The 72,089-nt window shown below is 35.6% G+C and overlaps 6 protein-coding genes across 6 annotated transcripts; 2 read left to right on the forward strand and 4 right to left on the reverse strand.

Annotated features, from left to right (window-relative positions):
• Positions 1–566: 566 nt before the first annotated feature.
• On the reverse strand, positions 567–1,037 carry LOC148192182 (uncharacterized). Its single transcript, XM_088100037.1, has one exon. The coding sequence runs from the start codon at positions 1,035–1,037 to the stop codon at positions 567–569; it is 471 nt and encodes a 156-aa protein (XP_087956163.1).
• Positions 1,038–2,989: 1,952 nt separating this feature from the next.
• On the reverse strand, positions 2,990–3,553 carry LOC148192183 (uncharacterized). Its single transcript, XM_088100038.1, has one exon. It carries the CDS (start codon positions 3,551–3,553, stop codon positions 2,990–2,992), a length of 564 nt encoding a protein of 187 aa, XP_087956164.1.
• An 8,380-nt stretch (positions 3,554–11,933) lies between these two features.
• LOC124847127 (1-aminocyclopropane-1-carboxylate synthase-like) lies at positions 11,934–12,556 on the forward strand. The gene is made up of 3 exons (XM_047324532.2): positions 11,934–12,005; positions 12,152–12,283; positions 12,392–12,556. The coding sequence occupies exons 1-3, from the start codon at positions 11,934–11,936 to the stop codon at positions 12,554–12,556; spliced, it is 369 nt and encodes a 122-aa protein (XP_047180488.1).
• A 4,501-nt stretch (positions 12,557–17,057) lies between these two features.
• Positions 17,058–28,337, reverse strand: LOC148192184 (uncharacterized). Its single transcript, XM_088100040.1, has 7 exons — positions 27,707–28,337; positions 21,951–22,723; positions 21,601–21,845; positions 20,828–21,165; positions 20,377–20,737; positions 19,086–20,028; positions 17,058–17,156 (listed from the first exon to the last, which is right to left on the reverse strand). The coding sequence occupies exons 1-7, from the start codon at positions 28,335–28,337 to the stop codon at positions 17,058–17,060; spliced, it is 3,390 nt and encodes a 1,129-aa protein (XP_087956166.1).
• A 10,966-nt stretch (positions 28,338–39,303) lies between these two features.
• On the forward strand, positions 39,304–40,497 carry LOC124842334 (RING-H2 finger protein ATL29-like). The gene has a single exon (XM_047318795.2). The coding sequence runs from the start codon at positions 39,598–39,600 to the stop codon at positions 40,495–40,497; it is 900 nt and encodes a 299-aa protein (XP_047174751.1). The 5' UTR covers positions 39,304–39,597.
• Positions 40,498–44,506: 4,009 nt separating this feature from the next.
• Positions 44,507–46,215, reverse strand: LOC148192185 (E3 ubiquitin-protein ligase Os04g0590900-like). The gene has a single exon (XM_088100827.1). It carries the CDS (start codon positions 45,590–45,592, stop codon positions 44,513–44,515), a length of 1,080 nt encoding a protein of 359 aa, XP_087956953.1. The 5' UTR covers positions 45,593–46,215; the 3' UTR covers positions 44,507–44,512.
• Between the last annotated feature and the right edge of the window lie 25,874 nt (positions 46,216–72,089).

Consider the following 72,089-nt stretch of genomic DNA (forward strand, 5'->3'; position numbering starts at 1 on the left):
CAGGATGAAAACTGGGCTTTAGTGCGAGGATGAAAACTGGGCTTAGGTGCCAGGATGAAAACTGGGCTTTGGTTCCAGAATGAAAACTGGGCTTTGGTGCCAGAATGAAAACTGGGCTTTGGTGCCAGGATGAAAACTGGGCTTAGGTGCCAGGATGAGAACTGGGTTTTGGTGCCAGAATGAGAACTGAGCTTTTTTTTTTAAATTCTGAATTTTGTCACTGATTTATTTTCTTTGAACTGTATTCTGTCGAATTTACGAATTCCTGTTGAATGTTGACGATGCATGGTGTGCCATGCTTTTCCTATGATGATGCCTACACTATGATGAGTGCATGAATGTATGGGTGAAAATTCATGTGAGACCCAAATACTTCCCGTTTTGTGTTAATTCCACGACATCCTTTAAGAATACACTTGCACCCAGTGCATATGCCTGTGATGCTTATTATTTTCGGGAGGGATTTTGAAAGTTAAGAACGACCTTATGAAAGAGATGAAAAAAGATTTATTGAATAATATAATATTGTGAATTCCACTTTAAAAGCATTCCCTATCATGGAATCATTAGAAATTTTTGATTGCGCCAGAATTAACTAGCAAAGGTAACCCCTCTCCATCCATTCTGGTGAGAATAAGTGCACCACCACCAAAAGTCGTCTTTACTACATACGGACCTTCATAATTTGGAGTCCACTTGCCCCTATGATCCTTTAGTATTGGCAAAATCTTTTTTAGGACCAATTCACCTTCTTGGAATTCCCTTTGCTGGTATAGTTGCCCATGACATGTTGCGGTCAATCTTTTTTCAATGAGATTGAGTTGATCAAACCGGTTTTGAACTCCATCTGCTTCTTTTAACTGGTTTCCACTAACACTTGTAGGGATGGGATTTCTACCTCGAAGTGTAGTACTGCTTCTGTTCCATATGCCAAAGAAAAAGGTATTGCCCCAGTCGATATGCGTACCGATGTGAGGTAACTGAAGGTATATTCCTCTTGATATCTTTTTATTAGCGGCCTTAACTGTCCCATTCATCTTTGGGACGACGATGGGAAGTTTGATTGTTCAGGTTTGCGGCAATGAGAAATTGTCTTTAAATCATGATAGTCGACATGCATTTGCTCATTATAGTCCTTCTTCAACACGATACTTGCCACCTATTGGGAGTATCTTGCCCCAGCTAAAAATCTCGTATTGAACTGCTTTTTGTACTTCATCTTTGATTCTGAAGACATTCTGGCTTGAGTAGTAACTCGTGTTGAACTCTTTCTTCGTGCTAGTGTCGACTTTTGCCTTTTTTCTCTCGCTTTCTTCTCTTACACTAAAGATTTCAACCTTTACTTGATGGGGTTTTATTTCTTTAGAATCTTGCTTCACAAATATCATTAACTTTGGAGAGGGTTCCGGGTCAGTCATAATCATCTTCCATGTTATTGATAGGGTGCTCAAAATTAGGAAAAACAACATTATTGTTTTCAAAACATTCATTGTCATATCCATGTTATTTGATTTTAAAAAATATTTAAGACTCGAGAATAAAATGAAACAAACATGATTTAATGTTAAACCAAATGCAAAAGAAAGTGTCAACCCTAAAATAGGAACCCCAAGGCTCCGGGCAAAGCAGTGAGGTTAATTAAAAATGATTACATTTCAATAAGCATCACAGACAAATTCTTTATCTTCTAGTTCTTGGGTTTGCAGATACTTCTTCTTCTTTATTCTCGTAGTATATTTGTAGGAAACTTCTGTCAATCAGATCTTGGAGAAAGCTCCTAAACTTGGTACACTCATTAATGATATGTTCAGCTCCTGGGCAGATTCCACATGCCTCACCGAGGCCATCTCCCCCCCTTAACAAACTCAATCTTATCAGCGTTTCAAAAATGACCTTTTTAGAACTACAAATTTTACTAACATCCCGCACTAGCCGGTGTCGTCCAACCTTGATGGCATTTGTTGAGGTATTTCCATGCTCGGCAAGGGGATTGACTTCAACACTAGATTCGTCTTCTTGGAACTTCAGCCATCCTGCATCAATTAGATATTGTACTTTGAATTTAAGAGAGGTGCATCCTTCGGTCGAATGGCCAATGGCTCCCCCATGAAAATCGCATCTCGCATTTGCAACAAAACTTTTAGGGTATGGAGGCTGTAAGAGTTTCACTGGACGAATAGCGGCCAAACCCTTCTTAAGGAGTTGAGGTAACAAATCTGTATACGTCATAGGAATGGGAGTGAAAATTTTCAATTGGTTCCTCCTAACATTAGCACTTTGACCAACATTATGATCTGGACCTAAACCGACTCCAGTGCCCCTAGCATTAGCCTATTGTGGTTGATAATATCTTGGTTGTCGAGATCTCATTTGGGGACCAGACACTGTATTGTTCACATAAGGAGGATAACTCTTGCTTGATTGATAGCTATGTGTGGGGGCATGACCTCCCCACATGGGTATTGCTGATGTTGCATGCACTCCCCCTTCTTTATCTTTCTTTGGATTAAAAATAGATTTCTTCGGAGTGGTGGCTTGAGATATAATTTTCCCACTTTTCAGTCCGATTTCGATTCTTTCGCCTATGATGATGATATCAGCGAAATTGGAAGACACGTTGCCAATCATATGCTCATAAAAAGGTGGTTGTAGTGTGCTTACAAACATTGCAACCATCTCCTTGTCATATAGAGGTGGTTCAACCTGCGCTGCCAGTTCTCTCCATCGTTGTGCGTATTCTTTAAAAGACTCCTCATCTTTCTTTGCCATATGGTGCAATTGTAACCTGTCTGGCGCGACATGCATGTTGTATTTGTACTGTCTTACAAAGGCATCCGCCAAATCTGTCCAAGAACGGATATGAGAGGATTCCAGATGCGTATACCAACTCAACGCTGCTTCAGCCAAACTATCTTGAAAGAAATGAATAAGTAGTTTATCGTCGTATGCGTAGGAAGCCATTTCTCGACAATACATGGTCAAATGGTTCTTAGGGCATGTGGTTTCCCTTGTATTTCTCAAATTCTGGCACCTTAAACTTGTGTGGAATGGTCACTCCTGGAGCCAAACTCAACCTTGCCACGTCACCAAACCCGTAACTTTGAAACCCTTCTATGGCTCTCAGTCTACCTTCTAGAACTTCAAGTTTATCCTTCGCTCCTTCTATGTTCGCATGCAAAGTAACATCTTGTGCGACAATTGTGTGGGGAAGCTTGGACATTTCATTCAGTTTTGCCTCAGTTGTGTGGATAGGCCCCTGGGTACTAATGGGAAGTATATTGCTAGTTACGGGAAAAACCAAAGAAGTATGCTCTGCCTCTGAATGATCTCCAATAGGCGGTGTGTAACCTGGTGGTAAACCATACATTGGAAATGTGAATTGTGTGCCCACAGCGTCATGTATTGGAGTGTGAGCATTATCATCAGCCTTTGCAAACGAAGTCTCCCCTGCGGTTTTCATGGCTTTCAACGCTTCTAAAATTTGACCGACTTGATCCTTTAGCTGACTAATATCGGCCTTTACAGTTTCACGTTCCTCTTCCCAATCTTCCATAGCTTTGGCGTTTGCTCGAGTCTTATAAGGATGTCGTGGAAGTTTCGCCGTTGTTTTTTTCTTAAACTTTAATACTGTTTTTATTAACTTGGATTAGATGAAAACGAATTATGCGAAAATGCAGAAATGATGCATGCTAAAAATAAACGGAAATCAAAGTGGTAAGGATTTAAAGGACACTGGATAGCCACGTTGGCGTGTAATATGTGAATATGAGATACAACACACCAAAAGGATGTTGGTGTTTAGTAAAGTAAGTATGGAGATATGTATCCATGAATGTCAAAGCTGCCCCAGTTTTTTTTCAATTTCAATTTTTTTATTTTTTTATTCTTTTTTTTGCTAAAAATATTGCTTACGATCACTTGAGATAGTGCTCCTTGTAAATTGATTTTTTTTTAACATGAATGATGGAAAATGATGAAGAAAACTATTTTCGCGATTTCATGTCATACATGCTTCAAAAAGTTAATTAATTCAATTGATTAAAAAGTGTTTATTTTGCCTTATTTATTTATGCATTAAAGCATGACATTTTTGTTCTTGTTTTTTTTTATTTAAATAAAAACAAGACACATTTATTGTTATGTATAAAGAAAATGAAGGAAAAAAAGATGAAAATGCTGCTAACGCATATGATATGATGCATGAAGATGTCTATGCCAAAATAATGATTAAAAGACAACATGTTTTATGTTTTTAAGGTAGGTCCAACGTCCTAAAGTCTAAGCATTGCATATGCAATCTCACAAGGAAAGCTTCCTAAACCTAAAATTGAGGCCACGAGAGCTATGGTCCTTTTCACAGCTTTTCCACAACAGTTGAAACGCAACTAGGTTGAAATTGCATGTAAAGAGAACAGACACTGGCTGGGGTTCTCACGATAGCCAAACTGGAAATAGTCCAGACGTGACACCGCTACACAACCCCTCTAATTCTATGTTACACTCAGGCCCGGGTATAGGGTCCCACTCATGATATGCACAATAATGATAATAATAAAAATGAATATAAATAAATTACCAAAATAAATAAAGACGATCATATATAATAAATAAAGGGAAAATAAATAAATAAAATAAAATAAAATAAAAACCACATCAATTTTGCACATTTAATTAAGAAGGCCTGATTCTCTACCATCCCCAGTGGAGTCGCCATCTGTCGCAACCGGGATCGCGACGGGACGGCGAGCCGAAAAACAAACGGGTTTGAGAAAAAGGTTTGTGGAGTCGCCACCATAATTTATATGGAAAAACTATGGAAAACCAAAAAATAAGACATGATCTGCGAAAAGTAGATTTTTAGGTTCGGGAATCGGTTACGCGTAAGGAAGGTGTTAGCACCCTATCGCGCCTGCCTAAAGGCAGTACCTTTAATTAAATGTAAAAAGGTTGACGTGGTTTTTTTTAAATGTTTAATTTTCCCTAAAAAAATAATATAAAGAAACTATTAAGAGACAAAAAAATATTTTTTGTTTTATGAACCCGACAAGAATTGACCTTGGTCCTACGTACATCCATTTATAATGGACAATCAGGGATCACGTAGTTCTTTATCTAGAAAAAGGTTTGTGAGTTTGTTTGAAAATTATTATTGATTGATTTAGATTTTTGAAAAAGTGAATCCGAAAAAGATTTTGTTTGAAGATTTTGTATTTTTTTATTTATTTAAAAATGGTGGGAAAAAGAAAGAAACCGGTCATAGGCCGACACATACTTATAAAATAAATTATGATTTAAAAAAAACATTATTTGTGTATAGGAAAACAACATACCTTTAGAAAAAAAGACTTCAGAGTACAATAAAAAGAGAAATGGTGCAGAGGCGACATACCTTTTTAACTTTCAGTATTCTCCTGGTTCTTCCTTGATAATCTCTTATGGCAGAGTTCCTCCAACCTGAGAGCTTACCTTTCTCTCTATTATTTCAAAATATTTCTCCCCCCTTTCTCTATGACAGAGTGCGTATTTATATACACATTATAATATTGTGGAAATCTTGCCTTAATTGTGAACAAAATAGGGAAATAAATGGTCATGGTTGCCAGAAAACAAATTAAATAATATTCAAAACATTGATTATCATTATTGCCAGAAAATCATATTTTCCTCTTTAAAAGCAACTGATGCAACAAATTATATTAATATACTATTTTAATTATTGTTTATAATTATTAGCATAATATTAATTCAAATTATTACCATATTAAACTAACATTTCAAAAATATTGTATTAAAGTCATTATTTTATCCCTTTTTACCCACCATTAATTATTATTGTCTTATTTTTTATTATTTTTTAAATATTTACTTACCCGGACGAAATTGGGTGTTGACAGCTGCGACCCAGAAGGAAGACGACCCAGAAGCTAATCGGACCAGAAGGATGATCGGAAGGATGACAGAGCTGATCCAAGTGCTGAGCTGGAAGCAAAGTAATTCAGAGTTAGTTGGAGAAGAAGAACCGAGAAGCTTCCGAGTTAGTTGGTGATTCCTCCCCCTTTCCTCATTTTCTTTATTTTTTGGTTTTTGACTTTCCTTATATAAAGGGAAGTCTTGTAAAGTATAAACACGGGTAGTGGGTGACAGACGCTACGTTCTCAGTTTCATGCTTTAGTTTAGACTTTATGCTTTCGTAAAAGTATATATGTTCTTGGCTTCACTGGATTTTTCTGGGGAGCTCATGAGGGTGATAGGGCGTGGGTTTATTGGTGATTCCGATATCTTGTACTTTTGTTCTTGAATTTTAATTGAAATCTGATGTTTACTGTGACACCCGGGCACTGACAAGAGCGGGGAGTGATCGCCAGTGCAAGAGGCATGGTGCAAAGGGCACTGACAAGGAGCGGCTCCTAGCAGGCTTCCAGTGGAAGGGGCACAGGGACGAATCGAACATACACCGGAATGAGAGGGATCTAGAGACTGTATAGGTATGGGACTATACAGTCGAAGGATAGCTTAAAGGGATTGATTTGGCTACTCATATCACCAAAATTGCATTTGCTTTTTGGTAGCCTGACCCATAAGAACTCCATGGGTATGGGACTATACAGTTGAAGGATAGCTTAAAGGGATTGATTTGGCTACTCATATCACCAAAAATGCATTTGCTTTTTGGTAGCCTGACCCATAAGAACTCCATGGTTAAGCGTGCTTGGCCTAGAGCAATTTAGGGATGGGTGACCTTTGGAAAGCCTGGTGGTGATGTGTGGGGGCAGTCGATACTCTCTGTAAGTTGTCGGGACGTTACATTTACTTCTTGATCCAATTTTTACAATTATGCTTTTTAATTGTTTCTTGCATTTGAGTTTACTTCCCTACCATATCATTAAGCAATTTTACATTTCAGTTTTATATTATGAGTTGTTTAGGATTTTTCATTTCTCTTTTATGATTCTAGCATTTGATTTGGGTATTGCATGATTAGAAATAACATTTTAGGGATCTGTTTCATTCTTTTTAGGTTTCTAGCATTGTTGATTAGCGAATATGCATCTAGTATTGTTTTGAATTTGTTTATTTACTTTTATGTCTTAGAGTTAGGTTCCCATTAAGTAGATATTGCACATATTGTGCTACAGTGTTTAGATGTTTTAGTTTTAGTCAACTTCAGATTAATTACTTAATACCTTTGAGAATGTGAATGAGAATCTGCACTATTGATAACAGTTGAAAAATTGTTATTTTCATGCTTAAAATTGATACTAAAAGCAACCTTTAACACTTAGAAACTAGCTTGAAATCATGCTTTTGGGTATATTTTTAGAAATAAGAGAGCTGGATAGGTTTATGCTTGATTTCAGTGTTTTATGCAGGTTTTAAGGTGAATTTGGTGAAAGAAGTGAAGAAGGATAGAGATGGAATCAGAAAAGACATCAAAAAGTGCAAAAGGAGAAGCCGCAACTGCCGCTGAGCGGCAGTTTACCGCTGAGCGGCACTTAGGCAGTCACGTTGGCTCCGTTGAGGGGTGAAAAGGCCGCTGAGGGGAGAAAAACAACTCACGCACTTACCGCTGAGCGGTAGTTTACCGCTGAGCGGCACTATTTTGGGCTTGGGCCTAATTTTCTGTAATTTTAGAATAGTATATAAGCTTTAGGACGTCCTAGGGTTTGTATCTTTGGCAGAGACGAAGCAAACACTCTCTTTTCCACCCCTTGAAGGAAGATCTTGGATGCTCAGGCTACCTACCTCCTCCTCTTTCTAGGGTTCTATGTTTCATTCTTTCATTATTGTTCATCTAGTTTCACCATGAATATGGTGAACTAAACCTTGTATTGTTGTTGGGGAATCAATGTAGTCTTGTGAAACTCTCATATATGGAATTTGTGTTTTAACGTCTTATATTAAGATATATGCTTTCTTTCATCTTTAGCTAGGGTTTTTCCTCTTTGCTTATTGCTTGCTTTGTATAACTCATTCATTGCCATGATTATTGATTTTTTCGATACAGGAACGTACGGGGAAATCTAGATCCGGGGAATTTCTCCCAATAGCATATTGGTTGCCTTTAAGCTCCTGCACTTTAGAACTAATTACTAGGAATGCTAGGAATTGTATGAACTCGTAATTAAGGATAGGCCTTCTTGCAAGGTGATTTAGAGAGTGGCATTAGCATTGATGAAAAGAATGATGAATTCCTAAAAATATATGAGAGTGAATAAGATGAAATTGATAACCCCAACAACATACTCATCCATCTAATTCATTAAAGTGTTTGTATTTTGTTTTTCTCCATTGATCAAATTCATGCATACATATTTAATTACTGTCTCTTGTATTAAAACCTACAATCAATTTGTTCTTAAGTCTTAAATAATCAACAAATCATATAGCTAAACTAGGCCGTGAGTCCTTTGGGAGAACGATACTTGGTCTTACTGAGTTTATTACTTGATACGATTCGGTCACACTTGCCAATTGTTAAACAAGTTTGTGGCGCCGTTTTTCGGTGTTCATAAATTTGTCATCAACTATTCAGCCTCTATATTAGAGTCTGCAAGACCCCAAAGTGGGCTTGTCTAACCAAGATGTGAGACAGATTGAGATTTACATGTATCAAATAGATCAAGTAATCAATTCTGGGTTGTTTTGTTTTGTTCTGAGCCTTTGATTTTAATTGCTTTTACTTAGTTTTACACATTTCTACATCACTTGCATATTAAATTTTGATTTCAGCCATTGCCCATTATTCCTTGGTTACTCCTCTTTTATTGTGTTATTCTGTTTTGATTGTTAGCATTGTATATACCAATTAGAGTTTGATTTTCTTCTCATTTTAATCGTTGCATTTTCAATTCATAGTCATGCATTTACTGGTTCTCATGCATTTATCTTTTAATTTCTTTGGTTTTCCATATTCAGGTTTTAGCTTATTAAGTTTTATACATCCTTCCTTCATTGCATATGCTTTCTAGGATTAGGCATTTGTTTTCTTTATTATTTTTTCATACATCATTTAGATACGTTTAATCATGCATTTGCATTTAGCTTCTTTTATTTTTAATAATTCATTTTCTTTCCCCACCTAGTTTTAGTTTTAGTAAATAATTAAATAGGTTTTAGTTCTACAATTCTAAACTTAATAAGAACCGAGTCCTTGGATTGATACCCTAGGTTGTCCTTATACTACATTAATGGGGAATTTAGGTTTGTTGACTTTTGTGCGACCAAAAGCCTTTCAACAATCTACTACTCAACCCAGGAAAAAGTTTCAAAGAGAACTCCTAGCGTTTACTGCTCAACCTAGGAAAATGTTCCAAAGAGAAATCCTAATGCCTATTACTCAACTTAGGAAACCTTGTCACGTTTTAATAGCTCTTTATTACAAAAATAAATTATAAAATATTGAAGCGTTTAATTTACTTTTTTTTCACGCATAATTTTTTGAGTGAAAATATCTTGCACAGAAAAAGGTTCCAAAGAGAGCTCCTAGTGTCTACTGCTCAACCTAGGAAAAAGTTCCAAAGAGAACTCCTAGTGTTTCTCGGTCAAGCTAGGAAAAAATTACAAAGAGAACTTCTAACGTTTCCCCCTCAACCTAGGGAAAAGATTCCAAAGAGAACTCCTAGAGTTTGTCGCTTGGTGCATAGAGGAATGAAGACTTAAAGCACCTCGAAAATAGACTCCCTAAACACAACGTGAGAGACCTCTCTTTAGCTCATAATAATCCCTGTGCACCTCTTTCAATAAAGAGCTTGCTTGGGCTTTGGGGACTTATGTACTATATGAAATATACCGATCAGAGTTAATGATCATTTATGGATAGTTAGCAGGTATATTAGCAGGTATTAATGGGTCAGATTGCCTTACATTTTGCAATATACGATATTAATAATTGATTATTGGGTTTGATTATATTAAAATATATTGCGTTATTGGTTAATAAATGTGTTTGGTTGTAAATATACGATTAATATTCAGGCAAAATAACCTTGATCTATCCTTATAAAATAGAGATTTCTTTATAAAACATATATAACTTGAGCGTCATAGTATTTTTTGCAGATTAACAACCCATCGGAGTGGATTGCATTCTTGAAGAGGATTAGACAATCGGAGCATAACAGAATGAGGAAGGACGACCGACCCTCAGACTGTTTCAACCGAAACATATATATATACATATATATGTACATATATACATGTATATGTACATATATACATGTATATGTACATATATACATGTATATATATACATATATACATGTATACATATACATATATACATATACATAGATACATATACATATATAGATAGATACATATACATATATATAGATAGATACATATACATATATATAGATAGATACATATACATATATATAGATAGATACATATACATATATATAGATACATATATATATATAGATACATATATATATAGATACATATACATACATATATATATACATACATATATATATATATACATACATATATATATATACATACATATATATATATACATACATATATATATATAGATACATATATATATATATATATACATACATATATATATACATACATATATATATATATACATACATATATATATATATATACATACATATATATATATATATATACATATATATATATATATATATACCTAACATATATTTGATATAAAGACAAGTACATATACAAATTTACGAATGATAATATATAGACTAGATTTGATAGATTAACTTCAATTCAAAATATGCTAGTGAAATTTAAGTAATCTAAAACAAAGATAAACATGTACGATATTAAGAGTGACCTAAATCCAATTAGAAACCTAAGAAAGGTTTTGCTTAGTAGATGTAAACCTAGTTAACATAATTTTGTGAGAAGTTAATTTATAAACCTATTTTTATTTATTTTTGCAAAAATTTGATTTTATTTACATATTAATTTAAACATTAAAGAATATTTTTATTAATTTTGTTTCCTTCATATTTTCCTACTCTATTAAGAATTTTACTTTGATAGAATTTTAATAAACTGTTTTTATCTAGATTTTGAGCGATGTTGAAAGAATAAGATTCATCTATAAAAGGGTTTTCAATACTAAACTTAATAAAAGAATCTATAAATAAGAGTGATTGTTATAAAGTAAGTATTTTCTAAAAAATATTAGTTGTATTTATATGGTTAATATGGGTAGTAAGTCTATGTTTCTATTAAAATAATACTTATTTAGGAAGTATAGTAACAATATAATAAATGGTAACATAATGAAAACTAATAATACACATACCAAACTATCGAGATTTAGTTATAATATATAAATATGATCCAAATAAGTGTAGAATGAGTTCCTTTCACTAGTAAAATAAAGGCTTAAATGCTTACTTCGTTCCTAGGTTAAGAGGTGAATTTATGTTTAGTACCCAGTTTTAAAAATGAAGACATTGAGTCCTAAAGATATAAAAATGGGTTAAATATGTTTTTAGTCCCTAAACTATTGGCCGTTTCTGGTTTTCGTCCCTCTTCCAAAGTAAGGTACGATTTGGTCCTCATTCTTTAGAAAAACGTTTGTTTTAGTCCTCAAAATTTTGTTTTTAGTCCTCGTTTTAGTCCTCAAAACGTTCGTTTTTTCGACTAAAACGAACGTTTTTTAAAGATTGAGGACCAAATCGTACCTTAGTTTGGAAGAGGGACGAAAACCAGAAACGGTCAATAGTTTAGGGACTAAAAACATATTTAACCCTATAAAAATTGTATCAATTCAATCCTATCCGTTAAATGAGCATCAACGGCGTTAACTTTTTCTCTTTTCTCCTATCCTGTTCAGTTTTTTCTCTCTCCTCTTTAGTTTTTTCTCTCTCTTGGTCACCTTCATCCCCACCTAAGATCCCCATGCCTCCTCTTCTCCTTCTTGTAAGACGCCAATGCCAACGTTGAAAGCGTCGTCGGGGAGAAGAAATGTTGGGTCGATGAGAGTTATTCAAATGGGCAATGGAGTAAGTGGGAACCAGCCTCGTCGATCCAGGTCACAGCACAAGCCAAAAATCTAATTTTTTATCCAGGTCAATGGAGGGAAACGAGAGTTTGAACAAGCTCACAGCACAAGCCAAAAATCTAATTTTTTATTTTTCAATTTTTGCAGCTTGCTTCGGAGTTGGTTCAGCATTGGTTAGTGAATAATCTGGGGGCTTCCATTTGCACACAAGAAGGAGTGCGTGATTTCAAGGCCATTGCCAACTTTCAGGATTATCATGGGCTACCAGAGTTCATAAATGTGAGCGACATACTAGGATAAACTGAAAAACCTTAATTATTCAAATCAAGCTTGCTATATATAATATAATATAATATAATTAACTTTGGGTTGAAATTAATTCCACAGGCAGTGGCTAAATTCATGGGAAGAACGAGAGGAAATAGAGTAACGTTCGACCCTGAGCGAATTGTTATGAGCAGTGGAGCAACGGGAGCACACGACGTGACTGCGTTTTGTTTGGCAGATCCCGGTGATGCATTTTTGGTCCCCACACCTTATTATGCAGGGTAATACTAACATTCATATTATCTTTGTTATCAATTTGCGTTTTTTTAACATTCCAGCGTAATGTTTCGAGATTAGATGCTAAGTTAAATGTGGTCCATTTAACTAAGTGATGACCAAGACCTGGTCAAAAGTTGAACTAAATCACAATTAGTTCAATGGTGGCAGAATGAGGAGAGAGAGGAGAGAGAAGAGAGAAAAAGCTGAATGTTACATAAAAGCAGAAGAGAGAGAAGGGAAAAGTGCTCCACGTCAGATAAAGTTAACGCTGTTACTGTAAATTTAACGGAGAGGACTTCATTCAAACAATTTTTACAACTTTAGGACCCAATGTCTTCATTTTTAAAACCGGGTATTAAACAGAAATTCACCTCTTAACCTAGGGACGAAGTAAGCATTTAAGCCTAAAATAAACAACTTTTTAACTTGCACATTACGCGAAATGTATAAAAACGTGATGGCAATTTCGTAGCTTTGGCGACACTATATGTCTCGTTTCAGTGCGAACCGATGCCTAAAGGTGTATACTACCTCGGTTCTTTGACCAACTGAGACAAAAAACCCTGTTGACCCAATGCAAATCAGACTTTTCACCTGATAGTTTTTTCGAAATAGACCTACTGCCTCGGCTCTCTGACCAACCGAGGAAAAAAACCCTGAAACTTTTTCGAAATAGGTTTACTACATTGGTTCTCTAAGCAACCGAGGCAAAAAACCCTGACAAATTTTTTGAAATAGGCTTACTGTCTCGGTTTACTAACCAACCGAAGCAAAAAACCCTAACAACTTTTTTGAAATAGGCCTACTATTTCGGTTCTCTGACCAACCGAGGTAGTATGTCCTGCTAGAAACTGACAGCCTTTGATTTTGAACGTTTTAAATCCATTTTATCAATCTCTACTACCTTAGTTTAACCGTAAATCGAGGCCTATAGTTAGTAGATATTTACAAATTTTCCATTTACAATTTTATTTTGAATTTTTTTCTGGAAGGTTTATGCATCGATTTTGTTTATAACTGAGGTAATAGCCTCTCTGATAGTTATATTCCAGAACCATAAAACAATAAGCACATTTTCACTCTTCTTCTTCTTCTTCTACCGGAGAGCGAATGCGAACTGCTTCCCATCTCACACAAACACATTTTCCTTGTCGTTCCATTGCTTTTGGCTCTACCATTGGCTATTGCCGCTGCCACCACCACTAGTCGTCGTCATATGTAATTTTAACCTAACGTTCCTTCTTTTTTCTCGCACAATCATTCTCTCTCTCAGGCGAAGCTGTTGGTTTGTGGCCTCAATTTCTCTCGTGCGAAGTGCCTAGTGTGGTCTCCATCTTCGTTGGCTCCATTTCTGTCGAGTGAACATTGTTGCCTCTATTTCTCTTGCGAAAACGTTGTTCGTTGTCGCCACGTGCCGTTCGTCGCCGCCTTTAGCCGTTCGCCGCCGCCTTCATCCGTTTCGTCACCACCTCCGTTGTTCATTGCAGATAAAAAAAGAAAAAAATGATTTGTAATAAGCAAAAGACCCAATTTTTTGAAAAAACAAAATAGAAAAAGACATCTACCGCCTTAGTTCAAAGCCAACTAAGGGAAAAGATCCACACATACTACTTCGATTTAGAATCGATGACCCCTTTTTTTTCTCACCTGTATAATTAATAAATCGTTGTATATAAACGAAAATAATTTGTATCATTTCTCTTTTGATATATTTATTGTATCATGTAAAAACATTATTTAATCATAATAAATGTGTAAATATTTTTATTTATTCATTATTTAAGTTTTTAAAAACTTGTTAAAACGTGAGTCTAATTATCTTCTTGAATTATTAATGATTTAAGTAAAGAGTCATTTTTAACTTTAGCATGAAAGAAGCAATTAAATAATTCTATTTATGGTAATTTTATTCCAAGACACTTCCCGACATTAAATAATAAACACGTATGTATCTAAATATTTGTTTAAAGATATAAAGTTGTGATATTGAAAGAAAGTAACTCCTCAATTGCGTTGGATAGGACTACAGTATCCGGGTTGGACATACGCCAACACTGCACCACTGAGTGAGATATTTGGAGCATATAGATACTTCCAAAAGGTTTTTTTCCGTCAACATCAAAATTATTAGGTTTAATGTCTCTGTAAGTCCTTATTTTGGCCCAGAATCTCAATTTAGTTTCCTTTTTTTTTACCATCTCAATTGGGTCCTCATTTTTGTAAAATTGGAGCAATTAAAGGCCTGCCGTCAAATTGGACAAACGGCCGTTAAATTGTGCGACGTGGCATGGACAGTGTTTTCACTAATATCACGTGGCATTAAAAACGAGTTTTGTTTTAAAAAATGAGGTTAAATCAGCTTTAGGAAAAGGGCACAGTGGAAAAACTCATTACGATTCCCACTTCAGTAATTGGTCTTCCCCTCTCCTTCTCACACACAACCAGAGTGGCGGTGGAGATGCAGTTCGAGGAAGGCGAAGGAGATGCAGTTCTGTGTTTCCTTCGTTAAAGTTCTGGTTTTTATATTGTTAATCTCTGGAGCATTTATCTCCCTCATCCAAGCTTTCCTGATGTTCCATCATCATGTTGCGAGTGAAAGGTGTGTTACATTGAACTTAAACAAAACCCCGTTTTTGTCCACGAATATCAAGTAATAAGTCTTACCATCTCAGGGACACTTGAAATCAAGTTATTTGTTAAGAAATTTGCATGAATGATGATAAGCAATTTGCATGAATGATGGGACCCCTTCCAGTATTCATATCTCTAGTTCCCATCTAAGTCTAAAGCCACAAATGTTGCAATGATGTGGAAGATCATCAAATAATCCACTAATTACAGATGAATGGAATTCTTGTAACACTGCTTCAGGACACCGGTACAAGAACATATAGACGATGGCATGGTTGACTCATCATAAGCCACTTGGTTCAATCCCAAGTCCTGACCTTTCCTAGATGAATCAAATCCCTAATTCCCAAATGAATCAATCTGCAGAGAAAACAGATGAATCAAATCCCTAATTTCAATTTGAAAAAAAAAACCTAATCTGAAACTCAACCAAGAATGTGATCCCCACCACCCACGAGAACGACCATTAAGATGCCGAAACGAACCCTCCCTCCTTGCACCACGAAGCGGACCGACCAACGTCCTCGTGCAGTCGCTGCGACCTTACTGCTCCATCGATTTGTTATCGTCACGCCTCCGCTGCCCCTCCACAAGGTCTCTGCCTGTGCTCGAAAACGCAGAATATTCTCTCCTCCAACGTTGAGTCTGTTTGCGTCAAAGGAGAAAGGGAAGAAGCTTCAAGCTTATGGAGTTTTGCTTTGAACTGCAATAGAGAAGAGATGGGAAAGAGTTTTCCCTTACGCGACCTTGGGGCTGCACTTAAATTTTTACATTTTATCCATTTTGCCCTTCCCTAAATCTGATTCAATCCAAATTTTTAATACAAAACTCTTTTTTAATTCCACGTGTGATTAGTGAAAACATTGTCCATGCCACGTAACGCACAATTAAACGGTCGTTTGTCTAATTTGACGGCAGGCCTTTAATTGCTCCAATTTTACAAAAATGGGGATCCAATTGAGACGGCAAAAAGAAAGAGGACTTAATTGAAATTCTGGACCAAAATAAGGACCTACAGAGACATTAAACCAAATTATTATTAACGAAAAACTTCTGCTATCATATACTTAATAATCTTATATTATTTAACAATTGATAATTTAAATATATTATCTCTTTCAATTCTTTGAAATGCTTTTTATTTATTAATATAAGTGGTTTGGATTTTTTAAAATTCTTTTATTAGAATAAAATTAGTATAAATTACTTAATAATGATATAACACATTGGTGCCCATATTTTCTTCTTTAAATGTAGAAAACAGGTCACGTGAATTGTTTCTATCGATCATGACCTTATTGATTGAAGCATGAAAGCATAACTTTGTGTGGATTTGAATTTTAAACAAAAAAAAAAAGGGCAATAAGACTATGTTAGTTGAAAAGTATGAAAAGGACCTGCCAGAAGCAGGAAGGTCCACTACTCATCCAAAGATTGAATATTGAACACAATTAATGATAAAAAGTTGAAAAAACTATATTACCTTTTTTACGGTGATTCAAGCCTTTGAACAAGCTAATTCAATAACAATGGGATTCAATTGGTTTTTTTAATCGATTGATTCTTTGTTTAAAATTCCAAGTTAAATATGGAATTTATAATTTGTTGCTACTAGTGTTTTTAGGTTATGTACATGAATTAATTATAATTAGATATTATAAAAAAATAAGTTGAGATTTAGCCTCTGTTCATTTGGAGTGAATGTACTGTGTACGCGAATAAGCGACGATGAATTTCAAAAGACAGCGTTGTTCCTTTGCGTGGATTTGCGACGATTTGCTCAGATAGAAATCCAACGATTTGCGGGATTATACTGTTGAAGCCATCTCGCTAATATGCGAGGATTTGCAATGATTTCCACAACAGCCCTTGCTCCTTAAGCTGCTGCTTCCACAACAACCCTTGCTGCTTCATTTTCAGTGTCTGCTGCCCACACAATTGAGGAAACCTCCTCGTTGCTTAGCACATCCCACACCTAAATCAGAAAAACAAAAAGTCAATAAAGGAAAATCCAAAATAAGCAAATTAACATACAAAATAAAACACTTACCCATCACTTGCAAGAACAATAAATTGGTATGTAAATTTATATTACAAATAATAAATACATTGTAGTAAATTATATTACAAATAAATATTACATTTAAAAATAAATTCATTTTACTACATTATAATTTTTATATTTTTTAAAAATTGATTTTAAAAATTATTTATAATTTTTGTCTCTTTATAAACATTTTTACAATTAAATATAACATTAATAAATATCATTTTATATTACTTTAATAACTAGGGACATTTTGGTAATCTTTAATTTTTACCAATTAAACTAATTTTTTAAATCTATCACATCAATCAAATCCTACACTAATTCTCACAAATTTTACTCCCAAATCCACTCTCAATTACTCACAAATCTACTCAAAAAAATAACTAAAAAATTACCCTCAAATTCACTTAAATCCCCCAAATCATCTCCCCCAAATCATCTCCCTCAAATACTCCCAGAAGAACAGCCTTAGTCTTCGAACTTAAATCAACCAAAAAAAAGTGAATTAGGAAGTGTATTTTGATTTGACCTATGCGTGTACACTTTTGATTTGGTTTTAGTTTTAAATACGGTGACAAGTTATAATAACCAACTATACGAAGTGTCCCTAAATTTTGTTTTATCAATTATTCTTATTTTTGCATAAGTAATTTTTTTTCTTTACCAAAGTCGTTATTTATATCTATATGATTAAAAATTCCGATTCTAAGAGTTGGTCCCCGTCTCTTTGTAATGTATATTATATTTTGAATATTTTAAATATTAAGATAATTAGGTCAAATATTTCTGGTTGGCAGTTGATCTATAAAGATATTTAATATATATATATATATATATATATATATATATATATATATATATATATATATATATATATATATATATATTGTAAGGATATGTAGTGGTATGTCTTTATTTTTGATAAGATAGTTTAGTATTATCCTTTTGTTATTATTTTAAAGATTGTAAATAATTCTAACGGTCCATCTTTCACATTAACTAATTAATAATTATTTAGAATATAATATATATTTTAGTATGAATATTTGCAAAAATATAAGAGAAAGAATACTCTCTGATTCACATAAATTTTTTACACTTATTTAATATTATCTTTCTTTATATTTTATTCTTTTTTTAAATATATAAAACTTTTTTTATAATAATTTTATTTTTATAATATATATAAATGAATGAAAATACGTGTCATAGTTACTTAAAAGATAAATATGTAAGGGGCATCTTAAATTGAGACAGGCGAACAAAATTTTCTTTTTTAATCACTATTTTTCTCTGTATTCTTTGTTAATTTTTTTGTATACTTTGGCTTCTAACTGCAATTAGACCGGTGGTTCCACCACTCCCAGAAGAAAAAGATAAACACGTAGTGTAAATCACTTGATTCAAAATAGAAAGCAAGATAAACTTCTTACAAACTTCCATGAATTTCTAAAGTCTGTTTTTTTTATAAACACTAGTAGAAAAAGAGGATTTTAACACGCCTTATATATGCTTCGTAGTTATTGTGAATTTATATGCTTCGGTTGAGGGAGAACCGAAGCGTAAGAGAGTTATTGCCTCGGTTATAGGAGAACCGAGACATATAACCCTGCAAAAATCTAGATCTCCTCTCTCTTCTGTAAGTCAGACTTTTCATCTGACAAACTTTTCGAAAATAACGAGTAAGAAAGGGAATGACCCATGTGTAAAATGTGAAAGATTTATGAAAAATGTGCTTAAAACTAAAGCAGCACGTGAGCTAATGGTGTTGAGGGGCGGAGGTGCTGCTGTGGTGTGCTTAGCAAAGAGTGGTGGTGCAGCTAGCAATTTTGACCATCAACTGGACATTTTTACCCCTTCTCTTGGTGTCTCCAAATTCCACTTAAATTGAAGGAAAAGAACGTGTCCTGTTGTGTCCATATCTTCAAGCTCTTCTTGAATTCTTCTAGCCATACTTCTAGTGATGGATCCATGCCCTAAGTCATCATCTCCTTCCCCTTGAAGAGGATTTGTCCTCAAATCTAAATCATCATCTGTATCAACTCCTGCAAAAGGACGAAGATCAGTAACATTAAAAGTAGAATGGACACCATATTCTGATGGAAGGTCTAATTGATAAGCATTATTGTTGACCTTCTTAAGGACTTTAAAAGGACCATCTCCTCGAGGACTTAATTTGGACTTCCTTTGAATAGGAAATCTTTCCTTTCGAAGGTGAAGCCAAACTAAGTCACCTTCATTGAAAATGACTTCCTTTTTACCCTTATTATGATACTTAGCATATCTCTCACTTTGTAGTTGTATTTGATTACTAATCCTCTCATGAAAAGTTTTAATGAATTTGGATTTAGATATTCCCTCTTGATGAACAAACTCATGTGAAGAAGGTAAGAAAATCAAATCCAGAGGTGTGAGAGGATTAAAACCGTATACAGCCTCAAAAGGAGATATTTTGGTAGTTCGATGAACTACCCTATTATAAGCAAACTCCACATGTGGAAGATACTCATCCCAAGATTTGTGGTTACCCTTGAGGACTACTCTTAATAGAGTGGATAGAGATCTATTTACTACTTCAGTTTGACCATCTGTTTGAGGATGACAAGTAGTAGAGAAAGACAGCTTAGTCCCTAATCGAGACCATAAGGTTCTCCAAAAGTGACTAAGAAATTTTGAATCTCTATCAGAAATGATGACCCTAGGTAGTCCATGAAGTCTAACCACATCTCGAAAGAATAACCTAGCCACATTACTTGCATCATCTATCTTGTGGCATGGTATAAAATGAGCCATTTTGCTAAAACGATCCACAACCACAAAAATAGAATCAAAACCCCTTGATGTTTTGGGTAGTCCTAAGACAAAATCCATGCTAATATCTTCCCAAGGAGTTGAAGCAATGGGTAAGGGACTGTAAAGACCATGAGGCATTGCTCTAGATTTGGATGTTAAACAAGTAATGCACTTGAAACAATGCCTTTGGACTTCTCTCCTCATGTGGGGCCAAAAGAATTTCTCTTTTAGCATGCTTAAGGTTTTATCAACCCCAAAATGCCCCATCAACCCTCCCTCATGCATTTCTTTGACAAGGAGTTTTCTTTGTGAGCCTTGGGGTATACAAATTTTGCCCTCTTTGAAAAGATACTCATCTCTTACATAGAATCCTCCTTGTGGCTTTTGCAAACATTCCTCATATAAGGTGGCAAAGTCACTATCTTGAGTATACAATTCTTTTATGTTATCAAACCCAAGAATTTGAGCTCCTAAAGTGGCTAGTAAGATATTTCTTCTTGACAAAGCATCTGCCACTATATTAGCCTTTCCTTTCTTGTATTTGATAACATAAGTGAACTGTTCAATGAATTCCAACCACCTAGCATGTCTCTTTTGCAACTTGTGTTGGCTCTTCAGATATTTTAGTGATTCATGATCACTATGAATAATAAACTCCTTGGAAACAAGATAGTGTTCCCAAGTTTGAAGAGCCCTCACAAGAGCATAGAGCTCTTTGACATAGGTGGGGTAATTACAAGAAGCACCATGAAGTTTTTCACTAAAATAAGCAATTGGGTGTCCCTCTTGTAATAACACAGCACCTATTCCGTGTCCAGAAGCATCACATTCTAACTCAAAAGTTTTGGCAAAATTTGGAAGAGCTAGAATGGGAGCTTGAGTGAGCTTCTCTTTAAGTAGCTCGAAAGCCTTTTGTTGTTTGTCTCCCCAAATGAATGTAACATCCTTTTTCACCAACTCACTGAGAGGTGAAGCTAGACTAGAGAAGTTAGGCACAAATCTTCTATAAAAGCTTGCCAATCCATGAAAACTCCTAACTTCTCCTACATTCTTTGGAGTTGGCCATTCTTGGATGGCCTTTATTTTCTCAGGATCAACATGGACCCCACTTTTATTGACTACAAAACCGAGAAAGATGACACTATCAACACAAAAGGTGCATTTGTCAAGATTTGCAAAGAATTTATTGGTTCTAAGAATTATTAGAACAACTCTCAAATGTTTTTCATGATTCTGCAAATCTTGACTATATACCAATATGTCATCAAAATAAACAACTACAAACTTCCCAATGCAATCCCTTAAAACATGATTCATAAGTCTCATGAATGTACTTGGGGCATTTGTAAGACCAAAAGGCATTACTAGCCACTCATATAACCCAAACTTAGTCTTAAAAGCAGTTTTCCACTCATCACCTTCTTTGATTCGAATTTGGTGATATCCGCTCTTAAGATCTATTTTTGAGAAAATTTGAGCCCCATGTAATTCATCTAACATATCATCAAGTCTAGGGATGGGATGTCTATACTTTATTGTGATGTTGTTGATAGCCCTACAATCACAACACATGCACCACTTCCCATCCTTTTTTGGCACCAACAACACAGGTACAGCACAGGGGCTGAGGCTCTTTTGAACCAAACCCTTATCTAGTAATTCTTGGACTTGTGACTCAATCTCTTTGGTTTCTTGGGGATTAGTCCTATAGGCAGGCCTATTAGGAAGAGTTGCCCCTGGCATGAAGTCAATTTGATGTTCTATTCCTCTTAATGGTGGAAGCCCATTTGGAATTTCTTTGGGAAATAGATCATCAAATTCCTTCAAAAGTTTTTGTATTGAAAGAGAAAGAGTAGTAGTCTGAGTTTCACTAGATGTGCAGGTGAGTGTTCCTTGGCAAAGAAGAAGGTATGAAGGTTGCTCAACTTGAAGTGTATTGTTTAAAGTCTTTTTATTTAAAAGAACTTCATGTTGAGTGACCTTGTGGGAAGGAACACGGGACTCTATCACCTCTCTTTCTTCCCTAATGACTACTCCGCTCTCTTGTTTTGGAATTTTTTTCTTTTTTTGTTTCTTTTCCTGATCCCTAGCGGACTTCATTTGTGCTTGATCTTGTGCCACTTGAGTAGGTGTCAAAGGTTGAAGCACAAATTTCTTGTCTTGTTTGTGCACAGTTATGGTATTGGTAAGACCATGGTGTATAGTGTTATGATCAAATTGCCATGGTCTTCCCAATAGCACATGGCAAGCTTCCATAGGAACTACATCACAAACAACTTCATCTTTGAAGTTCCCTATGGATAGAGCCACTTTAACTTGATTCTTGACTGTAATGTCCCCATCTTCATTTAGCCAATGAAGTCTATAAGGTTTGGGATGGGGTATTACAGCAAGATTCAGCTTTTCAACTAGTCTGGTACTACAACAATTGCAGCAAGAACCACTATCAATAATGAGAGAACAATAGTTTTCTTGAATTTTACACCTTGTATGAAAGATGTTCTCTCTTTGTGATAGTTGTTCCAGACTTGGTTGACTGCTAAGCACCCTTATCACCATGAGAAGTTGACAATCATCCGCAAACACTTCCTCTTCTTTTTCCGTTTCACTCTCACTATCACTGGTGGGGGATTCACTTTCACTGCTATAGATGTCCTTTCCCTTTAAAAGAATGGTTCTTTTAGTAGGACATTGAGCAGCTGTTACCAATGAGGAACATTGGTAAATTTGAAGATAAATGATTTTGATGATGCTGCAACAAGATAGACTATTCTAATTGTTTTAAAAGCACTTTGTAGATAATAAATGTATTAGGAAAGGCTTTAAACATGTAATACTTAGAAAAACTTGTACTTCCAGAACTGTTACGCATTTAATCGATTATTAGAAGCTATAATCGATTATCCTGAGCTTTTCTGAAAACCCTGTTGGTCTGGAATAATCGATTATTACTCCAAATAATCGATTATCACTGGTTCTGATGAGAACTGCCAAAGTTTCTGGAATAATCGATTATTCCTCAGGATAATCGATTATCACTTTTGAAAAACCCTGTAACGGACTCAAATAATCGATTATCACTAACAATAATCGATTATCTGCGGCAATTATAATTCATATCTGCGAATTCAGAATAGTTGGCTATATAAGGTTCTTCCAAAACTCTAAGAAGAGAACTCTGAGCTTTTGAGAATACAGTGTTATCTGAGGAAGTTCTAAAAAGCTAGTTCAAGTGCTTTGCCTGGTCTCGTGAATAGGAGAAGCTCGCGTTTCGTGTGTCGATAGTCGGAGCGGTTCTCTTCGAGTTGGCAAGGTGGTCATCTTCCGGTTCGTTCGTCGAAGGAAGGTTTTTTATTTGTTTTTGTTCACTCTTATTGTAATTTGTAAAACTGTTTTTAGTGAAAACGTTAATCACTTTTTATAGTGATTAACAATTGGACGTAGATTCTTTTGAATCGAACCAGGATAAAAATTCTGTGTTGAATTTTCTTGCTCTCGATACTCTTTACATTTTACGCATATCAACTGTTTGATAAATTTTCTCTAAGAAAATTGTTTTTCTAAAACGGACTATCAAAACTTGATTTGTGACCGTAACACGCTTTACGAGTATTTTATTCCGCTGCGCGACTCTATAACGGTACCGATTGTTCCGACAATTGGTATCAGAGCTTGCTTTGATATTCTTTCAAACTTTTGCGAAAATGGCCGGTCATCAAAATCAGGTATATGCTGAGGGTGCATCCATCAACAGACCACCTCTTTTTACTGGTGATAACTATGCATTCTGGAAAGTCAGAATGGAAATTTTTATGGGATCTGGGAAGCTGTGCTAAATGGTCCCTATATTCCTAAAAGAACTGTTGATGGTGTAGAAGTAGAAAAACCATACTTTAATTGGACTCCTGAGGAAAATAGAAGAGCCCAATTTGATATTAAGGCTCGTAATATTATTTCATCTGCTGTAGTACTTGATGAATTTTATAGAATTTCAGTGTGTAAGACAGCACAGGAGATGTGGGAGGTCCTCAAAGTCACACATGAGGGTACAGACGACGTGAAACGTGCAAGGAAGAACACGCTCATTCAGGAGTATGAGATGTTCAGAATGCAGCCTGGAGAAACAATATCTGATGTCCAGAAGCGTTTCACTCACATTGTGAACCACCTGACAGGTTTGGGTAAGACTTTTGACACTGATGAATTGAATGTGAAAATATTGAAATCATTAGACAGGTCTTGGCAACCAAAGGTGACTGCCATTTCGGAGTCTCAAAACCTCACTCAAATGTCAACGGCGATTCTCTTTGGAAAACTTCGTGAGCATGAGCTTGAGCTAAGAAGATTAACTACAGAAGAGGATCAAGGCAAAAGAAAGACGCTTGCCTTCAAGTCTGAAATCTCAAAAGGAAAAAGTTCTAAGAGAATTGAGGACGATGATTCCGATGACGATGAGGAAAATATGAGTCTTATGATTAAGAAGTTTGCTAAATTTATGAAAGCAAAGGGAAAAGACAAATACCGTGGAGAAAGGAAAGAAAATCAAGGATCTCCATCAAGCGTTAAATGCTATGGATGTGGAGAAAGAGGACATGTGAAGAATGATTGTCCTAAGAATAGGAAGAGTGAAGAAAAGAAGGAGAGAAAATCTCCAAAGAAGAAGAAAGCTTACATAGCTTGGGAAGAGAATGCTTCTAGTTCTTCAAGTTCAAGCAATTCAGATGAAGAAGCTAATTTGTGCTTAATGGCAGACTCAGAAGATGCAGGAAGCCAAGTAAGTGATTCTAGCTTAGAGTCAAGTGATGAATTTGATTTACAAAAGGCATTTCTTGATTTGTTAAATGAATCTGAAAAACTTGATCTTGCTCATAAAAAGCTAAAGAAAGAGCATAATGAATTGAAATTGAAGTATGAAAAAGTACTAGATGACGAAGTTGTTTTGAGAAACAAAGTTAGTAATCTAGAAACTAAATTATCTGAATCTGATGTTATTGTACCACCTGTTGAGTGTTTATCTTGTAAAAGTCACATGTTTGACATTGATATACTGGAAAATTTACTTTCTAAAGGAATCAAGCCTATCTCACATGTTCAAAATGTTTTTAGAAAGAGTAATGTTAGAAATATAAACATGCATCATCATAAAAAGTCTAAAGTTAAGAGAACTCGTAGAGTTTGGGTTGAGAAAGGGACTTTTGTGAAAAATAAAGTGCATGATGTTTGTTGTTTTTATTGCATGAAAAAGGGACATACTTCAAACAAATGTAGAATTAAACATTTTGATGTTCCAAATGGAAAATATGCTTGGATTCCTGTTATAGAGTAATATGTCTCTAACCTCAAAGGACCCAAATGAGATTATGGGTACAAAAACTATATTGTTTTTACTTTGTAGGTTAAGTTTTCAAAAAGATAAGAGAGATCTATGGTATTCTGCTCTTTGAATTGATGCTACAAGCCAGGATGTAACTCCATCAAGTGGTATCCAAAAGCCTTCGTTCAAGCACCAAGTATTTGAGCTAAGTGTTGTTTAAACTATGATGTTGCATCTTGTTTTTACTTGATCTTCCATTATTTAATTAATGTTATATTCATTTCTAGTTAGGCAAATGATATGTTCATCACTATGTTATTCATCCTGTGGTGTGTTCTTGTCTGTTTACACATTTTGATCAAGTGAAATTCATCTATTTAAGATATTCATGTTCTGAATTTCACTCATGTCATGTAAAGCCATGTGCATTGTTATTTCAGTGCTTTATTGATAACTATCTATTGAATTTGTGTTTAACTAGCTTAGTATTCAATTTCATGAGTACTTTGAAGGTACCTTTGGTGTAATCTCTGTCAAGCATCAAAACTATGAAAAAGTCATTTAAATGAGTTGGCTGACAGATTTTCATTAGCAATTTTGGATGATTAAGACATGTGAAAATTAAATTGTCATTTCTATTTCAAAGTTGGTTATGTGGAAATGTGCTTTTAAGTTCAAATGCATAACGAATGAGCTATGATAATATACATTGAGAGCTTGGATGCAGTAAATGATTGGATCAAATTTGCATAATTTTGATGTAAATTATTTTGTTCAAAAATGTTGAAAGATAAAACCTGAATCAGCTCTTGTGATTGAATTTTTGCATATGTTGTTTTGATATGCATAGCTAAATTTATGAAGTTGAATAAATTGGGATATGAGAGTGCATGAATCAGTTGGTGTTTGGGAAGTTGAAATTTGTGCTGTCAAAATTAGTTTTTGAACTGATTGTGCTAGCTGGAATGCTTTCTTGTTAAAACCTATAGTAACTGTGATCACATTCATTTAAGCTAATATTGCATTGTAAGTATTTCTGCATTGCATTGGACTAAATAGATCTTAAAATATTTTTCAGAATCTGTTTTTAAGTTTAAGGGAAATATCACATTTAGGGGGAGAAATTTTTGTTTTGAATTCCTAGGATGTTTTATCATGTTCATGTCTTGCTTTATGTGCCCTTGTAATCTTTAATGTTTTCATGAATAATATGATCTATTGTTTTAGTACATACATTGTTTAATTGAGGGGGAGCTCATATTAAGGGGGAGCATTATGACTCTTTTTGCTTATGATCAAAAAGGGGGAGAAATATGTGCAGTTACTACTAACTCTTCTTGTTGTGTGTTAGTTTGTATCTTTTGCAGATAACCCAAAGTTGCTTTTAAAAAGTGATTTTTGATCATCATCAAAAAGGGGGAGATTGTTACCAATGAGGAACATTAGTAAATTTGAAGATAAATGATTTTGATGATGCTGCAACAAGATAGACTATTCTAATTGTTTTAAAAGCACTTTGTAGATAATAAATGTATTAGGAAAGGCTTTAAACATGTAATACTTAGAAAAACTTGTACTTCCAGAACTGTTACGCATTTAATCGATTATTAGAAGCTATAATCGATTATCCTGAGCTTTTCTGAAAACCCTGTTGGTCTGGAATAATCGATTATTACTCCAAATAATCGATTATCACTGGTTCTGATGAGAACTGCCAAAGTTTCTGGAATAATCGATTATTCCTCAGGATAATCGATTATCACTTTTGAAAAACCCTGTAACGGACTCAAATAATCGATTATCACTAACAATAATCGATTATCTGCGGCAATTATAATTCATATCTGCGAATTCAGAATAGTTGGCTATATAAGGTTCTTCCAAAACTCTAAGAAGAGAACTCTGAGCTTTTGAGAATACAGTGTTATCTGAGGAAGTTCTAAAAAGCTAGTTCAAGTGCTTTGCCTGGTCTCGTGAATAGGAGAAGCTCGCGTTTCGTGTGTCGATAGTCGGAGCGGTTCTCTTCGAGTTGGCAAGGTGGTCATCTTCCGGTTCGTTCGTCGAAGGAAGGTTTTTTATTTGTTTTTGTTCACTCTTATTGTAATTTGTAAAACTGTTTTTAGTGAAAACGTTAATCACTTTTTATAGTGATTAACAACTGGACGTAGATTCTTTTGAATCGAACCAGGATAAAAATTCTGTGTTGAATTTTCTTGCTCTCTATACTCTTTACATTTTACGCATATCAACTGTTTGATAAATTTTCTCTAAGAAAATTGTTTTTCTAAAACGGACTATCAAAACTTGATTTGTGACCGTAACACGCTTTCCGAGTATTTTATTCCGCTGCGCGACTCTATAACGGTACCGATTGTTCCGACAGCAGCTATATGACCCCTACCTAAACACTTGAAACACTTTATATCACTTGTGTGAGTGTGTGAAGATGACTCTTTGTTTGGTTTTTCAACTATTTTGGCTAGAGGTTTGAGGGGTTCTTTTGCTTTAGTAAATTTCGGTTCAAAGGGAGACTGAAATCTTTTGGCAGAAATTTTTCGCTGATTTTGTTGTTTTACCTTTATACACATTTGAACAAGTTCATTCAAACCTCTATAAGGTAGAAGTTCAACTTTATCCCTTATGTCCAAATTTAACCCACTCAAAAATCTAGCTAAAGTAGTTTCCTCTGCCTCTGTGATCCCTGCTCTCATTATATATAGCTCCATTTGTTGTCTATAGCCTTCAACAGACATAGACTTTTGTTGCAACTTTTGGAGCTTATCCATAAGTTCCCTTTTATAGTAAGAGGGAATGTGCCTTTTCTTGAGAGCAGCTGTGAGTTCATTCCAATATTTAATGGGAGGAAGTTGTTGTCTCAGTCTCTCTTTGACTAGAGCAGTCCACCAATACATTGCATACCCTTGAAAACTAAGGGTAGCTAGAGAGACTTTCCTTTCCTCCGACACTTGTTGACAGGCAAATATTTGCTCTACTTTCATTTCCCAGTCAAGGTAAGCCTCAATGTTATCTTTCCCATGAAAATGAGGCAATACCACATTGACTTCCTTAGGAGGAGGAGGAGGATTTTCATAGTCACGCCTATGCCTTCTTGATGAAGAAGGATAGTAATCTCCTACTCTTAAGTTTTCTTGCTCACTTTGGGATTCTCCACTCATGCTTCTCTCCCTATATTGAACTTGTTCATCTCTTAGCATTTTCAACTCATTAGTAACCATGGCATTGTGCAATTCTCTTTGAATCTTTTCTTGCCCTATTTTCCTTTCAATTTCTTTGAGTTGATTGGCAAGAGTTTGAAAACAAAATTGATCTTTAGGTTCCTCATTAATTCTAGGGGAATGTCTTCCAGACATTTTATGAACTTAAAAATTTTCTTGAAGTAAAGACTAAGAGAGTTCACTTGAGGGCAATATTCCAGGTAAGAGAGGTGGACCTTGTAGGTCACTTAAGTACCAAGTCTTGCCTTGCCAAATATGTCCTTAGTTACTTTCTAAAAGTCTTTAAATCAAAATCACTTCTAAATTCACTAAATATATGGAGACACAAACAAACACAAAGAAAGAAAACCTTAGACTCTAAGGACGGACTCTAAGACTTCCTATGCGAAACTTGCAAAATTAAAACGAAATTAAAGGTGAGGTCTCCTAGGTGAGGCTTAGACTTTTTAGATCTAAGACACACTCACCGTCTACCAATTTTAAAATGATGAGACTTTAAGTCAAGTTAGCAAATGAGGGAAGAACACTTATGAGCTCTTCCACTTCACTTGCTTGAAATGGCCAACTTACAAGAATGGAAAAGAAAATAAAAAAAATAATACAATGGAAACAACAACAAAATTTGGAAGAACACAAGGTAGTTTAATGTGGCAGCTTTGGTTGCTCTCAAACAAGAAATGAATCAGAAGTGATTCATGCAAATCTTTCAGCTGCAGAGTGAAAATATGTTGTTGTTTGCAGCCACCAGAATTTATGCAGACCAGTGAAAAACGTGGTCCTGCTGCACCAAAAATCAACTCCAAAGTTGATCTTTCCTTGCTCCAATCCACTGCCTAAGATGCTACCAGTGTTGTAGGACCACCTGAGATACTTATGCACTCAACAAAGAGCTCAAAAGAACCACCATCAATCAGTTTCGAGTGTAGAAAAGAAACAACTCTGCTGCTGCCAAAAATTTGCAGAACTAGAATGCACAACTGTGATTTGATCAAACAGCTTATGTGCAGAATTTTCAAACAATTCAAATCAAGCAATTAAAGGTTAGCAATAACGGGTGGCACTCAAAATGATCTTAGGAAAGGCTCTAGAGTGCATTTAAAAAGCAAATAAACGAATACAAGTTGCATATACAGCTAAATCGAGCTCAGTTTCCAAATAGGCAAAACTGTTCGATGAAATGCCTAAGAGAAATTCTGATACTGGTACATAATTGGTAATTCAGAATTGGCACTTGTTTTGATCAGCTTTTTAAGAGTGCTTGTTCTCATTTTCTTTCTTTACATTTGAGATTTCTTTTAAGGCAATTTGATCAAGCTTTTGCTACCAATTCTCACTCAATTATAGATGTACCAAACCAGCAAACATTTATGCAGAAAAGAGCAACTTATTTTCAGAAAAATGTTGAAAATTTGGTGGTTTGGCTAACAATTTTGCACAAACAAGCTTGAACACTTAATTTTATGACTTGAGCAACTTTGTTTTATCAAATGGAACTTGTATAAGCTGCCAGCCGAGGCTAAACACTTGTAACTCAAAAATTCACTGTATGAGTTGCTCTTTAACACCAAAATTGGTCTAATTCACCAACCAAATTTTCACAGAAGATTCAAATTGAGCTGAAAACAACTTTTATGACTCTAGGACAGTGATTGAAAGTTGAACAATACGCTAGGAATGACTGAAAAGATGTCCAACGGGGATTTCTAAATTGGACAGATTCAAAAACAAAAAAATTCAGAAGCAACAATCAAAGAGAGGTGCAGTTCGGTCAAGCTGCTTAAATGAGTTATGGATTCTGTAGAATGGTGCAACCAGATTGATTGTCTTGGACAATTCATTGTTCATATGGTATGCACACATCACATTACAGTAACTCAAACATCGCCAATTTTAATTTCACACGGTGCATTTCAGAAAACAAATTTTAAATCAAATTCAAAACAGATTTGAATTCTGCGTTAACTGGAACTGCACTGTGATGGAATTCAAGATGCACTAAGCTCATTCATCATTGCTCTTGTGATGTGCATCTATTGAAAAACCATTCCAGATATGCAGATTCACCCAGGCACCAAACTTACTCAGAATTTTGACAAAATTACAGCAAATGCACATGACTGGACATGACTGAATAAGATTGCAAAATTAAAATACTCAAGACAAAGATTGAACCGATTAAAATGATGAAATAAATCAAGTAAAAGTTGGAATAAAGAAACGATGTAAATGAAAACTACTGGAATTAAAGTTGCAATGAAACAGTGTGCACAAAATGAAGAGCACGAAGGAAATGGTGATGACAGAATGAAGTAACAATTGACTTAGCTGGAGCGTGATGCAGAACCTAAGCTCTGAATACCTCTTGATGAAGTTGCTCCAACGAGAATGATAGATTGGATGCAGCGGGAAGTAGAATCCAGAGATGGCAGCGGAGATGCAGAGTGAAAAGGCAGTAGCGTAAGTGATGATTGAGGAGCTGTTTGGGAGGTGGAGAACTAGCTCAGGCGGCCTTCCACTGGAAGGAAGCTAGATGGAGAAGGGAAGCTCATTGGGATGACTTTTGGGCGGAGTTTTAGGTGCTGGAAAATGCATCAGCAGATTAAAATTCAATATTCTCAAAAGTATTTTGACAAGGGTGGCTACCATGAATTTATATGTGATCCATGGAGCTGCAACGAGTAAGAAAGGGAATGACCCATGTGTAAAATGTGAAAGATTTATGAAAAATGTGCTTAAAACTAAAGCAGCACGTGAGCTAATGGTGTTGAGGGGTGGAGGTGCTGCTGTGGTGTGCTTAGCAAAGAGTGGTGGTGCAGCTAGCAATTTTGACCATCAACTGGACAGTTTTACCCCTTCTCTTGGTGTCTCCAAATTCCACTTAAATTGAAGGAAAAGAACGTGTCCTGTTGTGTCCATATCTTCAAGCTCTTCTTAAATTCTTCTAGCCATACTTCTAGTGATGGGTCCATGCCCTAAGTCATCACTTTTCATCTGACAAACTTTTCGAAAATGGGTTATTACCTCGGTTATGCAGGGGAACCGAAGCGTATAACCAACAGTTTTCTTCTTCTTCTTTACGCGAACTCTCCTTCCTATCCACAAACACCCCTAGACAACACCTTCCTCTCCACGAAAACCCCCAAACAGCGCCTTCCTCTTCACGAACACCCCCAGACAACGCCTTCCTCTCCACGAACACCCCTAGATAGCGCCTTCCAGCTCCGACAACCGTTAGAGAGGTTCCAAAACGACGTCTTTCTGCTTTTAGGTCAAAGGAATTGGTGGAAGTGACGAAAATGTGCAGAGATCTGAGGCACATGGCCGAAGATATTGGAGGTGTAGGTGGATTCGAAGGGAGGACTGAGAGTTCAAGAAGCAGCGATGAAACTGTATGTCTCGAAGAGCGTGTTCGAGAAGGTTCACCTGTTGCAGGCGATTAAGGTGGCGATGAAGAGGTTCTTCTACGCGTACAAACAAGTTCTGACGGTGGTGATGGGAAGCTCGGAGGCTAACGACAACCGAGTTGGGCTGAATTGCAACTCGGCTCACTCGTTGACTCAGATATTCCTTAAACGGACGTATTTTCCAAGCTTGGATGCCGCCAAGCTTTCCTTGGGTACCTCTGGGATAATAATGATTACAAGTGGCCTTAAACCCAAGATCATATCAACAACATACAATTTCATTTCATCTTAACGTAATTCCCTTTAATGTAATTCCCTTTAGTTTGCTAGATTTACACTTCCAGCCAAATTCTTTTTTTCTTTTAAAAATAAAATAAAATTTTGTAATGGGCTTCGTGGGTGTTGGAAGGATGTTTCTGGGGATGGGGATTTTGGGACTGTTGTGGATGATGTTGACAATGAGGTGATGGGGTTGGGGTTTAAGTATGAGGCGGAGGAAGGGGAGGTGAATTACAATGGGAGTGCTCGGAAGAGGGAAGATGTGGCGAGAAAAGGTTGCGCAAAAGAAAAAAGCACTTTATTGCCTTGGTTTAGGTCCCAATCGAGGCAGTAAACTCTACAATACTACCTCCGTTCACAACCGCGGTAAAAAGGGGTAGACTTTTTGTCTCGCCTGTATATGCCTCGGTTCAGGAACCGCTGTCTATGAGCCAAAATAACCGATGTCGTTTCCCTTAACTGCACTAGTGAAACTAGGCAAATTTGCCTTAGATATTACGAAACTAGGCAAAAAATTTTCGAAATACGAAAATAGACAAGTCGTGGGGGGCTAGACGACTTCCAATGAAGAAGTTGTGGCTCCCTTGCACGACTTCACACTATTCATTTGACCAGGGTTGAAGTCGTGCACCCCAAAAACGACTTCATGTCGTTGTAATCGATTACCAAGCATTGTAATCGATTACAACGTGCTGAAGTCGTGTAGGGAAAGGGGGAAGTAAGCCGAACGGTAAGAGGCAGGGGGAAGCGAGCCGAACAGTGGAAGGCTGATAGGATATAAAGCAGGGGACGCGAGCCGAACGGTGAAGTACAGAACGGTTTAAGGGAATGGGGGTGAAGGTCCGAAAGGTGAAGGAAGTGGGGGTGAAGGACCGAACTGTTAAGTGTGTGGTGGATCAAAACCAAACGGTTAAGGGCGTTGGGGAAAGGAGTCGGTCGGTTGAACAAGGGAACTGTTGTGTCTTAGTTTGGGAAGGGTTTCCCTTTTACAACAGAAACCCTTCCCAAACTAAGACACAACAATTCCCATAATCAACCAATAGCCTCCTTCCCCCAACGCTCTTAACCATTCGATAAATCCCTTATTCGTTCGGCTCCTTCCCTCAACACCCTTATCCGTTCCGTCCTGCACCCCCGTACCCTTAACCGTTCGGTCCTTCACCCCCACTTAACTTTTCGGACCTTCAAGCCCATTGCCTTAATCGTTCGGCTCGCGTCCTACTGCCTTATATCCTATCAACCTTCTGTCGTTCGGCCTGATTCCACCTGCCTCCTACCGTCCGGCTTGCTTCCTCCTGCCTCCTACCATTCAGATTTCTTCCCCTTTCCCTTACACGACTTCAGCAGGTAAACAATTACAATGTTTGGTAATCGATTACAACGACACAAAGTTTTTTTTGGAGTGCACGACTTCAACCCTGGTCAATGCTACAGGGTGAAGTCGTGTAGGGGGCACAACTTCTTCATTGGAAGTCGTCTAGGCCCCCCACGACTTGTCTTTTGAAATTTTTTTGCCTAGATCCATAATATCTAAGGCAAATTTGCCTAGTTTTCACTAGTGCAGAAAGAGCTTTAGAAGTTTGTTATTTTGGGCTTTTAACGTCAAATCCTGATCCGACGTCTTTATGGTGACGTTAATGGGACGTCAGACTCTATAGGTCTGACGTCTGTATAGACGTCAGATTACACCAAACCGACGTCTAAGGGTTCTATAGACATCGGACATGGCATTAACCGACGTTTACTACAGGTCATGTCTTTGGGTAGCGTAGTAGCACCTTCTTTCTTTGCTAGTTTCGTCATAAGAAAAGCTTGTGTCTTTTGGATCTCTTATGGCATTTCAACCGAAAACCGAATTTAGTTCCTTGCCTAGTTCCATTCCAACCGACAATGAAAACGAATACGGTGACATGAGAACTAGGCAAGGACCTAGGTTCAGTTTTTGGGTTGAAATGCTATAAGACAACCAAAAGACGCAAGCTTTCCACTAGTAAAAAATTGATCTATTACCGCGCACATTATGCATCGGTTAACCAGAACCCGAAGCATAATATTGCGTGGTGGCATTTTTGAAATTATATCGACAGTATAGGCCTCGATTGCAACAGTACCACGGTCGTATGTACCTTTAGACCGTATATTCTGACATTCTCACCCAAGTCAGTCTGAAATAAATTGAAGTCAAACCGTCAGGGAATAGGCCTCGGTTCTAGGGGAACCACGACCTATTGTCCTTGCAAAATTCTGACATTCCCACCTAAGTTAGTCTGAAATATATTTGAAGTCAGACCGTCAAGGAATAGGCCTCGGTTCTGGGGGGAACCGCGATCTATTGTCCCTGCAAAATTCTGAAATTCCCGCCAAAGCAGTCCTGAAATAAATTTGAAGTCAGACCGTTAGGGAATAGGCCTCGATTCTGGGGGGAACCGCGGTCTATTGTCCTTGCAAAATTCTGAAATTCCCGCCAAAGAAGTCCTGAAATAAATTTTGAAGTCAGACCGTCAGGGAATAGGCCTCGTTTCTTGGGGGAACCGCGGCCTATTCCCTGATCTGAAAGTTTTTTAAACATTTAAGAGAATAGGCCTCGGTTGGGCGGGGAACCGCATCATAAAGGTTGAAAACAAATTTCAAAATTACCATTTCAGAACAATTTTAAATTTTTTTTAAGAGAATAGGCCTCGGTTATGTTGGGAACCGAGGCCGTATCCCCTCTATTACCGCGATTTTCTAATGAACCGCGGTAGTAACATTTGATTACGTTAAAAAGAATATTACAGAGTGAATAGTTTCATCTTCCTCGAACAGTTTTGAACGCGAAAAGTCTCCAGCCATTTTCTCTGCAACGACGTTCTTGCCGCCGCGATCTTTCTCCATTCTTTCTTCCGCCACCGTTGCGCTGCCCCCGTCATTGTAAAAGGACTTCCTTCCTCATTTTTCATCACCTACATTTGTATCCGATCAAATTTGGCTTTGGTCGCCAGAGTTTTTTCGATTTTTTTTAGTTGGGTTGGTTTGATACGTTTTTTTTATTGATTCGGATTATCAAACTTACGTTTTGTTGTATTTTTTTGTAGGTATTGTGTTTTTTATTTTAAATTTGTTCCGTTCAGACTGCGGGTTGTTCAATCTTCTTCATTATTTTGTGGTTTTTCACGCTCCCAGGTTCCTATTATTCTGTTTATTAATTTTCATTTTGTGCATTTTTAATTTTTGTGTAGGTTGAATATGAATAATATTGTATGATTGAATGTTTGAATTTATAATTTGAATGCTTATTAATTGTATGATTGTATGATTGTATTATTCTGTTTATTAATTTTCATTTTGTTAATTTTTAATTTTTTGTGTGTTGAATATGAATAATATTGTATGATTGAATGTTTGAATTGATAATTTGAATGCTTATTAATTGTTTGATTGTATGATTGTATTATTCTGTTTATTAATTTTCATTTTGTTAATTTTTAATTTTTTGTGTGTTGAATATGAATAATTATGTATGATTGAATGTTTGAATTGATAAATGGAATGTTTATTAATTGTTTGATTGTATAATTGAATTGATTGTATAATTGAATTGATTGTAGATTACAAGCGGGAAGAACATACTTTTTATTCCTTATATATCTGGATAAGTGAACTTTGTTAACATAATAAAGTTCCATATGTGATTTTAATATATAATAATTAAGTTATTATGAATTTCAGGCACCACTGACAGCTACTTGTTATTTCTGTACAGGAGAGTTATGCTTTGTGGTTCTGCTAATTGCACAAGTCTCCTCCCAAACATCTCAGACAAGCAGTTGATTGGTAAGAACCTCAATGTTTGGACTTTCTTAGTTAGATAAATGAATGCTAAAACCTTTTTTTTATATATAGTTCTATTTCAGCAAGTATGATGTTGGTTGGGAGATCAATTGCTAACAGTAGAAAGTTTGCATGGATTGCTCTCAAGGTTTGACATATGCTAAAGCCATACTTTCTTATAGTTGTTTTGTTTTAATGATTTTCACTAACTATTTACAATTGTGATGGTATATTGTAGTGTAACAGACATAATGGTTCATATGAGTGTGGATACTATGTAATGTATTGATTGACCCACATTATTCGTGCCTATATCACAAGAGGCTGGGAAATGATAATATTTAAATTTAATGAATTTTGATTTTCTCCAACATTTGGAATTCATATACACTAATTAATAACAATTGTCTTGTGCAGAGATTCAAGACTTCTACTCCAATTCCTGAGAAGCCACTTACATTTCTGAGGAAAGCAATTGCAAAACATTTAGTTAGATTATATAATAGTTCATAGTTATTAGATTTAAAATACATTAGAACATGTTGATTTATAGTTATTAGACTTTGTACATTGTGTGATGTAAATATTGACTATTGTGTTGAATCTGTTGAAATGTGTTGTTATGATATTGTTTTATATGCAGGTCTGTTTTTGTGATAGTGGATATCACAAAAACAGACCTGCTATTAAAAAAAATTGCAGGAGAATAGGCCGCGGTTGTGGCCAAAACCGAGGTAGAAAGGTTAGACGAATTTTCGTTATTACCATAGTTGGAACCGCGACCAAAGGTTACACAGAATTTTTTTTTAAAAAAAAGGGGGTTTTGGTCGTGGTTCAAGAAAGAACCGTTGTCATATCCCCAGGTTATTATCGCGGTTGTAACCGCGGCCTAAAGTCCCAGACTTTTTACCTCGCCCGTATATGCCGCGGTTCTAAAACCGCGACGTATATTCAAAAACAACCGCGGTCGTTTCCCTTCGCTGCACTAGTGTTCCTTACGAGAAAACTAGCAAAGGGAGAAGGTGCTACTACGCTACCCAAAGACATGAGAAAAACTACACCAAAACACAACGAAAACACATTTTAATCGGTTCAAATAGAACATAATCCATCAAAGACTAATTTAATCGGAGTAAAAGTAAGTTTAAATGGTTAAAAAGAGACAAATAGCACCTGGAAATGCAATGCCGCGGAGAGAAAAGGCGAGAAGGAAGACGATAAAGTGCGCGTAATCGCGGGTTCGATTTCTAATTTAACAGGAACCAAGACGTCGGGCGCAGGCGGCACCGACGTGTATTCTCGACTAGACGTAGGGGATCTCACTAATATGACATCCATTCGATTTAAAAATTAATATTCGTGGTGTATATAGACGTCGAACGTAAGGGGAGTCGACGTCCAAAACAACTTTTCACCTACCTTATCAGGCCATTTAGACGTTAGATAGCGGGATTAGACGTTTATATGGCGGAAAAAATAACTTTTCACCTACCTGTCAGGCATATAGAAGTCTATGACATGGGGGCCGACGTCGATAATTCTATATAGACGTCGAGGTGGCGGGATGATGGACAAATTTATGATCACCAAAATATGATGTCACAAACTTGTTTTTCAATCGGCAAGTATGACCGAATCGTTCAAGTAATAAACTTGGTAAGACCAAGTATCGTTCTTCCCAAAGGACTCACGGCCTACTTTAGTTGAGTGGTTTATTGATTAGCTAAGACTTAAAGACGAAATATTTGGATTTTTATATGCAAAAGACGAAAATTAAATATGTATGCATGAAGTTTTGATCAATGGCAAAAGCAAAAGATAAACACTTTCAATGAAATATATGTATGAATATGTTGTTGGGGTCAATTTCATCTTATCCACTCTCATATATTTTAGGAATTCAACATTCAAATCATCATTGTTAATGCCACTCTCTAAAGTACCTTTCAAGAAGGCTTCTCCCTAATTACGAGTTCATACAATTCCTAGCATTCCTAATAATTAGTTCATAAGTGCAGGAGCTTAACGACAACCAATATAATATTGGGAGAAATTCCCCGGATCTAGGCTTCCCCGTACGTGCCCGTATCGACAAAACCAATAATCATGCATCGAATGAGTTAAACAACGCAAGCATTAAGCAAAGAGGAAAAACCCTAACTAATGATGAAAGAAAGCATAGGTCTTAAATAAAAGATGTAAAAACAAATTCCATATATGAGAGCTTCAAAAGATTACATTGATTCCCCAACAAACATAAGAGTTTAGTTCACCATATGCATGGTGAACCTAGATGAATAACAATGAAAGAATGAAAGATAAAACCCTAGAAAGGTGAAGAGGAAGCCTGAGCATCCAAGATCCTCCTTCAAAGGGGTGGAAGAGAGAGTGTTTGCTTCGTTCCAGCCAAAGATACCTAACCCTAGGAAACCCTAAAGCTTATATATTATTCGTAAATTACAGAAAATTAGGTCCAAGCCCATAAAAGTGCTGCTCAACGGTAAAGTACCGCTCAGCGGTAAGTGCGTGAGTCGTTTCTTCCCCTCAGCAGCCATTTTGCCCCTCAGCGGACCTCCCGTAAGCTCCTGATTGCCGCTCAGCGGTAAACTGCCGCTGAGCGGTGACTTCGGCTTCTCCTTTTGCACTTTTTGATGTCTTTTCTGATTCCATCTCTCTCCTTCACTTCTTTCACCAAATTCACCTTAAAACCTGCACAAAAACACTGAAATCAAGCATAAACCTGTCCAGCTCTCTTATTTCTGAAAATATGAAGAAAAGCATGATTTCAAGCTAGTTTCTAAGTGTAAAGGTTGCTTTTTGTGTCAATTTTAAGCATGAAAATAATAGTTTTTCAACTGTTATCACGGGATCAGACGTCTATATGGTGAAAAAAAAAAAGAATTTTTCATCTACCTGTCAGACATATAAACGTATGTTAGGAGGGGCACCGACGTCTATAATATTATAGACGTCGAGGACCCTCTAACTGACGTCTATATGCTCAACTTATTTACGAAAATATCACCGATCAATAATTTACGTTAATTATTTTGTGGTTCGACGTCTACGGGGTACCGTTAAAAGGTCAATTTTGTTGGTACAAAAGCCCTTAAGTCTAATATCCAAATAATAGTGATAACGTTTGAATGCTCACGCTCTAACTGTTAACTTAGAAAATTCTAATGAGAAGTGAATAATTGATTATCCATTGATGCAACGAATTTTGAAATGAGCCATAAAGATAGTTATATATATACTCAGAATGGTAGAAAGGTTCACTGAATGAGATTTATCGTAGAAAGTGTTCGGACACAACCTGGTCCTCCTCATAAGGACCCGTTCAATGCGAACCACATCAACAATATCACCATCTTCTACTCCTAAAAATACTCACTTTTAACTCCTTCATTCTCCACATTCCACGCGTAACTCTAACCATCTTATCTTCAAAAAAACACCCCCAACAAAAATAACTAAAACAGTATAAAACAAAATTAACCTTTACCGTCCACTTCACCCCACTTTCACACATGCAAACAACCAACTATGTCTTCACCCAAATCAAAGCAGAGAACTACAAAGTGCCACCACCGCCACCACTGCCATCTCTGTCGCACATCACCCCGGCGACTTTGATATTCTCCACCATGGCAGTCGCCGCCTTCTGCTTCCTAGGTGTCGGCATCGTCTACTTCTGTAGGTGCTGTTTCAGGAACATCTCCACCACTAACACAATCGTCCGTCTCTCTCCTCGCGGCTCTCCCCACAGAGGCCTCGACCCTTCTCTGCTAAGGATGTTCCCCACGTTCCTCTACGCCACCGTGAAGGATCTCCGCACGGAGAAGAAGTACTCACTCGAATGCGCCATTTGCTTGTTGGAGTTCGACGAGGACTGCCTTCTGCGTCTCTTAACCCCCTGCTGCCACGTTTTCCACCAGGACTGCATCGACTCCTGGCTCCGCTCGCACAGGACTTGCCCCGTTTGCCGAACGGATCTCGATTCCCAGTCAAGTAACACCGACGCGCAGAGACCTCATGAGCAAAACGAGGAGAATATGGAACACGAGAGAAGCGATCACGTGAGCGTTGATGTGAAAGAAGGTGATGAAGGAGATGATGGAGACGAGAGACACGATGATGGTGATGAAGGAGGTTCGATGAATGTGCGCATGCAGCGAGACAAGTTTGCAAGTGCACGTTCACACTCGACAGGGCATTCCATAGTTATGGTTAATGATGACGATGACGCTGCTAAATACACTCTGAGATTGCCACAAGATGTGGCTTTGAAAATTGTAAGAGGGCACCATTACTCCAAGAGTTGTTCTACTTACAAAGACATGGCTGGGCCTTCTTTTGCACCTTGTAGTAACTGTGGTTATGTTCAAACTGTACTTGATAGCTGCAGTAATGGTGTAAACAATACTTAACCTCGTTATTTCGTTCCTTGTTCTCGTACTTGTTTTTCATGCACTAATCTTTTCATCTTTAAAATCGTATTTTTAAGGATTTCTAAAAAACACGTGAAAAAAATATAAATTAATATTTACATAAATTAAAAACAGTTTATAAATACCTTAGTGTATAGAAAATCATCTCATAACTTTATTTTTAATATGTAAGTTAATATAAATTAAAAAATAATGTAAAAATTTTAAAAATAATGTTAATTTCTAAAAAGTGGAAAGATTGTTACAAGATGGGTGATAACATCGATCAAATTCATTAACATTAACAACTATTTTTTTATCCTTTTATTCAAATATTCTATATTCAACAATTTTCATTACTACATACGAATTTTTACGAACAAAAATAAATTTATTGATACATTTAAATTTATAAACAAATTTTAGATTTTAAATTATCAACAAATATTTTTTTATTAATAATGAATTCGTTAATAAAATTCGTTCATTGTAATTCTTATTACTAATAAATATTTTTTTTGGAAATTTATAAGTAATTCAACAACAAATTTTTCATTATTTTTTATGACAATTTTTCCTTATGTTTTATAACATTTTTTATATTAAGGAGAAATAAATTTGAAATAGAAGAGAAGAAGAAAAGAAGGGAGAGAAAGAGGGAAAATTGGAACCAATGGATGTGTAGAAATGCAACGGTGGTGTTTGGAGGAGGAAAATGATGAAATGAGTATAATGAACTAGAGGCCACAATAGTAGTCGGACACCACAACAAAAGTGGCAATAAAGGTGTAGTAAGAAAAAGAGGAGAGAAGAGAGAAGAAGCAAAAAGAAGAAAAGGAAAAAGAAAAATAAGTATTAACAAAATTTGTTAATAATTAAAAAAAATATTTAATAAATTTGTAATTGATGATAATTATTCACAGATTTCAGAATTCATTTGGTAAAATTTACTAATAAATATTTTATCCACGATTTTATGATCTCGATAATACGTCGACAAATAAGTTATTAATTACTATATATATAATATAAATATTATCAAAACATCATTATTTTGTTTAATTACTCTTTTAATTAACATTATTATTGAAAAAATATACACTTCATTTTGGAGGAAGGAGAGTGATAAATGCAACATGTTATATAATGAAAATTCGAGTAATACAAGAGGACGAGATGAAAGAAAAAACATAATGTTATAAATAATTTCAAATTGGAAAATATTTAATGTAAGTATATCCAGACTTTTTCCATTGGAAAGCCTTTGATATTCATGAAGAGTTTTAAATGGTTATCAGTACTGGATTTAGAATGACTTCAAAGGTGTCTATTTTGTTCGTTTGCCTCTTAAGAAATCCGGGCCAAAAGCCCAAAAGAGAACAAAGAGGTCAAAATTTATATTTGCACCTATATGAACCTCTCTACAAAGTCCCTCAAATCATATATCAGTTAATCATTTCCCTCTCCCTCTAAAGTTAAGCTGTTTATGGGCTCTGCAAATAGTTTCGTTATATCTAAATAAATTTCTTCAAAAACACTTACACGGAGTAGATAATTAAAAAAATTGTCTAAAAGTTAAAATTATGTTTTAACTAATAAAAGTTTCTTTCCTCACTATCTTAATTTATACCGTATTAATTTTAAATTTCAAGAAAGCTATATATATACACACGCATTTATCTAAGGCTTTGTTCTTTTTGGTGTATTTGGGAGAGATGATTTGAATGGATTTGAGTGGATTTGAGAGTAATTTTTTAGTTGTTTTTTTGAGTGGATTTGTGGATCATTGAGGGTGGATTTGGAAGTAAAGTTAATGAGAATTAGTGTAGGATTTGATTGATATGATAGATTTAAAAATTTAGTTTAATTGGTAGAAATTAAAGATTACCAAAATGTCCCTAATTATAAAAATAATATAAAATGTTATTTATTAATGTTATATTTAATTGTAAAAATACTTACAAAGAGACAAAAGTTATAAATAATTTTTAAAATTGGTTGTCCCTTGAATGATAAAAACTAATTATAAATATTTAAATGATTTCATTTTCATTATTTTTTCCTTTTTTAATGCAAATAAAGTATAAGAATAAAACTAAAATACATGGTTGTTTCTTAAAAGACATTTTCTTAGTTTGAGAGAAAAATATAGTCATTGAGAATGTGATATGTGGTATACAGGAGGAAGTGTGGATGTTATTCCTTTTGTTTTAAAGAGAAGAAAACATTTCTTGTGATTTTTTTTCAATAGATAATTTGAAATCACACGTTTTATTTTATATTTCTTTTAAAACTAATTTATCATTACAATACCAAAATGATTTATTTAAATCTATAATTATTTATTTTATAAGAAAAGATAATAGTTTTAGAAGTTTGAAGAAGCAAGGATATTTTCATTGAAGGTGATGATATATTTAGACGGAAGAAGGGGGTTGGGGATTGTGTTGTTTGATACATAACGTGGATTGGAAAGGGAAGAAAAGAGAAGCTAAGCAGTGATGGAAAGGGCGGCACTGGTTTACTGTCTACCGTTTCTCCATTCCATCTTACACATACCGCAAATCGTCTCACTTCAGCGAAGATGTCCAAATCATGCAATCCCGCAAATCCATCGTGTTCCATCGTCTTCAATCCGCTCAAACGAACGCCAATCACATCTCAATTTCTCGCTCGCAAATCTCTCTAAAGAGTAAATTCGCTTGAAATAACTGTTTTTAGAAAAGACTCATCAAAACATACTGAATCTTTTCCTATAAAACAACATGCCATGAGTTTGAAATTAATTTATTATTTAATATTAAATTTAAATTTATTTTCTTTAATTAATTTATGTGCTGAAAATATGGATATACAAAACTTACACTTATTAGAGATATATAATATTAATGAAACAAAACTTCAACATTGAATGTGTAACTTACATTGACTCTCGAGTTTTCAACCTTTTAAGACCAAATTCTCAAATCACTGATATCGTGCTTTGGAATTCTTTCGAAATCCTCACTTTATTCTGGAATTTTGCAAATGATGACCTATCCCTAATAGGCATGTGTAGAATTACGACACGTTTTCCAAGCACTCTGAGAAATTCATTGAATATCATCAAACAGAAATAGCTTGGTATAGTGTGAATTTCAAGGTTATAGAGCATGACAATGATTTTTGATTTGATTTCATATAGGGCTTTGGTATGAACGGTGGACACAATTATTTTTAAGGGCCGATAATAATGGAGAGGGTTACGGTCCTTGATACCAATTCTGTCACTACTGATTTGATACCTTATCACTGTACTTCTGAATTCAGTGTCACACGCAGAGTTATGGTCTAGTAATTGGCTAACAGAAGCGGATATGAAAACGATAGACAATGTTTGCAAAATCATAAAGCACACATCAGTTTCACGTTAATGGATAATCTTCACATCACTTTTTTCTTTCCATAATCAAAATCAAATAGATTCAATTACTTAATATTTTTAGTTTATGAATTCTAGTTTTCTGAACAGTAAGGCCCTTGCAGATATTTACAACAGTTAAACTGTTTAAGAAAGTTAAAACTATATAACGCACTTTAGACTATTGGATGCATAATTAGTATCATCCTTTATACATTGCATGTAGGAAGCATTTATTCGATTGACATAAAGAATTGATGGATTGAAGTAACATTTAACTATTCCTGTTAGTGGAATAATTACATGGAAGTACTATTGGATAGAAAGTGTTTGATGCAGCGCTACACAAACCTTCAAGTTAATAACTCAAGGGAAACATAGCAGTTAATCTTTACTGAATTGCTAAAACACGAACCCAAAAAGATGTACATGAAAACAAAACAAGTGTTGATTTCAGCTACTATCACACGGATCAAAACGCCACATAAAGATTCAATTATACTTCACATTATAAGCTCGTCACTCAAAAATTTAATTAACCTCGTGATCTTCATCATCATAATAAAGAGGATAAGAAAAAAAAGTAAGGAAAAGTAAAAGAGATTAATGTATTGCTCAGACAGGGAGAACCCATTGCCTTCCTCTGCCATTTCTGCTAAGGGAGAATCTTCCACTAGAAAATGACCTCTTCATTGTAATTGGACTCAAAACATAATGCAAAACCCTTCTTCTATGGCTAGACTTGCTACTTTCACCTCTTGAACCCTTTGAAGGGCCAGCCCCATTGGAACATCCTTCACGCTCTTGGTTCAAATGGAGAACATCAGCCACAGAAAGACCATTTCCCCTTTGAAATGAATGATCCATAGAAACTGTCCTTCTGATGGAATCATACTCTTCATCTCTAATCTCTATTACACTATGCCTTCCTCTCAAATTTCCTAGATCACTCAAAGCACGCAATGCAGTCTTCGGAACCGCTTCACCGTGTGAGACTTCTCCTTCCACTGCATCCAAATCACTGTCCCTTGTAGTAACAGCAACATGTTCATCTGCATGTTGGTTTTCTGAAGTTCCACTGCCCAATTCTATGACTGGGGTAGCCACATGAATTGCTGCAGCATTGAAGGTGAATATGCTAGCACGACATAGAGGGCAACTGGAGTGAGATTTGAGCCACATGTCAATGCAAGGGAGATGAAAAGCATGGCTGCATTTAGGCAAGAGTCTAACACTTTCATCGTCTTCAAACTCGCTGAGACAAACAGGGCAATCTGTCACCTCAACCAACCCATCGCCTTTCTTGTACTTGCAAACTGTTATGGACTTTATCAGAGCCTCGTCTAGCCCAATGGTTGGAGCATGCCAAGGCTCGTGGAGCGAAGGGTTGTGATCATCTTCCAATTCAACGTTTTCTTCGTGATCTTCGCTTTGTGAAGATTCTCTGCTGCCACAGTACTTGGATATTAAGGTATAGTAACTTACAAGAAGAAAAGCACTGGCCAAGACCCCAATGACAGCGATTACTAGAGGAGAGAAATTTGGACTTGAATCATCAGCGGGAAATTCGAAGGGAGGAGGAGGAGGGTAGATTACATAACACCACTGTGGACAATACAAGCTGCAAAACCCTTGAGAACAGTCTTTGTTGTTCATGTATGGAACCAAACTTTTCGTGTTTCCAAGAGAAGTCATTGTTCAGAGAAGAGAACCTTGGAAGTTGGGAGTTAGGAGCAGTATATTATATGTACTGACACATAAGTAAATATTATAAACATGGTAAAAGATTGTTGTGGGATAAAAACTGGCTATGAATAATAGAGTATTACCACTGACAACAAAACAATTGAACCTTCAAACAAGGGTAGAAACAAGTGGAGAAGTTACAAAACCATAACTGGAGTATCTATCTACAGCCAGCAAACTTATATATGCATGAGATTAGCAGAATCTCTATCTTACAAACAATGATCAGTAACATACAAGCAAGAAAGGGTAATGATCTTACAGATTTATCCGGGCAAGAAGAAAGAGATGGTTGCTAGAATTTATCATAGGGGAAAGATAACGTGGAAAAGGGGCCAAAGGGCTTAGATGGAAAGAAGGGAAAAGACAAGGAAAATGGGGTGCTGATGAGCGTACTTTAACTTTTTTCCTTCACCTTCTTTTTCTTTTTTGTCCATTCTCCCTAGCTTTCTCTGCATTCTAGTTTCTTTTTCTTGGTTACAATGATTTGTAGACTAAGGTGGTGGTGAACCGGTGATGTTGGTTGAGAATGTATAAAAATTGAATGCTTTTCGCTTTTTAATTATTTTAAGCTGTTCACTATTCTTGTAGCAGGACGATTTAGTCCTTGTAAGGTGACATCCAATCCAAATTACCTCATGAACTTAATTAATGTGCCAACCTAAGTGTGGAGCCAATGTAGCCGTGAATTAGCTGTATCTAATACAAAGCAGTGGATAAGTTTGAAAATCAATGTTTCAGCTTTCAATGTATCAACTAAACCAGGCTAGTGTAAACCACTATGTTATTAGTAATTTACTACCTATTCTCGGTAAAAATTCATAAAACAACTATACCAATAACTTGTGTGAGCCATTTAGAAAGCTTTAGTGCTAATAGATTGCAAAATTTTCGGGTTTGAGAAAAAAGAAATCTTAAAGCATAGCAGTGACTGACGTGTTGGGAACACTAAGACTTCTTACGTTATCAGTTGAATATTGTGCTTAATTGTCTCCCTCGTGAATCATATCTCCTTTCTGAGACTTCAACAATCTTCTACTTTGCATATATTCTCTCCATGATCCAACAGTAAATATCTCTCTTCCACAATTCATAGCCAACTGTGTTACTAACTTTGCAAATATAGCAGTGTATACGTGTGACACAAGATGTCTTTTTTCAGATCAAAACCCTGATATTCATACGAATAAAACACAGATAACAGTCAAAATATGGGTCTGACAATATACTAGATTTGAAAAACATTACAAAACCAAAGGAATGACTTAACAGTGACACAATCCAATAATTACACTTAACTCCATGATGCTAACTATAGTATTCTAAAAACTTTTGGTGATAAAAAATGAAATCCCAAGTGACACGACAACCATAATCTTTATTCACATGATAACCTAAATAAATAGTTAGTCAACTTGATTAGGAGAATATATTCTTCAGGGAATAAAGGTGCAGTAGAAAGACAGAGTATGCATTTAAAAGCAGGTTACAGTAATGTATATAGTTGTCACTTTTCACCCAACACCCAACCAACCATTTGCTCAAACCTTGTTCAATCATCTCTTCTCTTCCCAACTTACTTGCTGAACGTACGGGTTTCCTTCTTTATGAAGCCTCAAAATTTTGTTAGATATGTGCCTATCAACAAAGTTCCAAATTAAATGATACCCTGAGTTTGCACAATACAGAAGTAGAATTATTGAACTTGTGGGTCTACAAAAGAAAACGTGAGCTTATTTTATTTCTCTTCCCTTGTACTGCACTTCAATTTTCAACGATTCATTGATATATATTATACTTCAAGTGGTTAAGATCACATTGGACTTCTCCAAACACCCCAGAAGAAAGATGTTACCTTTTTTGATAAATGAGTATATATTCTGATTTAAGTGGAAGAACATTTATTAAGATAACAGAAATTAATATAATTGTTTGACACTCTTTAATACGTTTGCCTTAGTTAAGAGAACTAATCGAAGGAATATCAATGATTAGCAATGTTTGTTCTGTAAGTAAAAGCATGGTTTGCTAAATTTATCAGTCAGTTGTGTGTCTTTTAAATGTTTGCATGTCCTCAAACTGCATTAGAGGATATGTTTATGATAGCATCAAGATTTTTACTTGACAGTAGTAAAAATTTCCTTCTTCTTTTTCTCGGCTGACTGAAATTGGTGAGATTATTGAGTTGAATGATGTGCCGTCAATTTCATAATGCCCAAGACTCTCGAGCCATTTTTTCAATTTATGCGGAGACATAATGATATGCACAAAAACCAAGACAACCCTGATCCAATCTCTTTTGAGTCTTTTGACAACATCAAAACTAAAGAGGATCATCATTTTTAAACCTTCAAGTCGCTTTTTTTTTCTTTCTATGTCACTTGAGTATCTTTTTCCTTTTCATTTGTTTGGACCATTTTAATTTTTGGAAGTAAAAAGAAAACTAACCTGTTAAGCTTAATAAGGTGTAATATTGTTAAATTGCATCTGAATTTGCCTCTAGAAGTTTTGATGGTACATCATTATGAGAAAATTTATTTCTTTACTGTCATTTTTCAAATTTTAAGATAACATAATTAGTTTTCTAATTATATTTTTGTTTTCATCTTTATTATGCATTGAAAAAATTTTAAAATATAAAATAAAGAACTTATTTAAAATATGTTAAAAATAAAAAGGTAAATACTTTCTTTCATTTGATCGAAAAAACTTTATTCAACTACTACGTAGGAATACTTGTAAAGGCTTGGAAAAATCAAATAACACATAGAAGTGTAGTATCATTTAATTTGGGTCAAAAGCAGATTAAGCAATAATTACTTAGACATGCGAGACATACAATTGAACATAATAATAGTCAAATTATATGCCCTTTGTTACTGTTGGCGTCCACAAAGAATCAACTTTCCTTTTTTGGTTTCGCTTTTCAGGGATAGCAGATCATAAAATTTTTCCAAGGAATCTTATGCACTATTTGAAGTGTGAAATTTGTGCAGCTTCCACGAGTCCTACAAATACTTATGAGAATTCTATGGGTGTTTCATGAGCTACCAAATGAAACTGTTTTTTCAATGTAAGAAAAGAAAATTAAATATACTTTTATCCTGAATTTTGACGCTAAATAAAATTTGTTTATATTTGAAACTAATACATTTTTGTCTTTAAAAAAACAAATAAATATAATTTTTTTTAATCTAATTATACGTATTAAATGTATTTCATACTCATATTTGAATTTTTTATCTCGTTTAACACATTTTTACTTCAATATAAATAAAAAATAGCAAAGACGAAACGAGTTTGAAACTAATACATTTTTGTCTTTAAAAAAACAAATAAATATAATTTTTTTAATCTAATTATGCGTATTAAATGTATTTCATACTAATATTTGAATTGTTTATCTCATTTAACACATTTTTACTTCAATATAAATAAAAAATAACAAAGACAAAACGAGTCAAACTTGATGGACCGACTCATCAACCGTCAAGAAAAAAGTAGGTTAAGTTAAGATATTAAACTTGTGAACTCGTATTAATTGTGTTTGTCTAGCCTATTAACATTGGGTTATAGGATAAGTTAGTCATGAAGTGACCCATAATTCGTTTTTCATTTTGCATAGGATTAGTCCATATGGCCCGTATTATTTTGCTAGAAAAATTAGAGGTAGCCCATTTAATCATTTCTCAAAGGCTTAATACCATTGTTGGTCCTAATTTTTATCAGTTTTGTTTGAAATGGTCCTAACTTTTTTAAAATGTTCAATGTAGTCATAAAGATCGTAATATGTGTTCAATTTAGTCCTTTTTGCAAATGTCATTTAAATCATTAACAACCAAATGTCCACTTGTGCAATCAGTGAATGACATGCCATTTAACTACTGACGTGAACAGTTTAAGGCGTAGTGAGGTGGATGTGGCCAATGAGGCCTTACCACGTGTCAGCTCCTTCCCCACCCAAAATTAGGGTTTTAGATTGGGCAACGGATCTCATGCGCCTCTTCTCTCTTCTTCCTTGCGACGCAAATTAGGGATGTGAAGAAGCTTGGTGGTGTTTGGGTTGGCGAGATGGTGGAGAGGTTGATGACGGTGACCGTTTCGGCTGCAATGGTGTTGCAACATGGTTGAGATTGAATGGAGAAGATGTGTGATGATTGGAGGCGCGATGTTGATGCTTCTCGCGTGGTCGTAATTTTATGTGCAAGTTTTGAACTAGTTTTGCGAAGGAGATTGCAACTCTACAATTTTAGGGTTCGCATGGTGGTGGCGGCATTAAGGTCTTGCGGTATTGATGACGGCGACGACTTGAGGCAGTGGTGGCAAGGTAGGCGTTGCTTGTGCTACAAAGAAGAAGTGACTTGTCGTTGTTGCTGCTGGGTCGCGTTTCATGGTTCCTTTCGTGTAGGTGCGTGTTGAGGGGGGTGAGGTAGTGTCGCGGCGACGCTCGCAATGAAGGGAGAGTGGTGGCGCATTTGGGCTTCACGGTGACGGGTCGGGTTTGATGATGGTGAGGTGTTGTCCACGTCAGTAGTTAAAGGACATGTCATTCACTGATTGCACAACTAGACATTTGGTCGTTAACGATATAAACAACGTTTGCAAAAAGGACTAAATTGAACACAAATTACGATCTTTATGACTACATTGAACATTTTAAAAAAATTAGGACCATTTCGAACAAAGCTAACAAAAATTGGTACCAATAGTGATATTAAGCTTTTCTCAAATAGTTCTTTCTTTCTCTCACAAAGAACTCAAACGCAAAAACTTACACTACAAAGCTCGATTTTCAATTAAGAGCTTCTCCCTCCACCTCACCGATATCAGACTGCACCTCCAACTTTTATGAATTTTCCATCTTTGCCCTTGTCAGAATTTGCAAAAAGAATCTTTGACTGACTTGAGATTTTGTTCCCTCTTTAATACACCCCTTCCCAATGAAACCCTACACCACCCTTACACTTCCTCTCTTTCTCATTTGCCTTCATTTTCGTTTGTCGCATTTCATTCTCAGTTCACTTTCGCGCCCTCCTTCTCGCATTTGTCCCTCCATTCTCGCACTTCACCCTCACGTTCTCCCTCGCGACAAAGCCTTCTTCATTAGGGTAGTTATTCTCCTTCAGTGCTCCGTTATGGTCGATCCAATGGTGTTGAGGGTCTTCCCTAGTGTGTAATGATGTTTCTTCACCCTGTCTTTTTCGTCTTTATTTGGCTTCACGTCTAGGTTGGTGGTTCTTCCGTAACCTCGACGCATGCTTTTAGATTGTATGATGGGTTGAATGTATGAAAATGTATGAAATTGATGGTATGATTTTGTGCTTGGATGTATGATTATGTGGTAGAAGGGTTGAACTTATGATTCTGTACTTGGATTTGCAAAAACGAATTTGAGAGGTCTTAACTGCATTTGAAGTGCGCTTAATGTCTTGTCAGCGTTCGAACGACGGTAGAGAACTTGCCTCAATTCAAAATGTGACGAGTATCAACCGACGTTCAAATGTCAATTCACACTCATTATATTTTAATTTGTGGTTTTATTATGTTTAATTATATTTTAATTTGATTTGTTTTACATTTTTAATTTGTATTTATATCTTTAAATTTTGTATACTATTTGATATTTGATATTTATTTATAATATTAAATATGTTTAAAAAATATATTTGAAAGGTTCTGTTAATGTTTTATATTTATTTTTGTTAATATTTTATATTTATTTTTGTATATTAGAAGAATTTTATGATCTTTGTATTTATTATTTTTATGTTATGTTTTATGGTTAAATATTATTTATGGTTTTTTTAGACTGTTCTATTTAATTCTTAATATTTTTTAATTTGTAATATTTTTTATATTTGATATTTAATTTAATATTATTTATAATGTAATTATTTTCTTGTTATTTTTAACATTTTTATTATTTTTTATTTTATTTTTAATTTGTAAGGTTTTGTTATATTTGTATTTATTTAAATATTACTTATTATTTAAATAAATTTCTTATTTTGAAATTTTTTTATTTGTTTGGTATTTTATTTTTAATTTTTAATTTTTATTGATATTTTATATTTACTCATATATTAATTATTACGTTATTATTTTTTGTTTATTTCAAAATTGATATTTGATTGTTATTTTTTTAATCTGCAATTATTTATTGATATATTTTATTTATTTCAATATGAATTATTATTTAATTATTTGTTGTAGTTTTCGACGTTTTGAATCATTTGTTAATTTATTTTTAATTTGTTGTGTTTTTTTATAATTTATAATTCTTTATATATTATTTATTATGTAATTATTTTTGTTTAACTTTTTTTTGTATTTGTTCTGAATTTGGTTTGAATTTGTAATGTATTTGAAATTTTTTATTTATTTAAATAATAATTATTATATATTTTTTTTATTTTTTGAATTTTTAATTTGTTTCTTAATTTATTTTTAAAATTTTAATGTTTTTCTTATAATTTGTAATTATTTAAGCATTATTTATTAAGTAATTTTTGTTGTATTTTTTTGTATTTCTTTGATAGTTTATTATTAATCTATAATTTTATTATTATTTATATTTTGTTTCAATATTTATTATTATTTAATTATTTGTTGTTTTTGTTATTTGTTTGTTATTATATTTTTAATATAATTTATTTTGCATATAATTGGTTAATAGAGCTAGAATTAGAGGTGCATCATCTTCTCGTGGTGAGACTTTATCTTCTCGTGGTAAGGCTTCATCTTCATCACATGATGAAAGGAGAAGTCACGTCGAAGAAAATTGTGTGGACATCATTCATGAGCATAAGCATGAGAAGCACAACGAGTATATACAGCGAGGGTATCTTGAGGATGACTATGTTGAGCAGGAGGATGTTCAGCAGCAGGATGTTGGTAAGGAAGAAGATGAAGATGGTGGATTCTCAAGAGGTCCACAGGACACCTCCTTGCTTACCCATTATACCGAGCACCTTGCATTTGCCATATGATAAGGTCGGGTTAGTCATCAACCTAAATGTTAATTCTTCCTTAATTGGTTATTTATTTTTGTTATATGATTTTGTGTTGTTATGTAGGATTGAAGGGAGGTCAAGGTGATCACCCATGGGAAAAAACTAAAACATTTTGGAATGCACCATGAGGCTATTGGGCCTTATATCTCCATGTCAGGGTTGAGTTCTTTAGTGAACCTATCATACGAGTATGCCAATCATGGATTGATCATTGCCCTTGCGGAGAGGTGGCACCTGAAGACAAATACTTTCCACCTCCCAGTAGGTGATATGAGCGTCACATTAGATGACATCCATAATCTGCTCCACCTACCCATCATGGGTCAATTTTGTGAGGTCGAGGAGTTAGACTATGAGGAGGCTCGATCTCATATTATGGAGCTGCTTGGCGTGGACCGCGCTAAACCTACAACTGAAATGAAACAAACATGTCGTCTAAAAGTTAGGTTGGGCTGGCTCCAGGAGGTCTACCAAGAGTGCATTGAGCAGGAGCTTTGAGAGTACGCTAATTGTGCCTACTTGTTGCATCTGCTTGGATGCACAATTCTTTGAAAGTCAAAAGAATATTTAAGGACTGTACTTGACTCTTAGTCATGTCAACAAGAATTGACAATTCACCAGCATTTAACCTCCCCGCGAAAGGATGACCAACCAAAGTCTCTACTAATTCATTGTGTTGATAGTCGTATATAACCTTTAACACCCAACTCTGTCCTTTAAGTTTACCCCTCAACCTAAACGAACACTTGATAACAATTGAAAAACTGTTATTTTCATGCTTAAAATTGATACTAAAAGCAACCTTTAACACTAAGAAACTAGCTTGGAATCATGCTTTTGTTTATATTTTGGAAATAAGAGAGTTGGACAGGTTTATGCTTCATTTCAGTGTTTTATGTAGGTTCTAAGGTGAATTTGATGAAAGAAGTGAAGAAGGATAGAGATGGAATCAAAAAAGAACTCAAAAAGTGCAAAATAAGAGAAGTCGCAAGTACCTCTCAGCGCCATTTTACCGCTGACCGGCACTACTTAACACTCATTGACACTGCTGAGGGGTGAAAGTGAAGCTGAGGGGGAGAATTCAACACACGGACTTACCGCTGAGCAGTATTTTACCGCTGAGCGCCATTATTTTGGGCTTGGGTCTACTTTTCTGTAATTTTTAGAATAATATATAAGCTTTAGGATGTCCTAGAGTTTGTATCTTTGGCAGAGTACGAAGCAAACACACACCTTTCCATCCCTTGGAGGAAGATCTTGGATGCTAAGGCTACCTACTCAACTTTCTAGGGTTCTATCTTTTACTCTTTCATTGTATTTCATCTAGTTTCATCATGAATATGGTGAACTAAACTCTTCTTGTTGTTGGAGAATCAATGTAATCTTTTGAAGCTCTCATCTATGGAATTTTGTGTTTAAACATCATATTTATGATACATGCTTTCTTTCATCATTAGTCAGGGTTTTTCCTCTTTGTTCAAAGTATGCATTGTTTAACACATTCGATGTCATGATTATTGGTTTTATTGATATGGACACATACGGTAAAATCTAGATCCGGGGAAACTCTCCCAATAGTAGTATAAACCTAAACATAGGAATATGATGGTTGGTTGCCGTTAAGCTTCCATTCACTATAATGCATGATTAATTGCTAGGGAGACAAGACATTGTAAACTAGTGATTATGATTAGGCTTTCTTCGTCGAGACATCGAGTTTAAGGTAATTTAGAGATTGACATTAACATTGATGAAAAGAATGATGAATTCCTAAAATATATGAGAGTGGATAAGATGAAATTGATTGCCCCAACAACATACTCATCCACATATTTCAGTTCACGTGCTTTGTTTCTTCTTTCCCATTGATCATCACATGCATACATGTTTACTTTTTGTCTTTTGCATTTGAAACTTATAACAATTTGTTCTCAAGTCTTAAATAATCAAGAAATCATATAACTAACTAGGCCGTGAGTCTTTTGGGAGAACGATACTTGGTCTTATCGAGTTTATTACTTGATACAATTCAGTCACACTTGCCGACGGTTAAACAAGTTTTTGGCGCCGTTTTTCGATGTTCATAAATTTGTCATCAAGTTTTTGGCGCCGTTGCTGGGGACTCGTGGTTTAACTAGTTTATTTGTGTGATTATTGATTATCCTTGACTTGTTTTTGAATTTTGAATTTTAAATTTCGAATTTTATTTTTCTGTTTTTATTTTTCTGTTATTATTTTTCTGTTTTTATTTTTTATTTTTTTGTTTTTATGTTTTTGTTTTTATTTTATCTTCTTATTTCTTATTTTATATCTTCTATATCTTTTTGTGCTAACAAATTTTTCAAGGGACTTGTTTCCTTGTGTATGCAGGAAGCAATTCGAACTAGAAGCAAGAAAATCTCGGAACCTCTTCTTGAAGGCTTAGACGAGAGTAGACGGAGGAGAAGAATTTGTACATCTAGAGAACTTTTCCCTCCTCCGGAAGATCTTTTACAACCTTCACCACAAGGTTCTCACTATAGCATTGAGGAGATGGAGAATAATAATGTTAGACAGACTCTTGCAGATTACACCAATGTGGTTGGCCCTCAACATTTTAACCGCATAGCAAGACCGAGGGTCAATACAGCCAACATGGAGGTGAAACCGGCGTTAATCCAATTGGTTAAGAGTAATCAATTTAATGGGTTGTCACATGAAAGCCCATATGAGCACCTCACAACCTTTAATGAAATTTGCAATACAGTGAAGATAAATGGGGTGCCTGACGAAGCAATCAAACTTAGCTTGTTTCCTTTCTCATTGGGAGGCAATGCTAAGCTTTGGTTGAACACTTTTCCAGAAGGGAGCTTTACAGAGTGGGAAGCTGTGGTGACAAAGTTTTTGAACAAATACTTTCCACAATCCAAGGTCAACAAAGGGAAGCAAGAGATCTCATCTTTTAGGCAAGGCATGGAGGAATTACTAGGTCATGCATGGGACATGTACAAAAGCCTATTAAGAAAGACTCACATGCATGGATTTGACGAAGTAGAAGTAGTCCTATTCTTCCTTGGAGGTCTTGGTTCGCAAACCAAGTTGATGTTAGACGCCTTAGCTGGAGGCAATATTAAATGGAAGACTCCAGAGGAAGCAACTGAAATAATTGAAAACATGGCTACTAATGACAATGAGCTGAACAGTGAAAGAGGAGCTCCTAGTCAGAAGGAGTTGCTACAATTTCAATCAAATGATGTCCTGCTTATTCAAAATAAGATTATTTCTCAGCAGTTGGAAGAAGTCATTAAGAAACTTTCTCAATTACCACAAGAGATACAAAATGTCTCAATGGTTCAATGGCAGCAGCAAAGATGGCAAACACAACCTACTACATCTGGGAAGACAACAAAACTTGACGAGACTTTCCAACAATTCTTGAAGACGAATGCATCTTATTTTAAGAATGTGGAAGTTGCATTTAAAAATATGAAGATCCATATTGAGCAAATAGTTGACAAGATCAAAAATGGTAATCTCAGAGAGGAGTGTAAGACTATTGTTACCATAAGTGGTAAGGTGTTAGAGGAGAGAAAAATAGAAAGAGAGGAGAAAGAAAATGAGAGTGAAAAAGAAACATGTGAGTGGAAAGAAAGAGTTGAGAGAGAGAAAAAGAAAGAAGAAGATGAATGGAAAAAGAAAGAGAGAGAAGAGATAGATGAGAGACAAAAAGAAAAAGAGTTTGAAAAGCCACTTCCTTATCCAAAGAATTATTCAAGGAAGGAGAAAGAAAAACAGTTGGAAAGATTTATGGAGTTGTTTAAGAAGCTGGAGATTACTATACCATTCTCTGAAGCATTGCAACAAATGCCATCATATGCAAATTTTTTGAAGGAACTCCTTACAAAGAAAAGCAAGTACATTGAGAAGGAAACTATCAAAGTACAGGGTAACTGCAGTGCAATCATACAGAAATTACCTCCTAAGCTTAAAGATCCAGGAAGCTTCACTATTCCGTGCACCATAGGAGACTTGGAAGTTAGAAGAGCATTGATTGATTTGGGAGCTAGCATTAATTTAATGTCGCTATCCATGTTTAAAACAATTGAGGGTTTGGAACTCAAAATACCAGAATGAATCTTTAATTGGCAGATAGGTCTCTTAAATATCCATATGGAATGGTTGAAGACGTTTTAGTGAAGGTTGACAAGTTTGTATTCCTAGTATATTTTATTGTAATGGAGATGGAAGGGAATGGTGATGTGCCTCTCATTCTTGGGAGACCTTTTATGAAGACTACTAGAGTTTTAATTGATGTAGAGAATGGTAAGCTTAAAGTGAGAGTTCATGATGAAGAAGTAAACTTTGACGTATTCAAAGCCATGACATATCCAAATGATGATAAAGCATGTTTTCAACTTGACGAACTTGATGAAGTTTGTATGGTGCAAGAAAGGATGGTGCGTTATGCTTCTCCATTAGAAAAACCTCTTATTGATGCTTGTGAAGATTTAGATGAAGAGAAGAGAAATTAATATAAGAATGTATGATGGACTTGGAAACATTGAAGGAGATTCCAGTGAAGGATGCCAAGTTTGAGATAATTGATAAGGAAGAATTCAAAGCAAACAAGTTAGAATTAAAAATACTACCATCACATCTAAAGTATGTTTTTCTAGAAGAAGATGGAACAAAGCCAGTCATCATCAATAACTCTTTGTTTCCAAAAGAAGAAGAACAATTGATAGAAATTTTGAAAGTTAACAAAGAAGCGATTGGGTGGTCAATCTCAGATCTTAAAGGTATCAGCCCAACTTATTGTATGCATAAGATCTTTATGGAAGATGATTATAGACCGAGTGCTCAACCATAGAGAAGGTTAAATCCTGTAATGAAGGAGGTGGTTAGAAAAGAAGTGTTGAAACTTTTGGAAGCTGGTAACATTTATCCAATCTCTGACAGTGAATGGGTAAGTCCAATACAGGTGGTTCCAAAGAAAGGCGGGATGATAGTAATTCATAATGAGAAGAATGAACTTATTCCTACTCGGACAATTATTGGATGGCGAATGTGCATTGATTACAGGAAGCTAAATAAAGCCACTAGGAAGGATCATTTTCCTCTTCCTTTCATGGACCAGATGTTGGAGAGATTAGCAGGTCAAGCTTTTTATTGCTTTCTAAATGGATATTCTAGATACAATCAAATTGTGGTAGATCCAAAAGACCAAGAGAAGATGACCTTCACTTGTCCTTTTGGTATCTTTGCCTATAGAAAGATGCCCTTTGGATTATGTAATGCTCCAGCTACATTTCAAAGGTGTATGCAGGCAATTTTTGCAGATCTCCTAGAAAAATGCATTGAAGTCTTTGATGGACAAATTTATGAACACCAAAATATGATGTCACAAACTTGTTTTTCAATCGGCAAGTATGACCGAATCGTTCAAGTAGTAAACTTGGTAAGACCAAGTATCGTTCTTCCCAAAGGACTCACGGCCTAGTTTAGTTGTGTGGTTTATTGATTAGCTAAGACTTAAAGACGAAATATTTGGATTTTATATGCAAAAGACGAAAATTAAATATGTATGCATGAAGTTTTGATCAATGGCAAAAGCAAAAGATAAACACTTTCAATGAAATATATGTATGAATATGTTGTTGGGGGTCAATTTCATCTTATCCACTCTCATATATTTTAGGAATTCAACATTCAAATCATCATTGTTAATGCCACTCTCTAAAGTACCTTTCAAGAAGGCTTCTCATTAATCACGAGTTCATACAATTCCTAGCATTCCTAATGATTAGTTCATAAGTGCAGGAGCTTAACGACAACCAATGTGATATTGGGAGAAATTCCCCGGATCTAGACTTCCCCGTACGCGCCCGTATCGACAAAACCAATAATCATGCATCGAATGAGTTAAACAATGCAAGCATTACGCAAAGAGGAAAAACCCTAACTAATGATGAAAGAAAGCATAGATCTTAAATAAAAGATGTAAAAACAAATTCCATATATGAGAGCTTCAAAAGATTACATTGATTCCCCAACAAACATACAGAATTTAGTTCACCATATTCATGGTGAACCTAGATGAATAACAATGAAAGAATGAAAGATAAAACCCTAAAAAGGTGAAGAGGAAGCCTCAGCATCCAAGATCCTCCTTCAAAGGGGTGGAAGATAGAGTGTTTGCTTCGTTCCAGCCAAAGATACCTAACCCTAGGAAACCCTAAAGCTTATATATTATTCGTAAATTACAGAAAATTAGGTCCAAGCCCATAAAAGTGCCGCTCAGCGGTAAAGTACCGCTCAGCGGTAAGTGCGTGAGACGTTTCTTCCCCTCAGCGGACCTCCCGTAAGCTCCTGATTGCCGCTCAGTGGTAAACTGCCGCTGAGCGGTGACTTCGGCTTCTCCTTTTGCACTTTTTGATCTCTTTTCTGATTCCATCTCTCTCCTTCTTCACTTCTTTCACTAAATTCACCTTAAAACCTGCACAAAAACACTGAAATCAAGCATAAACCTGTCCAGCTCTCTTATTTATGAAAATATAAAGAAAAACATGATTTCAAGCTAGTTTCTAAGTGTAAAGGTTGCTTTTAGTAACAGTTTTTCAACTGTTATCACTACCCCAAACTTAGAACTTTGCTTGTCCTCAAGCAAACAAGATGTAACTCACTCTTCAACCTATTCATATGATGGTTCACTCATTCAAAAATCCTCTTTTTAGATAAGTAAAAAACTTCAATCAAACTTATGACCAAGAGTTCAATCAAGATGTGCACATGCTTTAGTGTTTCACAAGGTCAGTTAATACCCAACAAATGCTCTTTTTCATGAATGACCAATCAATTAAGCATGGATGTTCATGTGCTAATGGAATATTTCCTCACTAGGTAAAGTGTCTCGCTCAACACACAAGTGTATAAGAGGTAATCACTCATTCACTCTACTATCACAATGTCACATGAATCAACTTTGCCTTTCATTTTGCCACAATCAAAAACATTCACAAGCATGCATCATCACAAGGACTTTTCAATGGCTTATAATGTGGCTGGGCTAACAAGAAAATTGGTTTTTCTGGATCACAAAATCCTTGAGTTAAGATAATCATAACAACACAATTATTCTTATTTTTCCCAACTTGCCTTTGCATTTGCATTGAGCTTTACTTCTTTTTCTTTTCTTTTCTTTTTCTTTGCATATTCTTACTTTTTAGCTCTTAGCTCAATGCTTTTCCTTTTTCATGTTTTCCTAACAACCCCAAACTTGAACATTTAACAATACCACAAAATATTTTCTACTTAACTCAAGGTAAAGATTTTCAATCAAGGGTTTCAGTGTATGTTCAAGGCTAAGGGTTCAAAGGATAGAACACAAAGTGTTCTCTTTTAGTGGGCTAACTTTATGAATTTGGCCAATAAAAAGGGTTCCAACAAATGGCCTTGATCATATGATGCAAAACAAGCAATTAATTCAATCATAGAAAACCTGGGCAAAGTCATCCATGCTTTCAAAGTAATAGCATTTAACAATAACAACTCTGGAGCTCAAAACCTCACATATAAGCTCATTCACATTTGACATACACATCCTGCTTAATTTCACAATCACAATCATAATATCATGCATTTGTTCACAAAGTTTGTGAATCACCTGTATAAGCATTTTAATGTGCACATCATCTCAACATCAATCAATCAATAAGCATCATTCATCATTACTTATCACACAATCACAGTTAATAGCAAACCATCATAACAAACCAGGTGTTCAATAGAGTACATCAAACTCTAATCTAAAAACATACAATACTTACAGAATACTGGGTTGCCTCCCAGTAAGCGCTTGTTTAACGTCACGAGCCTGACCCAAACTTTCAAGGATCAACCAACAACATCATTGTGGAAAATTGTTGCACCTCTCACCCTAGATAGGGTTTGAGACGTTGACCATTCACCACCCAACTTCTCTGTGGATCATCAGCAGCTGGATTAAATATTTCAATTGCTCCATGCGGATGCACTTCTTTTATCACATATGGTCCTGACCATTTTGACTTCAGCTTCCCAGGAAATATCTTCAATCTTGAATTGAACAATAGTACCTGTTGTCCTGGATTGAAAACTCTATTCACCAACTTCCTGTCATGATAAATTTTAACTTTGTCTTTGTAAGCCTTGGATGAATCATATGCATGTAATCGCATTTCTTCAAGCTCCAAAATCTGCCGTCTGCGTGTGCATTGAGTTTCATAAGGATCAAAATTCAAGAATTTCAAAGCCCATAATGCTCTATGCTCCAATTCTACTGGCAAATGGCATGCTTTCCCATAGACTAATTGAAATGGTGATAATCCCATAGACGTCTTCATTGCTGTCCTATAAGCCCAAAGAGCATCATCCAATTTAAGAGACCAATCCTTTCTTGATGAAGTCACTGTTTTTTCCAGGATCCTTTTTATCTCCCTGTTAGACACCTCAGCTTGTCCATTGGTTTGTGGATGATAAGGTGCAGCTACCTTATGTTTTACTCCATAGTGTTTGAGTACTTTCTCTAACTGATAATTGTAAAAATGAGATCCTCCATCACTGATCAACACTCTTGGAGTGCCGAAACGTTAGAATATCTGCCTCTTCAAGAATTTAATTACCGTGCTAGCATCATTTTTAGGACAAGCTAATGCTTCCACCCATTTACTCACATAATCTACTGCTACCAGAATATATTCATTGTTGAAAGATGGAGGGAAGGGTCCAACAAAATCAATACCCCAACAATCAAAAACCTCAACCTCTAAAATACCTTGTAAAGGCATCTCATGACGTTTAGTGATTGTCCCTGCTCTTTGACATTTATCACAATTTCTAGAATGATTATGGGCATCTTTAAACAAAGTTGGCCAATAAAATCCTGATTGAAGGACTTTTGCTGCTGTTCTTTCTCCATTAAAATGTCCTCCATAAGGTGAATCATGACAATGCCAGAGAATTCCTTCTGCTTCTTCATTTGTAACACATCTCCTCAGAAGATTATCTGCTCCAATTTTGAATAAATAAGGATCATACCAAACAAACTGCTTGGCATCATGCAAAAATTTCTTTCTTTGTTGCCAAGTTAAGTCTTCCGGCATGACCCTTGCAGCTTTGAAATTAGCCATATCAGCAAACCAGGGTCTCTGCTGAATATACATGAGTGATTCATCTGAAAAAGATTCCCAGATTTCAGACTCCTTGCTAGTGACCTCATTGTTGACTAACCGTGACAAATGATCAACAATTAAGTTCTCACTTCCTTTCTTATCACGGATGTCTACATCAAATTCTTGCAATAGTAATACCCATCTAATCAGACGTGGCTTAGAATCTGGTTTTGTCAACAAATATTTGATAGCTGCATGATCTGTATAGACAGTCACCTTGGACCCAATAAGATAAGGTCTAAATTTCTCTAGAGCATACACAATAGCAAGAAATTATTTCTCTGTGGTAGCATAATTCAATTGAGCATCATTCAGAACCTTGCTAGCATAATAAATTGGATGAAATTTTTGTTCTTTCCGCTGGCCAAGGACAACTCCTATTGCATAATCACTTGCATCGCACATTAATTCAAAATTTTGATTCCAATCTGGCGCTACAATTACTAGAGCTGACACTAACTTCTTCTTCAATGTATCAAAAGCTTTCAGACATTCTTCATTCATTACAAAAGGCGCATCCTTCATCAAAAGATTACTCAATGGTTTAGCAATTTTTGAGAAATCTTTGATGAATCTTCTATAAAACCCAGCATGACCAAGAAAACTTCTAATCCCCTTTACATTTGTTGGTGGAGGTAGTTTCTCAATGACTTCTACTTTAGCTTTGTCTACCTCAATTCCTTTAGCAGAAATTTTATGCCCTAATACAATTCCTTCAATTACCATGAAATGACATTTCTCCCAATTAAGAACAAGATTTGTCTGAACACATCTTTTGAGGACAGTCTTCAAATTAGTCAAACATCTTTGGAAAGAATCTCCAAAAACTGAGAAATCATCCATGAATACTTCAATGCATTTTTCTAAGAGATCTGCAAAAATTGCCTGCATACACCTCTGAAACATAGCTGGAGCATTACATAATCCAAAAGGCATCTTTCTATATGCAAAGATACCAAAAGGACAAGTAAAAGCCGTCTTCTCCTGGTCTTTTGGATCTACCACAATTTGATTGTATCCCGAATATCCATCTAGAAAACAATAGAAAGCCTGCCCTGATAACCTTTCTAACATCTGATCCATGAAAGGAAGAGGAAAATGATCTTTCCTAGTAGCTTTATTTAGCTTCCTGTAATCAATGCACATACGCCAGCCAGTAACTGTCCGAGTAGGAATAAGTTCATTCTTATCATTATAAATTACTGTCATCCCACCTTTCTTTGGAACCACCTGTACTGGACTCACCCATTCACTGTCAGAGATTGGATAGATGATACCTGCTTCTAGCAGTTTCAACACTTCTTTTCTGACCACCTCCTTCATAATAGGATTTAACCTTCTCTGTGGTTGAGCACTTGGTTTATAATCTTCTTCCATAAAAATCTTGTGCATGCAATAAGTTGGGCTAATACCTTTGAGATCTGATATTGACCACCCAATTGCTTCTTTGTTGGCTTTCAAAATTTCTATCAACTGCTCTTCTTCTTGTAGAGATAAAGAGTTATTGATGATGACTGGCTTTGTTCCATCTTCCTCTAGAAAAACATATTTCAGATGTGATGGCAATCTTTTTAATTCTAGTGTCTGTGCTTTGACTGCTTCTTCCTTATCAATTATTTCGAATATTGGATCTTCCTCCAGACTCTTTTTCAATGTTTCCAAGTCCGTCAGACATTCATCAATCAATTTCTCTTCTTCTTCATCTAAATCTTCACATGCATTAATGAGAGTTTTTTCCAATGGAGAAATATTTCGCACCATCCTTTCTTGCACCATACAAACTTCATCAAGTTCATCAAATTGAAAACATGCTTTGTCATCATTTGGATATGTCATGGCCTTGGATACGTCAAAAGTGACTTCTTCATCATCAACTCTCATTTTAAGCTTACCATTCTCTACATCAATCAAAACTCTAGCAGTATTCATAAAAGGTCTCCCAAGAATAAGAGGAACATCACTATTCCCTTCCATCTCCATCACAATAAAATCCACTGGGAATACAAATTTGTCAACCTTTACTAGAACATCTTCAACCACTCCAGATGGATATTTAAGAGACCTGTCCGCCAATTGAAGAGCCATTCTGGTTGGTTTAATTTCCAACCCCTGAATTGTTCTGCACATGGATAGCGGCATTAGATTAATGCTAGCTCCCAAATCAATCAATGCTCTTCCAACTTTCACATCTCCTATGGTGCATGGAATAGTAAAGCTTCCTGGATCTTTAAGTTTAGGAGGTAGTTTCTGTATGATTGCACTGCAGTTACCCTGTACATTGATAGTTTCCTTTTCAATATACTTGTGTTTCTTTGTGAGGAGTTCCTTCAAAAACTTTGCATATGCTGGCATCTGTTGCAATGCTTCAGAAAATGGTATGGTGATCTCAAGCTTCTTAAACAACTCCATGAATCTTTCCAACTGCTTTTCTTTCTCCTTCCTTGAATAACTCTTTGGATAAGGAAGTGGCTTTTCATACTCTTTTTCTTTTTGTCTCTCCTCTCTCTCTTCTTCTTTTTTCTTTTTCTCTCTCTCAACTCTTTCTTTCCACTCACATGTTTCTTTTTCACTCTCACTCTCATTTTCTTTCTCTTTTCTTTCTTGTTTTCTCTCTTCTAACACTCTACCACTTCTGGTCACAACAGTTTTACACTCCTTTCTGAGATTATCATGTTTCATCTTGTCAATTATTCTCTTAACATAAACCTCCATGTTTTTAAATGCAGCATCTACATTCTGACAATAAGACGCATTTGTCTTCAAGAATCTTTGGAAAGTCTCTTCAAGTTTTGTTGTTTTCTTAATTGGAGTAGATTGCATTTGCCATTTTTGTTGTTGCACTTGAACCATTGAGACCTGTTGTATTTCCTGTGTTATTTGAGAAAGCTTCATAATTACCTCTTCAAGCTGTTGAGATATAATTCTATTTTGAATAAGCAAAGCATCATTTGACTGTAACAACTCCTTCTGACTATGATATCCTCTTTCAATGTTGAATTCGTTGTCACTAATAGCCATATTTTCAATAATTTCAGTTGCTTCCTCTGGAGTTTTCCATTTAATGTTTCCTCCTACTGAGGCATGAAGCATCATCTTAGTTTGTGAACCAAGACCTCCAAGGAAAGTTAGGACTACTTCTTCTTCTTCGAAACCATGCATGGGCGTTTTTTGTAACAGGCTTTTATATCTGTCCCATGCATGCCCCAGTGATTCTTCCATGCCCTGCTTAAATGAAGATATCTCTTGCTTGCCTTTTATCCTCTTAGATTGTGGAAAGTACTTGTTTAAAAACTTTGTCACCACTGCTTCCCAATCAGTGAAACTTCCTTCTGGGAAAGAAGTCAACCAAAGTTTAGCATTGCCTCCCAATGAGAAAGGAAACAAACTAAGTTTGATCGCTTCGTCTGGCACCCCATTAATTTTAACTGTGTTGCAAATCTCATTGAAGATTGTGAGGTGTTCATATGGGCTTTCATGAGATAACCCATTGAATTGATTGCTTTTTACCAGTTGGATTAGTGCTGGTTTGACCTCCATGTTAGCTGCATTGACTCTAGGTCTAGCTATACTGTTAAAGTGCTGAGGTCCAGCTATATTAGTGTAGTCAGCAAGAGTTCTTCTGATATTATTGTTCTCCATATTTTCTGTGCTATGAACAGAACCTTGTGGTGATGGTTGCAACAGAGTTTCCGGAGGAGGAAAAAGTTCTCTAGATATTCGGATTCTTCTCCTCCGTCTACTCTCGTCTAGACCTTCAAGAAGAGGTTCTGCTGTTTTCTTGCTCATAGTTCGAATTGCCTCCTGCATACACAAGAACACAAAACCCTAGAATATTTGGTTAGCACAAAAAGATATAGGAGAAGATAAAAACAGAAAACAGAAAATAAAATAAAATAAAATAAAATAAAAACCGAAAAAATAAAAAACAGAAATTCAAAATTAAAGTCAAAGATAATCAATAATCACACAAATTAACCAGTTAAACCAGAGTCCCCGGCAACGGCGCCAAAAACTTGATGGACAAATTTATGAACACCAAAATATGATGTCACAAACTTGTTTTTAATCGGCAAGTATGACCGAATCGTTCAAGTAGTAAACTTGGTAAGACCAAGTATCGTTCTTCCCAAAGGACTCACGGCCTAGTTTAGTTGTGTAGTTTATTTATTAGCTAAGACTTAAAGACGAAATATTTGGATTTTATATGCAAAAGACGAAAATTAAATATGTATGCATGAAGTTTTGATCAATGGCAAAAGCAAAAGATAAACACTTTCAATGAAATATATGTATGAATATGTTGTTGGGGGTCAATTTCATCTTATCCACTCTCATATATTTTAGGAATTCAACATTCAAATCATCATTGTTAATGCCACTCTCTAAAGTACCTTTCAAGAAGGCTTCTCACTAATCACGAGTTCATACAATTCCTAGCATTCCTAATGATTAGTTCATAAGTGCAGGAGCTTAACGACAACCAATGTGATATTGGGAGAAATTCCCCGGATCTAGACTTCCCCGTACGCGCCCGTATCGATAAAACCAATAATCATGCATCGAATGAGTTAAACAATGCAAGCATTACGCAAAGAGGAAAAACCCTAACTAATGATGAAAGAAAGCATAGATCTTAAATAAAAGATGTAAAAACAAATTCCATATATGAGAGCTTCAAAAGATTACATTGATTCCCCAACAAACATACAGAATTTAGTTCACCATATTCATGGTGAACCTAGATGAATAACAATGAAAGAATGAAAGATAAAACCCTAAAAAGGTGAAGAGGAAGCCTCAGCATCCAAGATCCTCCTTCAAACGGGTGGAAGAGAGAGTGTTTGCTTCGTTCCAGCCAAAGATACCTAACCCTAGGAAACCCTAAAGCTTATATATTATTCGTAAATTACAGAAAATTAGGTCCAAGCCCATAAAAGTGCCGCTCAGCGGTAAAGTACCGCTCAGCGGTAAGTGCGTGAGACGTTTCTTCCCCTCAGCGGCCATTTTGCCCCTCAGCGGACCTCCCGTAAGCTCCTGATTGCCGCTCAGCGGTAAACTGCCGCTGAGCGGTGACTTCGGCTTCTCCTTTTGCACTTTTTGATGTCTTTTCTGATTCCATCTCTCTCCTTCTTCACTTCTTTCACTAAATTCACCTTAAAACCTGCACAAAAACACTGAAATCAAGCATAAACCTGTCCAGCTCTCTTATTTATGAAAATATAAAGAAAAGCATGATTTCAAGCTAGTTTCTAAGTGTAAAGGTTGCTTTTAGTGTCAATTTTAATCATGAAAATAACAGTTTTTCAACTGTTATCAGTCTTTATGGATGATTTTTCAGTCTTTGGAAATTCTTTCCAAAGGTGTTTGGCTAATTTGGATATTGTTCTTAAAAGATGTGTTCAGACAAATCTTGTTCTTAATTGGGAGAAATGTCATTTCATGGTAACAGAAGGAATTGTGCTGGGACATAAAATTTCTGCTAAAGGGATTGAGGTAGATAAAGCCAAAGTAGAAGTCAATGAGAAACTGCCTCCACCAACAAATGTAAAGGGAATCAGGAGTTTTCTAGGTCATGCTGGATTTTGCAGAAGATTTATCAAAGATTTTTCAAAAATTGCTAAACCATTGAGTAATCTTCTTATGAAGGATGCCCCTTTTTTGATGAATGAAGAATGTTTGAAAGCTTTTGACACATTAAAGAGTAAATTAGTGTTAGCCCTAGTGATTATACTCCAGATTGGAATAAAAATTTTGAGCTAATGTGTGATGCTAGTGATTATGCAATAGGAGTTGTTCTTGGCCAGCGAAAAGAGCAGATCTTTCATTCAATTTATTACGCCAGCAAAGTTTTGAATGATGCTTAGTTGAATTATGCTACTACTGAGAAAGAGTTCCTAGCCATAGTGTATGCTTTAGAGAAATTTAGACCTTATCTTATTGGGTCTAAGGTGATTATTTATACATATCACGGCTAGTCAACAAGGAGGTCACTAGCAAGGAATCAGAGATTTGTGAATCTTTTTCAGATGAAGCACTCATGTATATTCAGCAGAGGCCATGGTTTACTGATATGGCTAATTTCAAAGCTGCAAGGGTAATGCTAGAGGATCTAAATTGGCAACAAAGAAAGAAATTTTTGCATGACGCCAAGGAGTTTGTCTGGGATGATCCTTATTTTTTCAAAATTGGAGCAGATAATCTTTTGAGGAGATGTGTGACAAATGAAGAAGCAGAAGGAATTCTCTGGCATTGTCATGATTCACCTTATGGGGGACATTTTAATGGAGAAAGAACAACATCAAAAGTTCTCCAATCAGGGACTTATTGGCCAACTCTATTTAAAGATGCTCATAATCATGCTAGAAATTGTGATAAGTGTCAAAGAGCAGGGACGATTACCAGCATGAGATGCCATTACAGGGCATTTTAGAGGTTGAGGTTTTTGATTGCTGGGGTATTGACTTTGTGGGACCCTTTCCTCCATCTTTCAACAATGAATACATATTGGTAGTAGTGGATTATGTGAGTAAATGGGTGGAAGCATTAGCTTGTCCTAAAAATGATGCCAGCATTGTAATCAAATTTTTGAAGAAGTAGATATTTTCACGCTTTGGAACTCAAAGAGTGCTGATTAGTGATGGGGGATCTCATTTCTGCAATTATCAGCTAGGAAAAGTACTCAAACATTATGGAGTGAGACATAAGGTAGCTGCACCTTATCATCCACAAACCAATGGATAAGCTGACGTATCTAACAGAGAGATAAAAAGGATCCTGGAGAAAACCGTTGCTTCATCAAGAAAGGATTGGTCACTAAAACTGGATGATGCTCTTTGGGCTTATAGGACAGCAATAATGACATCCATGGGATTATCACTTTTTCAATTAGTCTATGGGAAAGCATGTTATTTGCCAGTAGAGTTGGAGCATAAAGCTTTGTGGACTTTAAAATTCTTGAATTTTGATCCTTATGAAACTCAAAAGGCAGATTTTGGAGCTTGAAGAAATGCGGTTACATGCATATGATTCATCCAGGGCTTATAAAGAAAAGATTAAGTTTTATCATGACAGGAAGCCGGTGAAGAAAGTCTTTAATCCAGGGCAGCAGGTGTTATTATTCAACTCAAGATTCAAGCTATTTCCTGGAAAGTTGAAAACAAAATGGTCAGGACCATTCATAATAAAAGGAGTGCATCCACATGGAGCAATTGGATTACTTGATCCAGTTGCTGATGATCCACAGAGAAGTTGGGTGGTGAATGGTCAACGTCTGAAGCCTTATCTAGGAGGAGAAGTCCAACGCTTGTCCATAATGATGCAGTTGGTTGATCCTTGAGATTTTGGGTCAGGCTCGTGATGTTAAAAAAGCGCTTACTAGGAGGCAACCCAATGTTCTGATCTTATTTGTTTCTGTTTTTAGAATATGGTTTGATGTACTCAATTGGAAACTTTGTCTGTTATGATGGTTTGCTTATGATTGTTGTTTGATAAGTAATGCATGATGATGCTTTGATATTGAGTGATGTTGAGATTGTGCACATTATATGCTTATACAGATGGTTCACAAGCTTTGTGAACAAATGCATGATGTTGTGATTGTGATTATGATACTAAGCAGGATGTGTATATGTGGAATGTGAATGAGCTTATATGTGAGGCTTTGAGCTCCAAAGTTGTTTTGATTGAATGTTATTACTTTGAAAGTATGAATGACTTTGCCCAGGTTTTCTATGATTGAATCAATTGCTTGTTTGCATCATATGATCAAGGCCATTTGTTGGTAACCCTTTTATTAGCCAAATGCATGATTTTAGCCCCACAAAAGAGAGCACTATGTGTTCTATCCTTTGAACCCTTAACCTTGAACATGATTTGAAAACCCCTTGTAAAAAGCTTTACCTTGAGTTAAGTAGAAAATATTTGGTGGTATTGATAAATGTTCAAGTTTGGGGTTGTTGGGAAATTTAGAAAAAGGGAAAATAAAAAGCATTGAGCTAAGAACTAAGTATGTGAAAAGAAAAAGAAAAAGAGAAAGAAAAGAGAAGAAAAAGAAAAGCTCAATGCAAAAGGAAAGTTGGGAACAAGTAAGAATGATTGTGTTAGATGATTCTCTTAACTCAAGGGTTTTGTGATCTAGAAAAACCAATTTTCTTGTTAGCCCAACCACATTATAAGCCATTGAAAAGTCCTTGTGATGATGCATGTTTGTGAATGTATTTTATTGTGGTTAAATGAAAGGCAAAGCCAATTCATGTGACATTGTGATAGTAGAGTGAATGAGTGAATACCTCTTATACACTTGTGTGTTTGAGTGAAACACTTTATCTAGTGAGGAAAGATTCCATGAGCACATGAACATCCATGCTTAGTTCATTGATCATTCATGAAAAGTAGCATTTGTTGGATATTAGGTAATTGTGTGAACACTAAAGCATGTGCATGTCTTGATTGAAGTCTTTGTAATGAGCTTAATTGAGTACTTACTTATCTTGAAAAGAGGATTTTTGAATGGGGTGAACCATTGTATTGATTGGTAGAATATTGAGTTGCATCTTGTTTGCTTGAGGACAAGCAAAGTTCTAAGTTTGGGGTTATGATAACAATTGAAAAACTGTTATTTTCATGCTTAAAATTGATACTAAAAGCAACCTTTAACACTTAGAAACTAGCTTGGAATCATGCTTTTGTTTATATTTTGGAAATAAGAGAGTTGGACAGGTTTATTCTTGATTTCAGTGTTTTATGCAAGTTTTAAGGTGAATTTGATGAAAGAAGTGAAGAAGGATAGAGATGGAATCAGAAAAGAACTCAAAAAGTGCAAAAGAAGAGAAGCCGCAAGTACCGCTCAACGTCATTTTACCACTGAGCGGCACTACTTAACACTCGTTGGCACCGCTGAGGGGTGAAAGTGAAGCTGAGGGGGAGAATTCAACACACGGACTTACCGCTAAGCGCCATTATTTTGGGCTTGGGCCTACTTTTCTGTAAATTTTAGAATAGTATATAAGCTTTAGGACGTCCTTTCCACCCCTTGGAGGAAGATCTCGGATGCTAAGGCTACCTACTCAACTTTCTATGGTTCTATCTTTCACTCTTTCATTGTATTTCATCTAGTTTCATCATGAATATGGTGAACTAAACTCTTCTTGTTGTTGGGGAATCAATGTAATCTTTTGAAGCTCTCATATATGGAATTTTGTGTTTAAACATCATATTTATGATACATGCTTTCTTTCATCATTAGTTAGGGTTTTTCCTCTTTGCTCAAAGCATGCATTGTTTAACTCATTCGATGTCATGATTATTGGCTTTATTGATATGGACACATACGGTAAAATCTAGATCCGGCTAAACTCTCCCAACAGTAGTATAAACCTAGACATAGGAATATGATGGTTGGTTGTCGTTAAGCTTCCGTTCACTATAATGCATGATTAATTGCTAGGGAGACAAGACATTGTAAACTAGTGATTATGATTAGGCTTTCTTCGTCGACACATCGGGTTTAAGGTAATTTAGAGAGTGGCATTAACATTGATGAAAAGAATGATGAATTCCTAAAATATATGAGAGTGGATAATATGAAATTGATTGCCCCAACAACATACTCATCCACATATTTCAATTCACGTGTTTTGTTTCTTCTTTCCCATTGATCATCACATGCATACATGTTCACTTTTTGTCTTTTGCATTTGAAACTTATAACAATTTTTTCTCAAGTCTTAAATAATCAAGAAATCATATAACTAACTAGTCCGTGAGTCCTTTGGGAGAACGATACTTGGTCTTACCGAGTTTATTACTTGATACGATTCGGTCACACTTGCCGAGGGTTAAACAAGTTTTTGGCACCGTTTTTCGGTGTTCATAAATTTGTCATCAACACTCACATTTTCTTGTGCCAAATACACTAGGCTGAACATCTGGCTTATACTTCCTATACTTTTCATTCCTTTTACAACCTAACAAAACAAATGTCTTTCTTCTAGCTTCACCAGTTGTTGTGTCAAATCTCATAATCATGACAACAAATCCAAGGTCAAATGCAATGTTTCAAACCCATTCAATTAAATCGCCGCATGAGGAAAGTATTTGATTAGTGGAAAACTTATATGTATAATCACCCTCAACCACTTCATTTAGGAAAGAAGAAAATTCGGACGGAAAACCAGAATTTATTTGAATATCGAAAAATGAATAGTTATTCATCTTATAATATAAATTACAACCTATAAGAAACAA

Source organism: Vigna umbellata, chromosome 10 (assembly GCF_029865625.1).
Source record: "Vigna umbellata cultivar VRB3 chromosome 10, Vumbellata_1.0, whole genome shotgun sequence".
NCBI lineage: Eukaryota > Viridiplantae > Streptophyta > Magnoliopsida > Fabales > Fabaceae > Vigna > Vigna umbellata.

Bases quoted from the DNA above. Each gene is read 5' to 3' on its own strand.
- LOC148192184 (XM_088100040.1), bottom strand. From the start codon at position 28,337: ATGAAAGTAGAGCAAATATTTGCCTGTCAACAAGTGTCGGAGGAAAGG. The intron at 21,846-21,950 runs GTTGAGCAACCT...AAACTTTTGAAG, and splicing joins CTTTAAACAATACACTTCAA to GAATTTGATGATCTATTTCC. The intron at 17,157-19,085 runs GTAAAAATGTCC...TTTCTGATTTAG, and splicing joins TGGAGACACCAAGAGAAGGG to GTGTGGGATGTGCTAAGCAA.
- LOC124842334 (XM_047318795.2), top strand. From the start codon at position 39,598: ATGCAAACAACCAACTATGTCTTCACCCAAATCAAAGCAGAGAACTAC.
- LOC148192185 (XM_088100827.1), bottom strand. From the start codon at position 45,592: ATGACTTCTCTTGGAAACACGAAAAGTTTGGTTCCATACATGAACAAC.
- LOC148192182 (XM_088100037.1), bottom strand. From the start codon at position 1,037: ATGAATGGGACAGTTAAGGCCGCTAATAAAAAGATATCAAGAGGAATA.
- LOC124847127 (XM_047324532.2), top strand. From the start codon at position 11,934: ATGCCAACGTTGAAAGCGTCGTCGGGGAGAAGAAATGTTGGGTCGATG. The intron at 12,006-12,151 runs GTAAGTGGGAAC...CAATTTTTGCAG, and splicing joins TTATTCAAATGGGCAATGGA to CTTGCTTCGGAGTTGGTTCA. The intron at 12,284-12,391 runs GTGAGCGACATA...TTAATTCCACAG, and splicing joins GGCTACCAGAGTTCATAAAT to GCAGTGGCTAAATTCATGGG.
- LOC148192183 (XM_088100038.1), bottom strand. From the start codon at position 3,553: ATGGAAGATTGGGAAGAGGAACGTGAAACTGTAAAGGCCGATATTAGT.